At 38.3% G+C, this 72,089-nt stretch overlaps 1 protein-coding gene across 1 annotated transcript; it reads right to left on the bottom strand.

The window, feature by feature from the left end:
- Positions 1-16,354: 16,354 nt before the first annotated feature.
- Positions 16,355-69,300, bottom strand: rbl1 (retinoblastoma-like 1 (p107)). The gene is made up of 22 exons (XM_039734897.1): positions 69,048-69,300; positions 60,498-60,631; positions 53,042-53,242; positions 51,917-51,981; positions 51,698-51,826; positions 50,282-50,442; positions 49,771-49,835; positions 49,075-49,261; positions 46,786-46,952; positions 42,681-42,793; positions 41,494-41,597; positions 41,253-41,390; positions 39,929-40,093; positions 35,384-35,519; positions 34,675-34,938; positions 33,440-33,663; positions 33,136-33,312; positions 20,902-20,973; positions 18,963-19,050; positions 17,988-18,103; positions 17,099-17,263; positions 16,355-16,974 (listed from the first exon to the last, which is right to left on the bottom strand). Exons 1-22 carry the CDS (start codon positions 69,219-69,221, stop codon positions 16,804-16,806), a joined length of 3,216 nt encoding a protein of 1,071 aa, XP_039590831.1. The 5' UTR covers positions 69,222-69,300; the 3' UTR covers positions 16,355-16,803.
- Positions 69,301-72,089: the final 2,789 nt, after the last annotated feature.

Here is a 72,089-nt window from a genome sequence, read left to right as displayed (position 1 = left end):
TGGCCGTTCTCCATTGTGTCCTGAACTCTGAGTCTTAAAGCGCCCCAATGGTTGCTGTCACTGAACCCTCATTTCTCTAGTGTGTATCCTTTTCTTGTCATGTAATTCTCATCACCTTGTCGTACCAATAAGACAGACTGAAAACACAAACCGGTCTAAAATATGGCTGCCAGGATGCCAGCATCAGCCAAGTACCTTAAACACTGACCTCCCAGCGAGCCTGTCTAAGTCTCCTCTCCCATAGCATACAGCAAGAGTGTCGTGGGCTTGGTGTCCACTGGGTGCTCCGGTTTCCTTCCAAAGATATGCAGATTTGGTGACACTAAAATGACGCTAGTGTTTGTGTGTGCTTGTGTTCACCTTGCGAAGAGCTGATGCCCCACCCAGGAATTGTTTCGGTCTCGTGCCCAATGGTAACAGGAATGGGCGCATCCCTGGATTGATGGATGTAATCATTAAACGTCCTTTTTAGAGATAGTGTGGCAAGGTGTCCTCGGAATTTAATGGACGTTTCACGCAATTCACAACACAGCAAAGCCAAACGTTTTCTCACCGTGATGGTATCTCGCACTGCCATCTGGTGGAATATTCTAGATTTACATAAAGTACTAAACAGTGAAACGCTTGAACAGAAGTAGCGTTCACTGGTGCACACGTCGGGTCTCGTGAAGTATAAACCCGGCCTTCGACTGCTTAACTTCGCAATTAATTCCAAATCTGCACGACTCTTTGGACTGTGAAAGTTCTTCCTGGCTTGGATGTACTTCTTTTATTCTGCACCACTGCTCTCAGGGTATGATGGGATTGATTATTTAAATTAAAAGATTCTGATAGTTCAGTTTTATCAGCACTTTTGAAGATTTTGAATATCTGCTTTGTTACGTTCCTTTCTTATGAGCTTGTTAAGGGCCTGATTTTTCTAGCAAGGGGTCACAATTGATCTCGAGTTGTTGAAAATCACCTACCTTAGTTAGAAAAAACAAACAAACAAACAAAAAAATCCAAGGAAACCAAACAGAATCTCTACGTACCGTGACCAGGCTGCAATCTGAGGTACTCAGCAAGCAGGTTCTGATTAAATAAAAGATGGGCCGTGACAGCGTTTCTCAACCTTTACGTATTTGTGACCCGAGTTTTCATAACAGTTTTAATCGCGCCCCACTAACGTTATTTTGAAAGGAGCCCACTAATACCAATTTGTTCTTTTTTAATTAATGATATATCATAGATGCATATTTTATTATGCCTACTTAACTTTCATCGACATTTATCTAACTCTATATTTGTTGTTCTAGTATCAGAATGTAGTTGAAGTTAATTTGTTTTGGTTTCAATAGATGCGTTTTTCATATTTTCGATTCTTGCTTTCTTTTTCTCACATCTTCGCGCCCCCCTTTTTGTTACTTTGCGTCCCCACAGTTTGATAACCACTGGACTGAGAAATGAAGTCTGGCACTTGAGCCCACCCAGGACTCATTCCTTGCTAATGGTAGATGTTAACAGGACAGGATGTTAAGCCCTACTGATCTGTAATGGAAAAACTGGGATCAAAAGTGGACTGCTAATTCAACGGCAGTGCAGTGGTGGAGCGGTTGATGCTTCTCTTTCACGCCCAGCTTTTTGTTTTCCGATTTCTAGTTATTTATACACACTGGGCTTTCCTCCGACATTCCAATGGTGTCGGCACTGGGTTAACTGGCAACTTCACATTTCTGGCTCTTCATCTGTTCAGTCCCACATTGTTTCCTGCCTCATGCAGTGTTGTCAGGATCATCTGGCTCAACCACCTTACACAAATAAAATGGGTTTACATAAAATAGTAATACAAAAAAAAAAAAAAATCAACCCATGCATCATGGATTTCTGAAGCAGTTTAAAGTTGGTGGCTGACTGCTGAACTTCTGAAGTGAAACAGTGCCATCTAGCAGTCAGCATCAGGATGGACGTGAACAGAGTCATACGTGCGGACTCGAAGGCTAGCTAGTGCACGGCTTTGTGGACGTCGTCAGCAGCACTCTGATCATTCCTGCCTCGTCCAGTCCAGGGGTCAGCTTATTGTATTAATTAGCAATAAACTTGAACTGTGCAGCTGAATTAATTCATTAATAAGCCAAAATGGAGGGTCCATAGTTACACTAAACCTAATTGTTCTAAGAAATCATCGTTAGTTTGAAACCCGAGAGCGGCATTTGTGGTAAAATCTACTTGGATGGAGGTGAATGGAAACTAATGGGACACCAAATTGCAGTCAGTCACACAGCACACAAGAAAGAGAGCATCACTATATCGTGGCGGATTTTACTTCCTTGATTTAATGAGACAAGCCAGACGAGCAACTGAACACATCGCGACTACTAGTCGTTATAAAAGAGACCAACTAGCAACCAATAAAGTTAACCACTTTACTTTTAACAGAATTAGAAAATTAAACTTCTGAAATAACTCGGGGAAAACAATGATTGCTTCAAAGCATTTCTATTTCTAAGGTAATATTTTTTTCAAATGGAGAACTTACCTTTTTTCCTTTCTCTTTTTGTTCTTGTGCCAGTTAGAGCTTTTTTCTTTGGGTCAGTACCATCTGGAACCCCCTGCTTCTTCCACTGCTGGCGAGAGTTGACTTGTACTGCTACATGTAATTTTCACTGTTTGATTAAGCATTGATTAGGAGTAATGATGATGAAGCTGGAAATTGGAGGTGTGATGATGAATGTTGTTAGTGGATATGCACCACAAGTTAGGTGTGCAATGGATGAGAACGAAGATTTTTGGAGTGAGTTGGATGGAGTGATGAACAGTGTACCCAAGGGACAGGAAGTGGTGATTGGAGTGGATTTCAATGGACATGTTGGTGACGGGAACAGTGGAGATGAGGAGGTGATGAGTAGGCATGGTGTCAAGGAGAGGAATGAAGGTGCATTTTGCAAAAAGGATGGGCATTGCTGTGTTTTAAGAAGAGGGAGGAACATAGGGTGATGTTCAAGAGTGGAGGAAGATACACACAGGTAGATTACATCCTATGCAGAAGAGTCAATCTGAAGGAGACTGAAGACTGCAAAGTGGTGGCGGGGAAAGTGTAGCTAGGAAGCATAGAATGGTGGTCTGTAGGATGATGTTGGAGACTAAAAAGAAGAGGAGAGTGAAGGCAGAACCAAGGATGAAATGGTGGAAGTTGAAAAAGGAAGACTGCAAGGTTGAGTTTAGGGAGGAGGTGAGACAGGCACTGGGTGGCAGTGAAGAGTTACCAGACAGCTGGACAACTACAGCAGATGTAGTAAGGGTGACAGCAAGAAGGGTAAGTGGCATGACATCTGGACAGAGGATGAAGGACAAGGAAACCTGGTGGTGGAATGAGGAAATACAGGAGAGTGTACAGAGGAAGAGGATGGCAAAGAAGAAGTGGGACAGTCAGAGAGATGCAGAAAGTAGACAAGAGTACAAGGAGATGAGGTGCAAGGTGAAGAGACAGGTGATGAAAGCTAAAGAAAAGGTGTATGATGAATTGTACGAGAGGTTGGACACTAAGTAGGGAGAAAAGGAACGGTGGGCTACAGAGAGGGACCAAACTGGGAAAGATGTGCAGCAGGTTAGGGTAATAAAGGATAAAGATGGAAATGTACCCACAAGCGAGAAGTTGAGCTGATGGAAAGAGTACTTTGAGAGGCTGATGAATGAAGAGAATGAGAGAGAGAGAAGAGGTTGGATGACGTGGAGATAGTGAATCAGGAAGTGCAACAGATTAGCAAGGATGATATGCAAGAATAAGGGGGATACGCAGACCTGTAGTAACTACAGGGGGATAAAATTGATGCATCATAGCATGATGTTATGGGAAAGAGTAGTGGAAGCTAAGTTAAGAAGTGAAGTGAGCAGCAGTATGGTTTCATGCCAAGAAAGAGCACCACAGATGCGATGTTTGCTCTGAGGATGTTGATGGAGAAGTTTAGAGAAGGCAAGAAGGAGCTGCATTGTGTCTTTGTGGACATGAAGAAAGCACATGACAGAGTGCCTCAACAGGAGCTGTGGTATTGTATGAGGAAGTCGGGAGTGGCACAGAAGTATGTAACAGTTGTACAGGATATGTACGAGGGAAGTGTGACAGTGGTAACGTCTGCGGTAGGAGTGACGGATACATTCAAGTTGGAGGTGGGATTACATTAGGGAATGGCTCCGAGCCCTTTCTTATTTGCAATGGTGATGGACAGGCTGACAGACGAGATTAGACAGGAGTCCCCGTGGGCTATGATGTTTGCTGATGACATTGTGATCTGTAGCGATAGTAGGGAATAGGTTGAGGAGACCCTGGAGAGGTGCAGATATGCTCTAGAGAGGAGAAGAATGAAAGTCAGTAGGAACAAGACAGAATACATGTGTGTAAACGAGAGGGAGGTCAGGGGAATGGTGAGGATGCAGGGAGTAGAGTTGGCGAAAGTGGATGAGTTTAAATATCAACAGTACACAGTAATGGGGATTGTGGAAGAGGTGAAAAAGAGAGTGCAGGCAGGGTGGAGAAGAGTGTCAGGAGTAATTTGTGACAGATGGGTATCAGCAAGAGTGAAAGAGAAGGTCTACAGGATGGTAGTGAGACCAGCTATGTTATATGGATTGGAGACGATGGCATTGACCAGAAAGCAGGAGACAGAGTTAGAGGTGACAGAGTTAAAGATGCTAAGATTTGCACTGGGTGTGACGAGGATGGATAGGATTAGAAATGAGGACGTTAGAGGGTTAGCTCAGGTTGGAAGGTTGGGAGACAAAGTCAGAGAAGCGAGATTGTGTTGGTTTGGACATGTGCAGAGGAGAGATGCTGGGTAAATTAGGAAAAGGATGTTAAAGACAGAGCTTCCAGGCAGGACCTGTGGCAAACCCTAATGGGAGCAGCCGAAAGAAGAAGATTATTAAGCATTGATTTTATTGAATGACTTCTGTCCTTGTTAACTGTTAGCCTTTGCCTTTAGCACTCTATGCAAACATTTTAATTAAAGCCTCTTGTTCTGTGACCCAGTCCTGCTGATACTTTAACAGAAAAGGTTAAGTATTGATAAGAAAACCAGTACAATACAGAGTAGCAGAATCCTGACTCTGAGGGTCCTGTTTATCAGAAACTTGCAAGGACATGAGATGTGAAACTATTCATGCACTTCTTTAATTGACAAGTGTATTTAACAAGTGTGTCAACTGTAATTAGTCATCTCTTCCCGTGCACTGATTCACTCCACGTATGTGTCAAATAAACTGGCTTTGAGAATCTGACTTTGACATGTCCAGCTTGTTCCACTTCAATGTGCTGCCTACAGGCCCTGTCAACTTACATGACTCCTCCAGTGATCTGTAATTGCAGACTTCACTAGCATAATCTTAGCAAACCGGAGGTAGTTAGGGCCTGCTCCTGCGACTGACAGGCATCGTGTAGTCTGACACAACGAGTGACTTAGTCCAACCACCTGTGACTTGCCCTAACAAAGTCATAGGGGCAATCTTGTGTGCGTATGAGAGTCGACAACCAATGAACACTCACCTGGAAGTACAATTGCTATAACGCAAGTAAGAAGAATAAGGAACACGGGTATTGCAAACCTTGCAAACAGTAGCGAGGCTTGTGTGTCTGATGTTTCATGTTTTATGAAACACAAAAGAATACACAAAATAAAAAAGGGCCAAGATTGTGTCTGAGTTTGCCGCACCTGGAAAGCATTCATACAACACACTGGCTAACAGAAAAAGGGGTGAACTCACAAAACTTTTGAAATGTGAAACTGCTGAAATGCCTTCACAGACTCATCTCTTTTGTCATCTCCTGCAATTTCTAAGTTGTGTAATCAGTCATCTGCAGTTTTCAAGTCTGGCTTGCCCTCCAACTAAAAGTCATGCACTGTGTCACCGGCTTAGATGTTTCCAAGTCATTGAATCTTTCGCAGTCAGAATCCTTCCGCTCCTGTGGTTCCAGAGAATGTCCTGCCTGTTGAGATGCCATTTGTGTACCGTGTTCTACATTTGATACAACTAAGAAGTTGAGAACATGCAGTCTATGTGCATGTTATGAAGTGTGCAGTCAGAGCTGAGGAGTGGGAGGCAGAGTCCCCAGAAGAAGCTCGAGACAGCAGCCCTGGCTTCCAACAGTTATCACTGGACCACAGCCCCAAGACAGAGAGGACTGAGCCATCCAAAGAATTATGGTAATCCATTCAGCTGACATCCAGGCATTACGGACATATTTAAAACTCACACTGCATTTATATGTGTCGTCAGGTGGTGCAGGGACAACAACTTGCAGCTCAACATCAGCAAGACGAAAGAGCTGGTGATGGACTTTAGACATGCTAAGGATCCCCTGATTTACATTAGATTAGATTATTTATTTACAAAAGCACATTTAAAAACAACAGAGGTTGCGACAAAGTGCTGCACTAAGAAGCATTAAAATAAACACAATGCAAAAAAGCATGCAGGAGCAGATTAATAAAATTACCAACTATAAGATCCACCACAATTCTGTACAAAATCCAACATTCTGTTGGGAAGGTTGGTAACCTGTAACATCTAAATCTCAGATCTATTAATGCAACATTAAGGGAGACTCTACTGCATTAAACATTTAAAAGAACAGCATTTTTAATCATTGGCATAGACTACCAATGGTTAAAGCCTGCCTCCCCTCTCTGGTCCCTTATATTTCTACTATAATTCACTTTTCTCTCACTACTGGTACTGTTCTTTCATCTTTTAAAACTGCTGCAATACCTGGTGCCTAGTAACTTCAATAACTTTCGCCCTATTTTTAATCTGCCCTTCATCTCCAAACTTCTTGAAAAAATAGTAACTAACCAACTTCACTCTTACTTATCTCATAATAATCTATATGAACAGTTCCATTCTGGTTTTAGCCCAGTCCATAGTACAGAAATGGCACTTCTTAAAATTACCAACGACCTTCTTCAGGCTGCCGACTCTGGTTTAATTACTATTATCATCCTCTTTGATCTGAGTGCGGCCTTTGATACCATTTGTCATACCGCTCTCCTTAATAGATGATCTTTGACTGGAATTACCCACACTCCACTAGATTGGTTCAGATCCTACATTTCAGGCTGCACTCAGTTCATTCACCTTAAAACTTTAACATCCTAACCCACCGCTGTTACTTCAGGTGTGCCCTAGGGCTCTGTCCTGGGGCCTCTTCTTTTTATTATTTACCTTCTTCCCCTTGGCAATATGTTTCGTAAATATAACATTAATTTTCACTGTTATGCTGCTAGTAAACCCACCTCTTCTTTTCTACCATCTTCACTTATTGACTGCATTGCTGAAATGGAATCCTGGTTTTCTTCAAATTTTCTTAAATTAAACAGTGACAAAACTGAGCTTCTCCTCATTGGTACAAAATCATTATGCAAAGCCAATAATCTTTCACTTGTTATTGATAACTCTTTTGTTTCCCCTTCACCTCAGGACAAGAGTCTGAGTGTCATCCTTGATAATTCTCTTATCATTCCAATCTCACATTAATAACATCACCCAGTCTACTTACTTCCACCTACATAACATCAACCACATCCGTTCCTCCCTCACACCCCATACCACTGCCATTTCTGTTCACAGTCTTGTTACTTCTCGTCTGGACAATTGCAATTCATTCCTCTTTGGTCTCTCTAAAAAAATCTCTCCATAAGCTTCAGCTAGTCCAGAATTCTGTTGCTCACATTATTACTATTCTACTATTCACCATATTACTCCAGTCTTGCAGCAGCTTCATTGGTTCCCGATTAAGTTTCAAATTGATTTTAAAATTCAGCCGTTAACATTTAAGGCCATTCATAACCTCGCCCCTCCATATCTGTCTGACCTTCTTCATGTTGCCATTCCTTCCCGTAACCTTAGATTCTCTTCCTCCATCCATCTGACCATTCCTCTTGTCCGTCTAACCACCATGGGGAGCAGAGCATTCAGCCATTCTGCTTCCAAGCTCTGGAACTCACCACGTACTGAGCTTAGAAATATTGAATAATTTTCAACTTTCATATGTAAACTTAAAATCTATCTGTGTGCAGTTTTGGTCTCCAGGCTACAAAAAGGACATAGCCGCGCTAGAAACGGTCCAGAGAAGAGCGACTAGGCTGATTCCAGGGCTACAGGGGTTGAATTATGAGGAAAGATTAAAAGAACTGAGCCATTACTGTTTAAGCAAAAGAAGATTAAGAGGTGAAATGATTGAAGTGTTTAAAATTATGAAGGGAATTAGTACAGTGGATCGAGACTTGTATTTTAAAATGAGTTCATCAAGAACATAGGGACACAGTTGGAAACTTGTTGAGGGTAAATTTCGCACAACCATTAGGAAGTTTTTCTTTACACAAAGAACGATAGACACTTGGAATAAGATACCAAGTAGTGTGGTAGACAGTAAGACGTTAGGGACTTTCAAAACTCGACTTGATGTTTTCTTGGAGGAAACAAGTGGATAGGACTGGCGAGCTTTGTTGGGCTGAATGGCCTGTTCTCGTCTAGAGTGTTCTAATGTTCTAAAAAGTCTTTTTCTTTATGATTACAGTGGCTTTGTTTGGTTTTAATTTTTATATTTTCTGTATTTTCTGATAATTTAAGTTTTGATTATAATGTGCTTTTTAATTTATTGTTTGTTCAGTGTCCTTGAGTGCTTAGAAAGGTGCCTTGTATAAATAAAATGTATTATCTATATATATAATTCACTAGGGCAAGATACCCATGGAAAGCACGCCGGAAGGGGCGTGGATTCACTAATCCACCGACAAGCAAGACGCCCATGGCGCATACAGGAAGGAGCCACGCCCACCAACTCCAAGACCATTGGATACGATGACAATTCGCAGAACCACGGCCACCAACTCGGACGTGACGACTCATGAAAAACGGCGTCATTTATGTTTGTATGTCGTAGAGTCCACATGCACCTCTGAGCCACATTGATTGTTCATAGAGGCATGTTTATCGCGGAAGTGAATCGCTATATGTAGCGTGTAAAACAGTTTGCGAGGGGTATCCCATGGGATCCTTAAAACAATCCTTTAAAACTGAGGTTAAAACACAATGAAGGAAGCAGTCTTTAAAAACCAATAAGCTCTTTGCTTCTGTTTCATTACCGTCTCACCTGCTTCACCAATGCAGGCCCTGCAACAGTCGAGACACTCTTTCAGCAGCTGACCTTCTCTGTGCCTGACCGGTTCACACAGAGGCACCAGATGACCTGGCGGTGTGTATGCTTCGAGAACGAGGGTGGGCGCGGCAGGACTGTGTAAGAAAAGGCATGTTTGTCACGGATGTGAATCATTGTATGCAGCGTGTAAAACAGTTTCCGAGGGGTTTCCCATGGTCTTAGACTTAGGCTGGGTCTCTGTCGGTTGCTCTTGCGACCGGGCACATGACCAGGCAGTGTGTATACTTCGAGTGCGAGGGTGGACGCGACAGGACCATCTAAGAAAAATCATGTCGCGGATGTGAATCGCTGTATGCAGTGTGTAGAGCAGTTTGCGAGGGGTATCCCATGGTCTTACAGTTGGTGGGTGGGTCTCTGTTAGTTGCTCTTGCGAGCGGGCACATGACCAGGTAGAGTGTGTGCTTCGAGAGCATGGGTGGACGCGACAGCACCATCTAAGAAGATTCATATTTGTTGCGGATGTGAATCGCTGTATGCAGCGTGTAAAACGGTTTGCGAGAGGTATCCCATGGGATCCTTAAAACAATCCTTTACAACCAAGGTTAAAACACAATGAAGTATGCAGTCTTTTAAAACCAAGTTTTCGGTTACGACGCACGACTGCGTGAACCATAGCAAACTGTTTTACACGCTACATACAGCAATTCGCTTCCGCGACAAACATGCGTCTTCTTAGATGCTCCTGCACTTTGTACACACCCCCCTCCCACCTCGCTACTACCGCGGTTGGGTGTCTTGGTTGATTATATATTGCTCAAAAGAATTAAAGGAACACTTTTTAATCAGAGTATAGCATAAAGTCAATGAAACTTATGGGATATTAATCTGGTCAGTTAAGTAGCAGAGGGGGTTGTTAATCAGTTTCAGCTGCTGTGGTGTTAATGAAATTAACAACAGATGCACTAGAGGGGCAACAATGAGATGACCCCCAAAACAGGAATGGTTTAACAGGTGGAGGCCACTGACATTTTTCCCTCCTCATCTTTTCTGACTGTTTCTTCACTAGTTTTGCATTTGGCTACAGTCAGTGTCACTACTGGTAGCATGAGGCGATACCTGGACCCTACAGAGGTTGCACAGGTAGTCCAACTTCTCCAGGATGGCACATCAATCAATATGTGTCATTGCCAGAAGGTTTGCTGTGTCTCCCTGCACAGTCTCAAGGGCATGGAGGAGATTCTAGGAGACAAGCAGTTACTCTAGGAGAGGGCCATAGAAGGTCCATAACCCATCAGCAGGACCAGTATCTGCTCCTTTGGGCAAGGAGGAACAGGATGAGCACTGCCAGAGCCCTACAAAATGACCTCCAGCAGGCCACTGGTGTGAATGTCTCTGACCAAACAACCAGAAAGACTTCATGAGGGTGACCCAAGGGCCCCATGTCCTCTAATGGGCCCTGAGCTCACTGCCCAGCAGCATGCAGCTCGATTGGCATTCGCCATAGAATACCAGAATTGGCAGATGCACCACTGGTACCCTGTGCTTTTTACAGATTAGAACATTAGAACACTCTAGACGAGAACAGGCCATTCAGCTCAACAAAGCTCGCCAGTCCTATGGATCACCCTGAGCACGTGACAGAAGTGAAAGGGTCTGGAGAAGCCATGGAGAACATTATGCTGCCTGTAACATCATTCAGCATGAGCAGTTTGGTGGTGGGTTAATGACTGTCTGGGGAGGCATATCCATGGAGGGTCACACAGACCGCTACAGGCTTGACAAAGGCACCTTGGCTGCCATTAAGTATCAGGATGAAATCCTTGGACCCATTGTCAGACCCTATGCTGGTACAGTGGCTCCTGGTGCACGACAATTCCTGGCCTCATGTAGTGAGAGTATGCAGGCAGTTCCTGGAGGATGAAGGAATTGATACCATTGACTGGCCACCACACTTTCCTGACCTAAATCCAATAGAACACCTCTGGGACATTATGTTTTGGTCCATCCAATGCCACCAGGTTGCACCTCAGACTGTCCAGGAGCTCAGTGATGCCCTGGTCCAGATCTGGGAGAAGATCCCCCACAACACCATCTGTCATCTCATTAGAAACATGCACCGATGTTGTCAGGCATGTATACAAGAACACAGGGGCCATACAAATTGCTGCGTACAATTTTGAGTTGCTGCAATTAAATTTTGGCAAAATGGACTAGCCTGCCACAATTTTTTCATTCTGATTTTTGGGGCGTCTTTGAATTCAGGGCTCTGTAGGTTGATCATTTTCATTTCCATCAAACGATGTGGCATCCTTTCGTTCCTAACACATTACCCAGTCTATATCAGTATAGATATCCAGGAGGATTTCTTTTTCTCATTGAGATCTGATGTGTTTTCAAAGTGTTCCTTTAATTTTTTTGAACAGTTTATATAGAAAGGCAGCCAAAACCGCACAGAGCAATGAAAAGTCTACGTGAGTCACAGGTGCATCTGGACTGTACAAAGACGACAACGACTCGAGTGACGAGTTGGGAGGTGGGCACATGAGCAGGAAATGCAAACTGGACGAGAAATCAGCAGACTAATATGACAGAGGGAGCGGAGTGGACGTCCTTCTCCTCTCCTCCCGTTCCACCCTCCGCCTGAGCGCCGCACGGGCGATTGTGTGTTGGTTCGTTCCGTGCATTGTTACAATGTTGCTTTTCTTGCTGATTTATTACATTACCGATTTTTCAAATGTTAATTTTCTCCCTGTGCTTAAAAATTATTAAAAAACCGGCCTGATTATGCAGCGTATGGTACGCCGCGGGTTGGCTAGTTATTATTACCAGTTGAAAGATTTAGAACTCCTAAGTTCTCAGCAGTACTTCAGAGGGTGTAGTAACAGTCTGCACCAAATCTGCTTTAAGAAAGACTGATGGTTTTTAAAGTAATCAACAGAACATGGGACACTTGTGCAAAACTGTTTTCTTCAACTTGCAAGGCTTAATTTACTTTAATTGCTGCAGAATATCTGTAGGTTGTAACATATTAGTTGTTCCCCGAGGAAGGATCATTTGCAATATTCTGAAATTTCCTTTTTTTCTAGTTTTTGCTAACCTAAACTTTAAATGTAAATATTTCACCATTTTATGTCACTAATTTCATTTCAACTGATTAAATTTAATTCAAAACTGAGGTGTTCTAAAACCTTTGACAAGTAGTTTAGCACCTAAGGAATAATCTCAAAATATTACAGTCTTTCTAGGCTACGATATTGATGCTGATGCAGCCATGCACTTTAATAAAACCAACTTAGTGAAGTTTAAACTGGTGACATAATCTGTTCTGGCAGCACTGGCCACAAGGCCGGACCCGAGACTGGACAGTACACCAGTCCACTGCAGTGAACAGTCACAGACATAGGCACACACACCTTTAGGATGTCAGTTCATGGATGCCTTTGATATGTCAGACCCATGGCATTGAAACCTTACTCCTTTCTAACATTATATTCCCCATTTTCTTAAAAAGTAAAACTGCTCTTTTTACCATGGAAAATAGTTTTAATTTACATTGTCCTGAGAGTAGGTATTAACAATCTTAAAAGTGTGAGACACTTACAGTTCACCGTCTCTCTCAGGTCTTCATCCAGCAGGCACCATCTTCATCAGCCCACAATTATGAAGAGGGCCATGGCACCTACAAGAAAAGAGGGACAGTACAGTTTACCTATGACTAGGACAGATTAATCATGTCTACCTCATAGCTCCTGGCACCTGAGTTTAAACCTGGGCGTGATCATTGTCTTAGTGGAGTCTGCTTGTTCACGGAATGTTCCGTTAAGGGCACACCAATTTCTCCCGCACTGGACTAGTAAACGTGTGCTCCTTTCAGTGGACTTGCATTCCATGCAATGTTGGATCTAGCTTGGCAACCCAAATGGGATAAGCCCAGTTCCCGAGATTCTGTTAACAGAATAAAAGTGTGGAGAAGGACAGCAAGACACCATTGACTATATGGAGCAGCACTACGGTTTTATATGACAATGACCAAATGTTAAAATCCGAGTCATGATCAATGAGAAAGCATCAGATACTCACCTTACAATCCCCTCAGACCCTTAACAAGGTCAAGAGAGTTTGCAGGAAATTTAATGATCCCAAGAATATGTCACTCCAGCTAAGCAGGCTGTCCAGGCACAGATCAACCATTAAGCTCCAAAGCAACCAGCCACCAAGCAAAGCGGAGAGAGAAGCAGCAAGCCGAAATGCAGCGCTGGTATATTAGAAGAGCCTAAATCAGTACATCACTTTACTAATTCTGCAGAAGCCTCCCCAGGAGTTTGAGTGTGCCAGTGCATTTTCTGTGCCAAAGTCTTTCTCAAATTCAGTTAAAATGGTCTCAGCTGAGCATGTGCACTGTATTGAGGACATTTGTCAAAGGAATTAAACCTAAAACAGAATCTATACTACACTTAATGCCAAAATCCTTCTTTAGAAAAGTACTTGGACAGGCCCAAAGACAGATCTCAAAAAGTGTTTTGGATAACTTCCTGTAGTTCTAGCTGACTGGAAGCCACTTCCAATATGCATTATGTAACAAAAACATATCCGGATATCAGGGTCCCAATTAAATAAAGTGAAATACCTTGGAGTGTCCATATTTTCATGCAAATGTCTGAAGAGATTGGGCAAAAAAAAAAAAAAAAAAATTCTCCACAACAGTTGAGGTGCAGGACTATGAAAGAAATGCAACCTACTGACAAAATGAAAGAAATTAAATTGTGAATATAATCAGCAGAAATATGCATTATTAAAAATAAAAAAAAAATCAAGCAAACAGAAAAATTCAAAGCCACAATTTTTAGATCCATTTTTTCCATTGCTGGGCTAATGAAGTGTGTTGCAGTGGCACTAGGGACAAGGCAAAACCAACTCTGAATGGGGGACAGAGGTCCATCGGAAAGGACACTCGCTTAACTCACTCATGCCTCCAATCAGGGCCAGTTTTAGGTGTGGGTGTGTGGATTAGAAAGAAGGTAAAGTACTGGAGAAAAAGTGCAAAGTAAAATAGACATGTCAAAGACAGCAACTAGACACATTGAAGGACTGAACCACCATGTCATCCTACTAATACTACATTCTAAAAAGTGTTGAGTTCTTATTATAAGGGCCAAGACACTGCTGTCAATCTCTTGACATGGAAGTCCTCATCAGCGACATCACAGCCTGTTTTTGTGGACAGCTACACTTCTTTCTTCAATTTTCCTACACAAATCAATAATCAGAAGGCAGTTGAGGGTGACCTGCTTAGGGTTAAGACAACTACATGTTAGCCTAAATCAATCAATCAAATTCCAATTAAAATTCTTTAAGCTTTCACAAAAGAATTTATCACTCCAGAGTATCAGTCAATGCTGTATGAAAAAAATGCTATATGATTAAAATTAAGTCTATTATTACATGTATGAAGCCAGACTTTTTGCAGTCCTAATGTTATGCTTCAACTCTAGATGAACATTTTAGTTCAGTAGCTCTGGTTTTCTGGAGCTTTCTAACCAGAGTCTGTCTGTGCAACCTTACAAATACACCATTTAAATAAGGGATTCAGTCATCTTTCCTACTTTATGATCAACAGCTTTTTATTTCTTTATTTTTCTTCTTAAACTCTTTTCCATTCTGCTCCTAGTGTCTGTCAAAATTGTATTTGTTTCAACATACCTGGAGTTTACATTTCACATGACTAAATTTATTTGCTCTGTAATGGTGGTACATTAATAGCATACACAAAATAAGTTTGGTACCGTTCACACAATCTTTATATATTTTGCATTATTAGATCACTCTAGGGCGGCACGGTGGCGCAGTGGTAGCGCTGCTGCCTTGCAGTTAGGAGGCCCGGGTTCGCTTCCCGGGTCCTCCCTGCGTGGAGTTTGCATGTTCTCCCCGTGTCTGCGTGGGTTTCCTCCCACAATCCAAAAGACATGTAGGTTAGGTGGATTGGCAATTCTAAATTGGGCTTGGTGGGTGGGTGTGTTTGTGTGTGTCCTGCGGTGGGTTGGCACCCTGCCCAGGATTGGTTCCTGCCTTGTGCCCTGTGTTGGCTGGGATTGGCTCCAGCAGACCCCCCGTGACCCTATTCGGATTCAGCAGGTTAGACAATGGATGGAGATCACTCTATATTATGAAAAATAGTCACAAGAAAGTACATCTCCTCCTTACTCTCATAAAATTGTAGTCTGTTACTACTACAGTGCACAAAAATGTAAAAAGCAAAATGCCATTTCTTGTGATTTCCAAAAGCTAAATGTTTACTTTCCAGTCCAAGAATACAGCACAGTCACCATGTATTAGTTTGATTTTAAATTGTGAAGTTTTGTAGGGATTTTTTTTCTGGGGGGGATGGGGGGCACATACATTTCTAAAATTCAGTTACCTCAGCCTAAGATGAAGGTGATGCAACTGCTGCATACAATCCTCCACAAATTAATAATTAATATAATAATAATAATTCATTACATTTATATAGCGCTTTTTTATCAGTTACTCAAAGCGCTCAGCAATTGCAGGTTAAGGGTCTTGCTGAAGGGCCCAACAGAACAGAGTTCCTTTTTGGCATTTACGGGATTCGAACCGGCAACCTTCCAATTGCCAGTGCAGATCTCTAGCCTCAGAGCCACCACTCCACCTAAATGTAAAAACCCCATTAGGTGTAACTCCACCTAAACTAAAATTAAAAGTATAATTAAGGTGTCTCAGACACATAAGCTAATGTCTAAGCAACAAATTAAGCAACTAGACCAAAACCACATGACATAAAATTTATAAAGATCTTTGCTTTGATAAACCTAATAATTAAACTAATGTGTAGTTCATTAAGGGTAGATCTCATTGAAAACTTAATTCACACCCTACTGCTTGTTGAGTATTCAAAGCATTGTTTTAAAAGGAAAAAAATACAATTAAAATAAATCTCTTTTTTGTACTCACAGAACTGCACAAAAATTTAAATGCAGAATGAAAAAAAAAATACTGGGGAGAAGCAAAGCCATTTTTTAATACAAAAGTAGGATAAAATAATCAAGTTAAAGTTCACCATAACAAACTGGGTAGCTTAAATGGTGATGCACAGAACAGTGACTTGTGATGTATCTAAATCAAACTCTGTTGTGATATGCACTAGTAAATTGTGATATAAAGCTTTAATATAAACCCCATCTTTCCCCAAAAAAGAAGCCAGACAAGACAGAACAATAAAAATTTAATGTCAAAAGATGGCTACATTCGTAAATAGCACCAATTATATCAGAAAGGTAACAGACAAAACATTTAAACAAGTAGCACAATATCTAAATAGTCTAGTTTCTTTTGCATCTCTGTACAAATGTACAAAGGTGTGCAGTGACTACACAATCTTTTGTTTTAAAAATTCACAAAAATGCTGGCAGGACAAAAGTTAACACAATGGTTAAATTAAGGTAAGGATTGCTTGAGAGTCAGACTCTGCAGGAATTCATGCTTTTGAAAGCGAAAAATTGAGGAACATTTACATGGGTCACAGTTTAAATATTTGGTGTGTTGCAACCTTTTAGTTCAGCTTTGCTGAACAAGATTCCAAGGCAAGTGAAATTTGCTTCTTTTGTTTTTAACCAGCTAACTTATATTTCAACAACAGAATGCATTGTCAAACACGTTTGTCAGTGGTTGGCCCGCTCACTAATGACATCCTGTAATCGCTTCAGAAGGACATCATCATTGTCTTGACAAAGTCTTTTAGCAGGAGATTCAGAGTCGCTGTCCATTGTAAATGCTCGTTTCCGACTCATCCGTTCACCTTGCTTAATCATACTGTTTATTGCTTGAAGATTCTGCAAACGAGAATACCATGTTTTATATCGACATCCTAATTTCATCTATTTACATACAGCATAAATATGCTCTGCTTACAAACTTAGATCAAACAGACACACAAATAATGACAAGCAGACTCACCTTAGAAGGACTGCCATTAAACTTGTAGGTTATGGCAGAGGCAGGGGAAGGACAAGAGCCATTCTTATGGGGAGATACATAAACAGAATGCTTCTGGGATACACGTCGAGGAGAAAGTGGTTGTGACTTGACAGAAGGGAATGGAGACAAAGGAGGTGCTTCCATCTAAGGAGGAGGAAAAAGAAATTGAACTGGCCGCGTATCCTCAGCAGAGTCATTTGTAATGTATAAAAGAGTACACCGTAACAAAACAGACATACTTAAGGCTGACTAGTAACACTGCAAAATAAAAAACACACACAACAACAAAACTTTTAATGTGCAGGTAACTTGTCTGCATAGGTACTGAGGCAATAAATTCAAAATTATTTTTTGCCACATAATGAAAAGTAACTTGAAAATAATGAACTCATCTCTGTGCATACAGCTGTAATGTATTACACATACATTCATATACACATATACATGGTAACCTGGCTGGTCTTCTAACCCGGCTATAGACTATATGTAAATGCGAAGTTTATGAAAAGAAATTTCATTGACTGGTAAATGTTGTGGAGTAGACTGATCTATTGGTCATCTCATTATTAGTAATAAAGACCTCACTTACATACACCAAAAAGCACATTTCTATCATATTTCTAAACAACCGTGTGTTTAATATATTACTTTTGAGAGATGTGGCACATGCCTCCAACCTCAAACAAAACATTTATTTCATATTACTCTTCTCCCAATTAACTACAAGGCACAGAACATTGAACAGATTTGGCTCTCTTAGTAACACCTCATTTTTCCAAAACAAACAAACATTATTTTGTTTCCTAAACATGAACACTGAAAAAAAATTAAATCTAAACCTAATTGAAGATAGGCAAAACAATATTACCCTGTAATCGGAGCCAGTAATAACATATTTCAGAGCAAATGCTTTCATTCGTAGCACGTAGACGGAGTTATAAAACTGAATGAGATCACCTCTGTCTGCTGACTCTGAGAGATGGCCTGTAAAATAAAATAAAAAACTCAAAAGAAGGCCAAAACACTTCCATTAGAGAAAACAATAATTACATCCTACACATTAAAAGCAGATGTAAATTTTGCAGTAGTGACAGAAGTTCATATCCTAGAAATAATCCAGCATCTTTACTGTTCTCTTTGGTTTATTTTAAGTTGAAATACATAAATAAACATGGCACAGTCATTACTGCTTCTGTCTTACAGCTTCATTAAGCTGAATTAACTGAAGACACTAAACTGAGCAAAAGTGTGTGTACGTGTGTGTGCTCTTACATAAACTGGTCTTTTACCTACGTTTTTACTTCTTGCCTTATATAACACTATGAGGATCAGCTCTGGTTTAGTATGATACTGCAATGGGAAAACTGGTTCAGATAAAGAATGAACAAAATGGTTGAGAAAGGAATTTTAATAGCTGGTCTTTCTTGTTGTGAGTGTTTTTTAAAGTAGAGCCTTTTTACTATACAGAAACAAGACCATAGAGTGACATGCACATTTGGCAGCCATTACGTACAGGGCAAACTTCTGTGTAAAAGCAGATGCACAACTGCATTGCAGATTCTATGAAAAAGATGACAGCAATAAGAAAACATTATCAGAACAACAAGAGTTTTAAAAAGATCCCAGCATGTATGTGGTTGAAAATTAAAGTATATATTCATAATCATGGTTAGTGTAGCACCTCCAGGGAAAACAAAACATAATATGCAACAGCCACCAATTCTTGGCAATTACAGACTCCAGCACTACTCAGTACACTTTTCTAGAATCACCACACAATGTGAGAATATCATGAGACAGTCGAGTAAAGGCACTAGAAGGAGAGGTGAATCAAAAATTTTACCTTTAACATTTGTTATTACTTCTGCCTCACTGGTGAGAACAGGCAAGGGTAAAACAGATTCCTTGTTTAGAAGAACACTCCTATAGACCTGTTGAGAAAGGACAAAACAACACAAAAAACACAGACAATGAGCTCTAGAATGGCTAAAGTTAACACCTACAACTAAACTGGCACAAAAAAATTAAAAAAAGGCAAAAACCAAGACCATGGGGGGAAAACAAACAGATATGGAAAAACATCTTTATTCAGTTCTAGAAAGAAGGCCTTTTCAGCTAGGATGAACATTGAATCAGTTTCACTTTCCAACTCCAAAAAAGGGATATGCGACACAAACCTATATTACATGCACGTTACCTCTTTTTCTACCAATGATTCAATCTTCACTATGTATAGTTTCCTTATTTGTTTAGTAAAACTGACATTATGTTAAAAAGGGTAGAATGAGGTAGGCATATTTGGTCACAGTGAATGATGTTATTTAAAAGTAAACATGCCCCTTTTGAATATATATTGGCAATAGCTGCATAGAATAAATATTGATTATGATGGGAGATTCTTGTTCCGGACTGTGTCCAAGAAAAAGACACCATGTCACACCTTGGCCATATTAGTTTGAAAAAGTCTGTAAAAAGGCCATGTAGCTGAAATGTAAACAATAATAAATACTAGGGCTCTGGTACAATTCAACCTTTAAAAACTATAAATTAACTTTATGTCCTCAAAAAAAAAAATCAGTTTTTGGCATGTTTAGAAGCTTGTCTATTGCTTGATTTTAACTGGGAAAATGGGGATGAAGTACTACCACGATGGCCAAGTGCCTTTACCACAGACAGTGTAGTGTGGCACTGTTCTTTCTTTTTTTTTTTTTTTAATATTAAGCGTGGACCTTTTTGTAGTTAAGGTGTATGTTGGAGAATAAATGGATTACAATGCAGTCTTTTGTGATAATTTTAGATAAAACATTGGAATTATTCATCCTTTTCCTTGTCTTTGAAAAATAGTTTTCTTGCTGAGCTTTGTTTAGTGTAGCTGGCATTAGAGGAATAATATGCAAATGAATACAGCATCTACATACATGCAACACATGAAAAGAACCCACATCATTAAATAAAATTTCTTTTGAAGGACATATGCAAACCATATTGATACATATTGATACATTAAAACAACTGGGGATGAGGTAAAGCAGCAGATAGGCTTTAGGTTTGTCCTCATTACAGGAAAAAACGACACAGAACTTATTGGAATACAGGCTTTATTATAGAAGTACACCTTACTACGTTTGGGTTTTTCCATGTTTTAGAATTCAACTTCCTATTTAATCGCTGAGCCCCAAGAGTTAGAATACTGCCACACTGCCTGATGCAGCAGATCTAGAACCATGCCAAACAGAATAAGTCGAAGGACAATGCTCATGTTCCATATATACAACATCTAAAAGCTTAAAAGTTAAACAATACAAAGGATTAATCCAATCTGGTAAGAAAGTAAAAATTACATTGTGCAAAACTTAGACAGGTTTAAGTTGGTTGTAAATATATATATATATATATATATATATATATATATATATATATATATATATATATATATATATATATATATATATAAAGATTACAATACTACTGCTTCAAAAATCAAAATTAACATTAACTACAGTTTTAATAAAAAGTTAATACTTATTGCTGCTCTAACTGCAGAGAGGAACAGCTCAACTCAACTCAGTCTCCTAAAACTGGACCTTAGAATATTAACCTTTAAAGTAGGCCACTCAAATCACATTTAGAATAATGATGATACAGGAAAAAAAATATTTCCCCCCACCCAAGGGTCTATTTCTTGGGGAGCCAGGAGGTTTAGGCAGTCCAAAGAAGGTCAAAAGGTAGGCAAAAAGTCAAACAACAGGCGACTCTTCTTGCCCTGTTACATTGAAACTTACATGGCTAGAGGCCTGTGGTTGACTCCGGTAACACCTCATAATGTCTTGAAAGGATCTATCTTCTTTTGTTACCTACAAAACAAGTTAAACATAAATGAAATAGGTTATTAAATACCAGAGAGCTCAATGCTTAAATCAGTTGCATAATCAGCTTTCCAACTAGGCCATTAATTTAAAAAAAAAAAACAAGAAACAAAGAAGCTCACTGGGGTGGAAGCAATGACAACTGAACTCTAGGAATCAGACTGTAAACTTCAGTGTATTGCAAAAGTTTTTAATAATTAACAAATCTGTTTTAAGCTGGAGCAAACAGATGTCAAGATGAACAGGATTCCAGAGCAAAATCGATCAAATCTTTTATTTAACCAGTCAATTGAGAGCAGGCTCATTTACAAAGATGAGCCAAACAAACAGTACACACTTTGCTGCAAATCAAATCAATAACTTATTATCACACAGCATTACACATACTGCACAGTGCACAATGGGTTATCTGCTGTTTGGTGCATATATGTCTCACTGAGCAGCAAATCAAGCGAGCAATTCAGAGCATCTTTTTACACACTCATTTCCCAAGTTTATTTTAATTTGATTCAGTCCATCCATTGTAAAAGTAATTGAGCAACAGTGACAGTCTAGAATAGTGGGTACACTTAGAAATAACTGCTTTATATGGTGAAACAGAGCCATCCAATGGTCAAGAAAGAAATATTCTCTATTCACAAATCACACATCTGTTATTCTAGACACATATAGCAAATAAAATAACTTCATTAGGAGTATTTAAACTCACAAAGACCACTGATTCAGATTTAACAGCCAACTGAAATTAAAGACAAACATCATTCATTAAAACAGGAAAATATGATATAATTTAAATATAAAACAGGCAAAGAGAAAAACAATTTCATGTTTTTGTTCTTAGATATATTGCTGCCGAAATAAATTTTCACCCAGCAACATAAGACCGACTCTCATTTGAACGAGGGCCTGTGCTCATATGGGATAATAAATTAACCTCTTTAGCATGTGAAACATGTAAAACAATGTATCGAATAATCTAAATCAGCAATTCTCAACCTTTTTCTCCTTGTGAACCCCTTCAAAAAACCGGAATAAATTGGTGAACCCCCTGTGTAGTCATTATAATATGTTTATCCTTGTACGTTGGATGTTTTGTTTCAATGTTGTCTATGAAGAAATGATGGCTTTAAACTGCTGTTGGCCAGTACTTCATTACTAATTACACAAAGCAGTTTAGGTTCTAACTCATCCCCGGTAAAAAAAAACCCATTCGCAAATAGTCGCTGCCATATTTTCACTTCTTCTCGTCTTACTATGTTCGCCTATTTTTTCCTTGCTTTCAGTCTGGAGAGACGGTAGCTCACTGCAACTTTCAGTATCGTCAACCAGTGTTGGTAACAAATCAGGGACCGAAGTAGAAGAAGCAGCAACTGATTGCTCGTCCAACTTTTTGTCAGACTTGATAAAACTACCTGTTTTTAACTACCAATCTATACTAATAAAAGGCAAATCTCTCACTGACTGACTGACTCACTGACTCATCACTAATTCTCCAAGTTCTTGTGTGGGTAGAAGGCTGAAATTTGGCAGGCTCATTCCTTACAGCTTACTTACAAAAGTTGGGCAGGTTTCATTTCGAAATTCTACGCATAATGGTCATAACTGGAAGGTATTTTTCTCCATTTACTGTAATGGAGTTGAGTTCGAAAGCCGTGGGGAGCGGAGTTTCATGTGACATCATCACGCCTCCCACGTAATCACGTGAACCGACTATCAACGCAGTGTGTAGAAAACCAGGAAGACCTCAAAAAAGCGCTGAAGAAAACATGCATTATATAATTGAGAAGGCAGCGAAACAATAAGAAGCGATCGACTGACATATACAACCATATTCATGAGTGCTGCTACTTCGGAAACAAAGCACGGTGTAAACCTAAACTTTAAATTAAGTTCACAGACAGGCATGCCGCTGGCGTTTGTAATTTACTGCCTGCCCATATAAGGCCGTCCATTAGCGGCAATCCAATAGAAACACTGCCGCTAAATATTCACGGGTGAAGGACTGTGCTTATGCAGAGGAAGATGATCAGGGTGGTGTTTGGCACAAACTCAGCGAAACTGCGAGAGAAACTTTTAAGCGCTGTGTCTTAGCTAACATTACATACAGCCGTGGACATCACATGAGATGGCACCAGCACAGCTGGGAACCTTCGATACAAGAACACCAAGCAGCTCACGTAAACTGATGCAGTGCACAGACAAAAAGCAACAGTTCCAAAGAGTGCTGAACAAAAACCGAATTACACAATTGAGAAGGCAGCAAAAAAATATGAAGCGTCTGATACATACAAGCATATTCATAAGTGCAGCTACTGCGGAAACAAAGCACACGGTGGAAAAAGTCAATGTCCCGCTAAAGGAAGACAGTGTAAAAAAAACCCCGTGCATGCAGTGTGTCACATCTCAAATAAAGAGGAAGATGAGCTGTTTATTGATGCAGGAAGAAACGAATCGATGAATGAAACCTGTTATCTTTACAATGATTGACAAACACGGAATGTAACTTGAACACAACACATCGTACAAATACGACCCTGATTAAAAGAAATAATGATAATCAAACCTTTGATGACAGCAACACTCAATATATATATATATATATATATATATATATATATATACACATATATATATATATATATATATATATATATATATATATACTAGCAGAATACCCGCGCTTCGCAGCGGAGAAGTAGTGTGTTAAAGAAGTTATGAAAAAGAAAAGCAAACATTTTAAAAATAACGTAAGATGATTGTTAATGTAATTGTTTTGTCATTGATATGAGTGTTGTTGTCATATCTATCTATCTATTTATTTATATATATATATATACACACACACACACAGACACATATATAAACATATATATACATATATACATATACATATATATATATATATACATATACACACATACATATATACATATACATATATATACACATACTGTATATATACACACACACACATATATACATACTGTATATACAACATATACATATCTACATATATACTGTATATACACATATATACAAATCTACATATATATATTAGGGGTGGGACTCGATTAAAAAAATGAATCCAATTAATTAGAGGCTGTGTAAGAATTAATCTTGATTAATCGTATGTAATCGCACATGTAAATTTGCCCCAAATCGCAAATGTTTTTTTTTTATTTAAAAAGGTTTTAGTGGGCAACAGAATCAAATAATAGACATGGACATGAATATTGTAAACTGAAGCTGTTTTAATTTCTGAAAAAAAAGCTTTTAAAATGCATTTGAATTCAAAACAGAAACAAAAATATCATCCCTGGTTAAAATTGGGCAGACTTAAAAATAAAGTGGTAGTTTAAGTACTTTAAGTACATTTTCAGAATAGTATTGTCTTTAAATAATAATAACAACCAAAATTTCAACATAAAGTGCAGTTTTTCTTCTTAAAAAAATAAGTCAGAAACATAAAAGGTAATTTGACCAACTTAATCTTTAAACTCTGAGTAACATTAGCCAAAATTATTTTGTACATTAGGCTAAAACAGTGTGATCATTGAACATTTTGTAATTAGATGTATTTAGAATTACTAACGGTCACGGAAGTCCAATGATCCCCAGTAAGAGCCACAAAGTCCGCTTTCTGTAATGCATCTAATTTTGCTTGCTTTTCAGTGTGCACAAAACCATGCTTTTATCAAGGCTTCGCTCAGGTAGTCGAAATGATCCAAGAGCACCTGGCTGCAGCCACTGTGGAGCTCCACAGTAAGCGGAAACACGTGACCTCCACAGTCGGAGCGGAAACACGTGACCTCCACAGTCGGCGGAGACCGCCTTCAAGCATTCACGCATGCGTTAAACAGATTGGGCTGCACCGTAAAGTGTGTGATGACGTAGCCTTTCAATACGCACGCGCACGCAGATCGGGCAGGCAACGAGAGAGGTCTGGCTGCGCCACTGTGGAGTATGGAGGAATATTTCGACAAAATGAAATAAATAAATAAATGCGTAAATAAATAAAAGTACTGTGAAATGTGAGCATAAATAAATAAATGTGTCATGAAATGAGAGCATAAATAAATAAGTCACGAAATATGTTTTTCGTTGCTTATTTATTTATTTCATTTTGTCCGTAACATTCCTGCAAACCGTCATGAAATACGGCTTGAAATAAAACTGTCACTTTCACTCGTCAAAGTTGAGAGGATGGGCTCTAACACGCCTCTAGTTACTGATTGGTGAATCGATAGCACAAGAATGAATTAGAAAAATGCTTACTACTGCCGATGAAATGGATTCTGCCGAAGATATTACGTATTTCAGAGAGAGAACTGAAGATTTATCGGAAGAAATTACAATGTTGGCAGCCCTTTTAGACTCCGATATAGATGAAACTATTTTTGAAATTATCAAAGAACAGGTGGAACGGACTCGACTCCACTCCAGTTCAGGTGACGCAGTTCCCTGCTCTGGACGTCCATCCTTTGACATTCCAGCTGAGTCAATTGAACACCTTCTGTTATGCGGTTTAAAAGTACGACAGATTGCAGATCAATATGGTGTATCGGAGAAGACGATCACAAGGCGAATGAGCCAGTTTGATATACGGTAAGCTGCAACGGCTGTATTAGTTTAGGTACTTTGACATGGAATGCCCAAAGCAGCGTCAACTAATATTTTGAACTGAGTATTTGACCCTTGTTTTACGAGTATAAAGTCAGGTGCATATTCGCAGCTACTTTTTCAAACAACTCTACAGCTCTGATCAATGGTAAAGTTGTTCAGTTCAAAATATTAGTTGGAGCTGCTTTGGGCATTCCATGTCAAAGTATGCTACCTAAACTAGTATGCTACCTAAAATAATGTGTATATATATATATATATATATATATATATATATATATATATATATATATATATATATATATGTGTATATATATATATATATATATATATATATATATATATATATATATATATATATATATATATATATATATATATAGTACAGTACCTGCCAAATAATACAAAGAGTACACCGCATGTGGTTCGCCCTAATTGGGGCTTATCAGGTGTGCACACCTAAGCTTCCTCTTATGGCGGTTGGACATTGGACATCAACGCTACGCCACAAAGGCTGCTTCGTTTATTTTGCAGGATTAATATTTTCATTTTGGTCAACTAATGTGGAACTAAAATGAATAATATACTGTAATGTCAAATTGTACATCATACACAGTTCCGATCGGGCCGTAAAGTGGATATTTTTGTTTTTAATATTTTTTTCATTAAGCGCATGCGGTGTGTGTCACTACGTGATTCCGTTGCCGGCCCGATCTGCGTGCGTGCGTATTGAAAGGCTACGTCATCACACACTTAACGGTGCTGCCCAATCTGTTTAACGCATGCATGAATGCTTGAAGGCGGTTTCCGCCGACTGTGGAGGTCACGTGTTTCCGCTTACTGTGAAGCTCCACAGTGGCTGCAGCCAGACCCCTCTCAAATGATCAGTCGTAGGAACGCGCTTTATTCCGACTCTAACAGTTTTGTAGCTGTGATGTGTGCATCAGTGTAATGGATGTACCAGGAAATCATGCATTGACAAAAGTTCCTGTTTGCTTGGAATTGAAAGTGTGATTAAATGCGTTATTTTTTAACTCGTTATGGAGTACATGCATCGAAGCTTCTCAACTGTGCTTGTGCTAAGAAAGGGAAAATTTTAAAAATAACGTAACATGATTCTGCGTTAACCTAATATTTTTTCATACGTCCCAAACCAAGGAGATGGGAAGGTAAAATGAATCGAAGCGCAGACATAGTACATCCCCTCTCGGGAATCGAACCTCGAATGTCGGCGTTAGAGGCGAAGACTCTACAATTGCGCCACCGCTTGTTTATGCTAAAGTATGTATTGTAGATCGGGCTATAGATATACATTTATATATATACCCGTGTATCGCAGTGAAGAAGTAGAAGTTATGAAAAAGAAAAGGGAACATTTTAAAAATAACGTAACATGATTGTCAATATACAGTAATTGTTTTGTGAGTGTTATTGAATGTTGCTGTCATCAAGGATTTGATTATCATTATTTCTTTCAATCAGGCTCGTATTTGTACGATGTGTTCAAGTTACATTCCGTGTTTGTCAATCGTTGTAAAGATAAGAGGTTTCATTCATCGATTAGTTCCTTACTGCATCAATAAACAGCTCGTCTTCCTTTTTATTTGTGATGTGACAAACTGCATGCACGGGTTTTTTTTACGCTGTCTTCCTTTAGCGGACATTGACTTTTCCACCGTGTGCTTTGTTTCCACAGTAGCTGCATTTATGAATATGCTTATCAGACGCTTCATATTTTTTGCTGCCTTTTCAATTGTGTAATTCGGTTTTTGTTCAGCGCTCTTTGGAACTGTTGCTTTTTATCTGTGCACTGCATCAGTTCACGTGAGCCACTCGGTGTACTTGCATCGAAGGTTCCCAGCTGTGCTGGTGCCATCTCGTGCTATGTCCATAGCTTTATTTAATGTTACCTTAGTCCTGGCACTTAAAACTTTCTCTGGCAGTTTCGCTGAGTTTGTGTCAAACACCACCCTGACCATCTCATCTTCCTCTCCATAAGCACAGTCCTTCACCCGTGAATATTTACCTGTGGCAGTTTGCTATTGGATTGCCGCTGACGGATGGCCTTATATGGGCAGGCACTAAATTACAAACGCCAGCGGCAGCCTGTCTATAAACTTAATTTAAAGTGTAGGTTTACATCGTGCTTTGTTTCTGAAGTAGCAGAACTCGCTTCTTATTGTTTCGCTGCCTTCTCAATTATATAATGTATGTTTTCTTGAGCGCTTTTTTGAGGTCTTCCTGGTTTTCTATGTACTGCGTGATTACGTGGGAGGCGTGATGATGTCACACGAAACTCCGCCCACGGCGTTGAAGCTCATCTCCATTACAGTAAATGGAGAAAACTGCTTCCAGTTATGACCATTACGCGTAGAATTTCGATATAAAACCTGTCCAACTTTTGTAAGGAAGCTGTAAGGAATCAACCTGCCAAATTTCAGCCTTCCACCCACACGGAAAGTTGGAGAATTAGTGATGAGTCAGTGAGTGAGTGAGGGCTTTGCCTTTTATTAGTATATATATATATATATATACATACACACACACATATACATATATATATATACACACATATATATACATATACATATATATACACATATATATATACATATACATATATATACACATATATATATACATATACATATATATACACATATATATATATACACATATACATATATATACACATATATATATATACATATACATATATATACACATATATATATACATATACATATACATATATCCCGATCTACATACTCTCAAATAGACAAGCCACACGCCGTGGCACAATTGTAGAGGCTTTGCCTCTAGCGCCGACATCTGAGGCTCGATTCCAGAGAGGGGATGTACTGAGTATGTATGCGCGCTTCCCGATTCATTTTACCCTCGCATCTCCTTGGTTTAGGACGTATGAAAAAATATGCGGTTAACGCAGAATCATGTTGCGTTATTTTTAAAATATTTCCTTTTCTTAACACAAGCACAGCTGAGAAGCTTCGATGCATGTACTCCATAACGCTTTAAAAAAAAATAACGCATTTAATCACACTTTCAATTCCAAGCAAAGGGGAACTTTTGTTAATGCATGATTTCCTGGTACAACGATTACACTGATGCACACATCACAGCTACAAAAATGTTAGAGTCGGAATAAAGCGCGTTCCTACGACTGATCGGAGGAAAATTTCATTTCAAACGACTACCTGAGCGAAGCCTTGATAAAAGCATGGATTTTCAGTTAATCACACAGGGTGTTTGTGCGCCACCAAGTTGATGGAAGGATGGTTCCTCAGTGTGCAACACTAACTGTCAAACATGGAAAAGTAAGTGTGATGGTCTGGGGTTCTTTTGCTGGAGGTGACTTGCATTCTGAATCATAAGATTTACTACAGTTTGACTGTTATATTAGCAAAATGTGGCTACTTTGATGAAACAAAAACTTGAATACATTTTGGTACACTTAATGATTCCTTGACTTATTTGTTTGCCACCATTTTTGTTCTGTGCCTTGATTTCATGAAACATTAAAACAATAAACTGCATGCATTTCCATAGAAACTGAAAAAACTGAAGTGTTCTAAAACTTTTGACCAGTAGCATATGTATTTACTATGTAATTTGTTGCTCTCTTTGAGAAAGCAACTAACCGGTGTCACACATGTGTGCAAGGGCTCAAATGAGGGTAATTCCACACCAGACCAAGGGGTGGTGGAGTGCACTAACCCTCTCTCTCTTTCCTTGCAGACTAGTTACAGGAAATCCCACCTGGCCCAGATGATGCCACTTCCGGCCCTGGACACCTAGGACGTCGCTTCTGGTTTTGACTCTGCTGACCCCACTTCCTACACCATAAAACCACCATTTTGTTTTATCTCATTAGTTCTGTTTTGGACTCGATTCTGTATTTAACTCACATTTAATTGCCTACTTCGCAACCTGATTTTAAGTATGCAGGTGGCTGCCCCAAACCTTTTTTGTGGTATTTGTCCGTTTATTTGACAACTGGCGTAGTCAGCAAAATGAATAGCTCCAAGATGTACCAGAAGCAGGACCTGAAACACATTCCAGAAGATCCAATATCTGTTAATATCCAGGTGGGAAAGTACCATACCCAAGTTTCTGAGTGGGAGGGGTGTCCCGCAATTTGGAAAGACCAGGTGCAAGCTCCATCCCCTGTACACATAACTGGGCAAAATAGATACCACAGGGAGTGTGCGGGATGGGCCAACAGGATTGGGCTGGTCCAGATTAGAGGAGACTCAAGGGGCTTATTATCCTTTCTTGGAGGAGAGCCGCCTTTCTCACAAAGGCAGAGACCATTACTAAACGTGGGGGTGCCCCAGACCAGCAGGTAAAGTTATGGCAGTGAAAATTTGACCCAGAGAGGCCAACCCACTCACAGGGCTTTTCTGTGTGGACTAAGAGCACCAGATGAGAACAATGCCTGTGAAATAGTAGAGCAAATCGGCTGTAATTTTTATTAAAGGGCCCCCCGGAGTACATCAACCAGAAGGTCTGGGGACAACCGTTTAAAAATATGATGAATCCTAATCACAATCATTGAAGAGCTTAGTATGGCTTCACAATCTGGGAGGGCAAAGGTGTCCCTTAGTCAAACCTGGACGGAACACTTCCCAAGTTACATGCCCAACCATTCGGAGCAACCGCCGAAGTCCCCAGATTCAGGGGTGCGCTCTCTGCTCGGTAAAAAAGGGGAATGCAGACAGGTGGAGGAGAAAGGGTGTTGTGGACACACGAATCCCCCGACGCTTTCAAATACACGAGTGGTAATCGTTAATGGACAGAAAACCACAGCCTTGTTTGACTCTGGCAGCAACATCTCCAATGTGGCTCGCCGATATGTGCTACCATGATAGTGGCTAAAACTTAAGACAAGTTTAACCTGTATCCACCGAGAAACCCGCTGGTAAAGGTCAGCCTCATGTTTCATCGATTACGAAGGACCGCTAAAAAGTTTAACCCAATATTCCTGGTGATTCTGGGACGAGACTGGTCTAAAAGTAAAAGCAGTTCAACATCTTCCACTCCTAAACCTATTTTTGGCCTAGTTATGAGCGGAGAAAGTACATCTCCAGCTGCCTTGATACCGTGTAAACAGCCGGCTGAGAGAGAGAGGATACGACCACTCAGTATGACGTGGTAGACACCACACTGTTGCCCGCCAAAACATCGTCAGTCACAGCGGCGGTGTGGGATGAAACCACTTCCCTTGAGGTTGCTCCAGATCCTCTCTCCTGGTTACATTTTCAGATCCGAGAAACACTGGGTTCTTTTAAAAGGGAATAATGGAATGAGGATTCCCTTTAAATTTGCAAATAATGCAGTAGTTCTGGTTAATGGCCAATGCACACATCATCCCATGTCTCAGGGCCCTCACTTTGTCTAGAAAATGACCTTTTATATTGGGTAGCAGAGCAGGAGGGTGAGGTGTGGAAGTTGAACTTAGTTCTGCAGACCTTCTGGCGTCAGGTCTGCGAATTAGCACACACCCACCTTCTAGGAGGCCATTTGGGCACTGAAAAGACTTGAGTGAATTAAGCTCCGATTTTATTGGCTGGGAGTTAAACAGGAGGATCGTTGCTTTTACACATCCTGTTCAGAGAGTCAACTGCGTCAAAATCTTAGGTGGAACTGTGCTCCGCTAGTTCTCACTTGCCTCGCTTAAATGTCCCACTTGACAGAATCGGGGTCAACCTAGTAGAACCCCTGGAGCCCTCAGCTAAAGAACACAAATATATCTTAAGTCCTAGTAGATTATGCTACCTGATAACCTGAAGCTGTTCCTTTGCACAGAGCCACTTCTAAAGCCATTGCATGGGAATTGGTAGGGGTTTTTGCGTGAGTCAGCATCCCTAAAGAAGTCCTGACTGGAACCAAAGGACACCTTTTACCTCTGAGACGTTCAAGGAAACAGCTAAGTTACTTAGGATAAAGTCTGCGCGGTATATCATCCTCAAACCAATGGCCTAGTGGAGAGGTTTAATCAGACTCTCAAACAAATGCTTTGCAAGGTGGTCAGTGAGGACGGGAGGAACTGGGATCAGCTCCTCCCCCTCATCCTTTTTGCCTATGAGGAAGTCCCACAAGCCTCCAAAAGTTTCTCACCCTTTGAATTATATGGACGACAAACATGGGGCATATTAGATATTCCAAAAGAGGGTTGTGAGGAACAGGCATTACCCTCTACAAATATATTGGAATATATTGTGCAATTACGCAATATATTCGGAAGAATCTGTCCCATTCTAAAATCTCACATGGTCACATGCAATTGAGGCACGTCTCTGCGGGAATTCTACCCGGGGATTGGGTCATGGTCCTTGGCCAGTAATTTGGATTGTGAGGTATGGACAATTGGCAAGGCCCTTATGAAGTTAAGGAGAGGAAAGGGCTCGTAGACTAGCTGGTAAAAAAAGTCCAACAGTCGACAGAATGAGCAGGTTTATCATGTGAACCTGCTGAAACCATGGAGGACAGGGAGCCCAATCCCTCCCTCCAGCCAGCACAGCTAATTCTTTGCTTGTAAAAATTACCTTAACTTCGGACCAGATTTGAGCTCCAAACAACGAAGGGGGCTCAAATCAGTTATCCTGTCTGTCCCGGAGATAGAGTGAAAAACCTGGTAGGACCCCTCTGATTATGCACGATATTGTGACAGAACCAAGGGTTACAGCTCGAGAATGCCAGAGGCAAAAATAGCCAAAGTGGAACTTGAGATCAAGCGCATGCTGCAACTAGATATGACAGATGAAATTCATAGTCCCTGGTCCAGTCCTACTGTCTTGGTTGCTACTCCGGACGGTAGTTGGAGATTTTGCAACAAATTTTGTCGACTTAATCAAGTCTCCCAATTCAGTACCTATCTGATGCTACGAGTGGATGACTTCCATGAGAGGCTAGGGTCGGCTGAATATTTGACCACACTTAACATGACAAAGCGGTGCTGGCAGGATCCTTTAATGGACTCTGCAAAGGCTAAGACTGCGTTTTGGCACCCCTAGAGGTCAATAGCAGTAAAATTGTCCTTCCATTAGGGATACATGGAGGACCTTCCACAACCTTCCAGCATCTGGTGGATAGAGTGCTCCGTCCCCATAACTCAAATAGTGCTGCCTACTTGAATGACATGATCATTTATTCTAGCACATGGGAGGAACACTTACAGCAGGTCCAACCTGTATTATGGGTGCTAGGTAAAGCCGGATTTCGAATTAAATGTTTCTTTGGATTAAGGGAAGCAAAATGTTTAGGCTACCTGGTGGGCTAGGGTACCATGAGGCCACAGTGCTCTAAAGTTGATGTCATATTATAGTGGCTTAATAGTTTTGCACAGTACATTAATAGTAACAACTCACTCTATAAAATGTTACAGGACCCTATATGAAAACAGTTGTCAAGAACACATTTGAATTTAAGATTTACTGTTTAACCTGCTCTATTGGGGGTGGGGTGGGAGCCAAAAAAAAAAAGTTTTCAAAAGTTGTATCACCTACTCACCTTTGCCATTATGTAAACAGCACAGAGTAACATCTGGTCTAAATGCCTGTCTTTCATTAGATCACTACAGTGAACCACGGAGTGTTCAAAGCAAGTCCAAATTCTCCTCCTTAGATCTGAAGAGATATCCAGTTTTAAACATAGATCCCGTAGTCTTACACTGACCAAATGGTATACCTAAGTTAAGGAATATGAAGAAAGTTTGCAGATATTAAAAAGAAACAATCTATTCTAAAGCTACTTAAAGTTATTCAACCAAATCACATCGTTGAAATCTAACAGACAGTAAAAATGAGTGTCTGACCTTTCTAAAGAATAATGCCAAAGAGCCAGTCTTCTTTGGCTTGCCAGTAGGTTGGTTCGACTCTTGACCAGCATTATCGAAGGACTTTTTTGGGGAAGCGTTAACCAGCATTTGTGCACTAAGTGCTGTCCCAGCTGAAATTTTTTGCAATGCTTCAGCCTGCTCATTAGTGGAACAAAGTGGTAAACTTCTAAATGTGATCAATCCAGATTTATTTGGCACACCTGGCAAAAATAAAACATTAATGGCTTTAAGGAAGTTTCACTTCAAAAAGTAGCACTACACAATACTTTTATGCCATTCCCGTGGAGCTTTATTCAGAGGGGTATTCTGACCTCTAGGATCAATCAGTGAAAGCATCAATGAATATGAACGATTCTGAATACTAAACAGCAGTTAAAATGAGATTCCAAAAAAGGTGCTTTATAAAAAATGTACTGTCAAAACCACAGTAGGACAGAAAGGGAAATAAAAGGCCCAACAACAATTCCGATTGTATTTTGGGGAGTGTATAAGCATACATAACAATGCTACTTTTTCAAACAGGAAGCGACTTAATGTGAAGAACATTTTTTCACTACAGAGACTTCTCGGAAAGCAGTGTCAAAACCCGTAGTTAGACATCAATTAGTTTACTGTATAAAAATACCATCACCCTAAAGTTGTAAAACGTGTTACCACAACGTGTCTCACTGAAAAATGCTGGAGCACCATATCTGCTTACTTGAATTTCAAGCCCTATATAACAATCCACCTCCAAAACATCTAGAAAAGATTAACAGGAAATAAAGGATTATCTAAGTCAACTGCTGTTTTTACCTCTGTTGACTTTTACCTTTAGTTACCTGAAAGAGACTGTTTGCGGGCCTTTGTGGCTTTGACAAGGTACTGTAAGCTTAACAACCTTTCTACAGTGTGATTTGTAGCATTACACCAGGTCCATCCAAGGAGCTAGCATTCCTTGATGGACAAAATATGTAATGGCTTTACCTCATTGTCTTTATAAGCAGTATGCCAGACTTCTATTACTTAAAGGAATGCCATACATATTTTATTTTCAGCTTGTGCTCTGTTGTTTTCTTAACTCACCTGATAAGATCTGTTTACTGGTGTGAAGTTTGGAGCATTTGAAACTTTACTGGATTTTCTATATACTGGTTTAGGAATGTAGACCGTTAACGATTGTAATAACTACATGCTATATATGATCTTGATAGAACAAGAAAAAAAGTTACCTTGCACCGGTATTGTAAGCATCTGTCCATCTGTAGTTGTTACTGTAGCTGCTGTAACAGCGACTAATGCATGCACAGGGGATGAGGAGGGATTATCTTGAAGGTCAGAGACTGGGCCCAGCTTCAGCGCAGAGCATTGTGAAAATGATATCTTATTAATTTCAGATTCCGTGGGAAGGTCTTCTCCAAATAATCGCCTTTTAGCACTCCCAGCAGTTGGTGAGCTGTACCGATCATGTACTGATATTGGCGAAGGTGGAACATCTGTTGCAAATGACGAGTCAAGAGAGTAAATAAAGCATAATTTACATAAAATGCCTTGAGTAATGGTAATAAATATTTAGATACAAATATTTAAACTTTCCTTAAATGAAGAGATAAGTTTTAGCATATTCTGACAAATCATTTTGAGTATCAAGATCACCACCAAGGTGAGTGTATCAATTTACATCTACATTACATAGCATTTTATACATAGCTGCACTAGTTAAACACATCTTATTATAAATAAGGTGAAAAAAACATTAAGTGAATGTGATAAGGATGAAGAATGTGCACCCTTTCCCAATATGGGTAAAATTACTCACATCACATTTCAGTATTATCCTAATAGCAAAAACGATAAAAAGAAAAAAAGTTAGTGTAAAAACTTGAGAAAAACCTTGCTCTTCACAAGAATATACAAATTAAAAACCTCATTTTAACTTACCTCTCCTAATGTTCCCACTTATGTCTGTTCTCACTTCCTTCAGACGAGGATGAATAATAGGAGATAGACCAGCCATGGAAATATACGTTGGTCCTCCACCACATTTGCCAGATTCAAAATTACTGGCAAAGGTAACCTGATTCCAGAAAATGCATGTTATTCACTAAAACTGCAATGTGACACATACTGTATTTAAAGTTTGAGCAGAAAGGATTTTAAAAAGTCTCTTTTAATCATAAATCAATAACCAAACTGTCATTTATAGAAGTTAAAACTATATAGTACTGTGAGAATTGGTACAGATATTTGCCCAACAAATTTTCAAAGGTGCCTAATTTTTCTATCCAGTTTAGGCCATCAATGTAGTGCGAGTATTAAAAGAATACCTCACTTCAAAGGTATTTGTGTCTGTTAATCTACCCAGAAAATATTATTTGTATGTGTTTACTCACTTTGAAATGCTTGTAGTGAAAGAAGAAAAAAAACTATTCTTGTGTTTTCACAGATAATGGAGATAATGTGTGATACAAAGGGCTTGAATGTATACCCAGCTTGAACAGTGGCAAACCGTATGAAAACATCCATGAAAATAATCTCAAATTACTTGTGTAGCATAATACAAATGTCAGGTATCTAATCATACACTCACAATCCCAAACACACGCATGTTTGCTAAAACATTGTTAAATAAACACAACCTCACAGATACAAGTCCCGAATGTAAACAAATGATTTTTGTATTCAAATACATTCTACAAAGATTTCAAATAGGTACTGTACATCTTTGATGCACATTACAACTCTTCCTCTCCGTTTCTCTCCTTCCACTCCTCCAGGCAAGCTTGGTTCTCTTTCACCAGACTTGGACTCAATTGGATGAGGTTGAGCTGTCTCTTATCTTGGACCCAGGAGTACTTCAAGTGCTGGGGCATAGCCTGATGGAAGTATAACTCTGGGTCAATTGGAAGTCCCCAAAAAGTGGGGAGGATAAATCCCTGCAGCCTCCCTGGCAGCACCCTGGAAACACAATAAGGCTGTCCTACGGGACTACAGTTCTCAGTGTCCTTGCAGGGGTTCCATACAGGTATCGTTGCCCTGGGAGGCTACCACCTAGCGTGTTGGGCGAGCATGTAATCCTGCCAGGTTGTCACACCCTAACCTTCCACTACACTGGCCTCCCGGCTGGGTATTACTGCTTGGTCAAACCCAGTTGTGATGCCTATGTACCTACTGTCACACTGCCATCTTCTGCTTGTCTCCTAATTAAGGAAGGATAATCTTCTTTTAGTTTTTTGTGCCTTTGCTGGGCTGTCCTCCCATCCAGGCAAGAAATTTTGCCCTGTCCCGGCAAGGACACCCGCCCATGTGCACTGTATTTGTTACTCTTATACTATGATAGTTATTGTTGTGTTTAGTTTGAATTGTGCTATTGTAAGAAATGAATCACTAAGAAAGGAAATTATAAAATGTAACTTTACAAAATAAAATATAAATAAAAAACAGGTAATAAATTAAATGACCTTATTGCAGTTTGTTTTAAAAATGAAATAAATTAAGTTAAATGCAGCTGGGTTTAAATGTGATGTTGTAGTGTAGAGGAGTAGGAGTAAAATGTGATTATACATTATTTAGAAACTGCATGCAAAAAATCAAACCCTAGCTAAAAATGTATAAGGAAGAACTTAAATAGAAGTCTGTTTCAAATAGATGAGAAATGACATGCTAGTAAAGATACACAGATTTTGCCAGAACCCAGGAAAGGCAGAGGCCCGACATTGTAACTATGCTATAAACCCAATGTAAAAGCAACTTTAGATTTGCCTAATATTCTATGAATTTCTGGAAAAAAAAGATGTTTCATTTGCTGATGCATAAATGTTTGTTTTTATTTTTTTGGATATACTCTTTTCACATGTGTGACTAAAGGAATAACCCTATGATGAGATGTTTCAGTCTACTCCATCCAAAATAATAAATGTTTTCACATACATACGTACACACAAAACAAAAGAAAAAAAGTACGACTAAGTGCACCATTACTATTGAATGCTATTGTTTGAGAAACAAACTGTTATCCCACAGCTTCTTTCTGACCTATGAATTGGGACAAATTAAGTATCTTTCTAAAAAGGCCCCATTACCTATTTGAGCTTCTGTGTAATGTGTATGGGGTTTCTTCAAAATATAAGAAGCACTAATATTACAGTTTCCATGACAGATCTGTTTAACCACCGTGGGTCTTTCTGTTTTGACAAAATTGACATTACAATTACAGATGTAGACATTTCTGTGCTCATACATACAACAAACATTCTTGTCATTTTTTGTTTTTAATTTTACCTGCCAGCACTGCTCATGGTTTATTATTGTAAAATATTTGAAAAATGAAGATATCAATACAAGCAACTGTGCAAATCAAGCAAGAACTTGCCAAGTTCCTGCTGTTTCCTTTGGGTTGCATGAAATACACTCTCGTTTGTCCTAACATTTAGATTTAAGGTTAGGATCAAGACTGTAACCAAACTCATTTTCCTCCATTGCTTCACCACTCGTTAAGGCTCTCAGTAAATGCACATGAACGTGTGAGTACCGCTAATCACTTACCACTTTCCATTCAGCACTCGTTATTACCAGTCTTCTTTAAATATTTTAGAACTACAATGTATGCCAGAGATCTTTACTGCTAGCTTTGCTTGAAGAATTAGCACCACAATGGAGTATACTAGTTTTAAATGTTGATGTCAGAGTGACATATGCACAACTTGAATAGCAGGTTCAGGTTATAATAAATTATGCACTGTCGGTCTAGTGCTTAAACCTAAGTGCAAAAGTGTTGTCTATTTGAAGAGTGTAAATGCAGCTCACAAGGCCTATTAAATCACTCATGACACACTCACTCAAGGGAGTCATCTTCACCATGCCCATTCCCCAGTGTTTGTCATGTGTTGCTTCATGTATACAGTGTTTGGTGTAGTATTCTCAACTGTGTGCTAGTGTTTGTAAGGTGTCATCTGTCAGATTACTACATGCACCACTAAATATATTCCAATAGATGGTGCACTGCAAATGTTAATGCTGAATACGCCTTTATGGGATGTGTCACCCAAAGGACTGTCCATGTTCTACACCCCCCCAAGTTTTACTATCAGCTTTATTGGCTGGTGGTGACATTCGTGGGTGACTGATAGTTGGAGTACAGCTACACAATGACACTCTTTTCTGGGTTACTGTCTTTAGGTGGGGGCAGCAGGCAGACTACAGGGAGTCTTCGGGTTACAACATTTTGACATACAACGCTTACTCCCATTAAAAAAAAAAAAAAAAAAATTGAGACATGAGTGTTTTGGCTTACGCCATTAGTGCCATACTTACAGACTACGTGGGTGAACTAGTTTGGTTGCGCGCAGCGGAAGAATACGCAGTAACAGAGTGTATGAGCAAGGGAGTTGGCAAACTAGTTTAGTTGCGCGTGGAGAAAGTGTTCTGTTTATGCGGCTTTGTGGCCCTTATCATGGCTCCTAAACGAAAGTCAGAGTCTGGTAGTGCTTCGAAGAAGAGGAAAGCCATCACAATGGAAGTGAAATTAGACATTGTAAAGAGATCAGAAGGAATAAAGATAAGGAATTTTTTACACTCATTTTTTGTCATTTTTTTCTGTTACTACAGTACAGTGTACAATACAGTATATTTATGTCCTTTTCCTTTTTCTGTTGCTTAGTTGTGTTTTTATGTTCTAGATTATGATTTTGCAAATGTGTTAAAACAGGTAAGTGACTTAGGCTAGGGTGTGTTTCGACTTACACCAAAATTCGGGTTGCATTACTGTATTTGTTTGCTTAGTGATTATTTAGGTTGGTTTGTGTGGTGTATATAGGGGCACCGTGCAGCGATTAAATGGAGGACGCATTTGTGAGAAAATGCCATAATTTATCGCATGCATTTGCATGTGACAGGGATGCTGGAGTTCAGTCAAGTGAGAAACTTTTTAAAAAGTTAAGTGCATACTTGAGGTAGTAAATTTAGTGAAGGAGCATGGGTGCTGTGGTGAAAGAAAAAAAAAAAATTACATTTGCGCTCTCTGAATTGTTATTGAATGTAGAGAGATGAAAAGGTTAGTGATAGGGGTGGACAATTTGACTGGAGCTCTTAAAGATTTTTTTTTTTTAGAAAGTTCTTTTTTGTTTTACATTTTTGACAGCTGGTGTTTTGAAAGGACACTGTCATTTTAATAACATTAATCTATTATTGTACTTATTTATTGAATTGTAGCACTTGAAATGGCTTTTAAATGATTTACTGCACAATACACTTATTTTTTGCATTAGCACCTCTTTTGTCTGCCTCTCTTATTGTTCTGCTTGTTCTCAGTCCATACCGTATGCGATTAGGTCCAGAAATACCATAAGTGGATGACCATGGATGCAAAAACACAGAACATAGCTGTTGGATGGATATAAATGGGTTTATATTATTGCATAAAGAGAGGCTTTAATAAAAATTTAAAATCAGCCTTTAACAAACAGAGAACAGGAAACACAAAAATACCTCCTCACAAGTGGGAACCTTTTCCTGTGCAGCTTTCAAGATATCCCATAGCACAGAGTCACTGGTCCAAGCCCGACTCTCCAAGACCTGCTCCTCAATGCTGTTTAGATGTTTAACCATATCTCTGGACAGTCCTTCTTCTGAACGAATTAATATTTCTATAACCTGTAAAGAACAATACAAATATTCAAAGACTGCAGAGCTATAAATGCTGTGCTTTCTTTCCACGTAATTAACAAGAACAAGAAATCAAGAATCAACTTGAATAGTGGCCATGAAGGAGTACCAAGATAGTAAGGAGCCTTGTACATAACTATGAACAAAATGTATCAGTGTAGGTTTTTTTTTTTTTAACCTTTAAATGTAACAAAATGTTATATAAGAGAAAGTCTGGCCCAATTTTGTCCATTGCACACAAGTGGTACTGAAGATGTTTTAAATTATGTTTCCCCACTGAGGCAAAACACAAATGCAGCCTTTCGCAACACAGCCACAGTGGATGCACAAACCAGTGTATTTCTTTGAGCCAGTCCCAAGCCCGAGTAAATGGGGAGGTTTACATCAGGAAGGGTATCCGGTGTAAAATTTTGCCAAATCAATATGCAGAAAACAATACAACTATGGAAGACTTTCTTTAACAGTAAATTAATATTTTTCACTGAAACATATAATAAACAAACAGAGACAAAAGTAATTTTCTGTTGAAAACCAAAATCTCAACCATACTGATTCTTTTTACAGGCTAATACTAAGTACTCAGTGCTGGTGTCTATGATAAAAATATCCTTTCCAACTGCATGAGGAAAGAAACGTATGAAGAAGAGATTTTATTAGAAAAGTATTTATTGAGGTCCTGTGTGTATGTTTAGAGTAAAGCATTCATTGTATTTTACTGCAAGATTAAGTGGACAACATGGAGTTTTGTATGTCAAAGTCACAATACGTAGCAATATAATACAAAAAAGGAATTTCAAGTTCAGCAATTGGGACATCAAAAAAAAAAGATTAATTTTTCCATCAAATGTCAAAGTGTGAAAAAAATATGGCAACTTACATGTAACAACTTATCTAAGGTGTAACTTAATAAAAAAAACTTTCAGTTGACAAGAAGGGATAGCATGACTTTAGAGTCTTTGCAGACTTATAACTATAAAGTAAAAAAAAAAAAAAAAAGATGATCTTGATTTACCATCAAGGTAAAATCATATTGTACTTATTTTTTTTTGTCAAAAATAAATTGGATTACAAGGCTGGCATGCAGACTTCAAATTCATTTACATAATGAGATACAACAAAACTCAAGATAAAAAAAAAAAAATCAAACCTTATAGAAGTAAAAAGGCTGAATGTTGAAGATGTCAATAACCCAAGGAAAGGTTCGCTGAGAGCTGTAGGCAAACAACACCACTTCAAGGCAGCAAGCCACCAGGGAGGTGTGAAAGATATCTTGTTCCAAAAGTACCTAAAAGGTAGTTTAAAAAAAAAAAAAAATCAGTTTAAGATTTTACATGTCAAACTGGTAAAACTTTGGAGTAAGTAATAAACACATGATGTCGGTCACTCACTGCCATGTCTTTGCCATGAAGTCGCTTAATCTCTTGAACCATAACATTTTCAAGTATTTTAAAATATAATATTTCCGCCAACTTTAATCTGCTATCAGCAAAATCTACAAGACATAGAAAAGGAAGAATATCAGGAAGTAGAGCCACACGACATAATATTCAAAATACAGTGGATTTTGAAATCAATATTTCATATTAGCGAAGAATACATTCATGAAACAAGAATCTTACTAGCATGGAAAAATGTAAAATAAACCGTTTTATTGGCTTCTTACTTGTTAGTCACACCTTCGTAAGAATGCATGTCAAGATGGAAATAAAATGTCAGATGCAGGGCTATGCTTATCTATGGCTAAAAAAGGCACATTCAAGGGAAGTTAAAACAAACATCTGAGTAATTAATTAGTTATTTTAGAAAAATTTCAAACCACCGGTAGTAAGGGGCATAAATAAAATTTGGGGTGTCCCATTGCACCTACTATGTGTCCATCTCTGTGTTTCTTCATGTCCACAAAGGCTTTTGAGCCACATCTTCCCAAACAAGCAAATTTGCTCTTAATTAACATTATTGTTTTCACTGTAGACAATGACCATCTAGTTCTTAGAACATATTGCTCATATAGTTCATTGGATGGCAGTAAATGTACCACTCTACATTGCTTTTATATTCAGTAAGCATTACATAATAATTGCTATTTAGTGACTGGTTCCATTTGAAGTCACTGATTATGACTACTTTTAAATAAGCACAGAGATGAGTCATGGTAACATGCATTGTGAAGTAAGTTAAAAACTGCCAATACATACTGGAGGGAGAAACGAGGTAAATAATTGCCATTAACTTGTGGTGCAGCCAATGGGGTGGTGTAATGTGGGATGCAAGAATGGATAATTGACTGTTTGTAGACAACTTATGGCAGCAGTATGCATGCCAGGGGTGCATTGTACTATTGACTGGAATTTGATATTAAATATGCCAGTAGAAACGTGTCCTTGTAACCATTAGGTTTTAGATGAAAACATTTCATTAAAAGGTAAATTCTAAACAGCCATTTGGTGAGCTCCAAACTTTATTGTATTTACACTGGAGATCTGGCAACCAAAACACAGACATGATTAGGGGCTATTCAACATTTAATGGTCAAGCAAACATAGGAAAACCACCTCACAGACTTAAGACGCCTCACCCATGTGAGATCCGGGATGCTCCTCTGTGTCTTTTGTGTAGTGATGCCGAAATCTCTCCCCCAAATCCTTCACTCGCTTCAAGATGGCTTCAGTGGGATCTCGAGAGCAAGATCTGTAAGCAAAAAAAGCAATACACTGAAAAGCCTAGCATTACATGAGTTGTAACACTGACATTTTTTCAGTTGTTTATTCAAATGTACTTTGTTATACTAAACTAAGTCATATTCTGTATTTAATTATTTCTTCAATGTCAGCAAAACAAAACTATAACTAAATATGTCTTCTGTAGCTAGCATTTTTAAAAGTAGAGGTGCACATGACATAATATGCAAAATACTGTGGATTTTGAAATTAGTATTTCACATTAGTGAAGAATACATTAATGACACAAGAATCTTACTAGCATGGAAAAGGTAAAATAAAATAAACCGCAAAGTTTAAAATACCTATAGTAAAAACAATGCTGACTTGCTTCTCTACATGTTTTAATACAAGGTGTGGCAGATCTATCACTTTGTCATATTGTGGTTTGCCTAGTTTGCTTGAACTGAATGATTATTCATTATAAATAAATTTCTGCGTTTCAAGTACTTAAATAAATTAAACTAATCTCTAGAGAAAGCCATTCTGTTTTAGACTCTGTTATTCTTGCTGTTCATTTTGACTTTTAGCAGAGGCTGCTCAGCCATTTAAGATAAAAGTATGCAGAAAGAACCACAGCTTAATATACTGTAAGAAGCCACAGGTTAAAAACACACTGATGTTGTATCTACTCCCATCCTCAGTCTTTTTAAAGGTAATTTTACACTTGGACATTTATGAACACCACTGCAAGTGCAAATGCATGGCTGTAGCATGTATTTTATATATGCCTTGTTTCTGCTGCCAATTTAATCTAGTAAGCAGCATAAAATAACATGAAAATACGGAACAAAATCGGTTTAAGGTTTAGTCAGATATCTGCCCTTTATGAATATAGCATGTAAACACGGTTGAGGAGCTAAATCAAAAGATCATTCCTGTACCATATAGTAAAAACATTTACTGTAACCAGTAGAAAATTCCATTATGAATATGTAAAAAACTCAAAAATCACGTGCAAAATTCACAGAGAGTTATAGCGTGGATTGTTCACTGAATGCTAGCTACTGGCCTACTGACACTTGTGGGCAGTCGTGGCTTTGTCTCTCGAGAGAGGTAAACAAGGGTAGCACGCGGGTTGTTGCTGAGCCAACTTGCTTAAGCATGCGGTTAAATGAAACTAATGAGGAGGCATTTAGAAATGGAGCATGGTTAAAAATTTTAATAATCTGACAACCCTGCTTTAAAGCAGTGCTGGTGTCAAGGCAAAGCATTTGTTCATCTTTAAAGAAAAATCTAAACAAAGGCCATCCCTAGCCTGATAAGATTTGGCTAAAAGGCATCTGTTGTAAATAAACAGAGTGATATTGTGAAAAATAAAAGGAATGTAAATAAATGTTTAGCTATTAAGCCCACTATAATACCCAATGCTTAAACATAGTCAATATATATTTGTGCTGCAGGTTTGACAGGGCAACTGGAAGTAAGAAAGCCATTCCTTAATAGGGCCCATACACTAATGCAAACTGGAAGAAATTCTTATGGACCAATGAATCAAAATATGAAATCTTCAGTTCATCATGCAGGGTGTTTGTACACAGTCAGGCTGGTGAGAGGATGGTTCCTCAGTGTGTGACACCAACTGTCCAACATGGAGGAAGATGTGCAATAGTCTGGGGTTCTTTGCTTGAGGCAGAGTAGGTGACTTTAATTCTGAATCAAAAGATTTACCACAGTTTGGCTGTTATGTCAGCAAAATGTGGCTACTGGGACAAATCAAAAATCTGAATAGAATTTTATACACTTAACGATTCCTTGACTGGTTTTATTTATTTGCCATGGTTTATTTGTTCGATGCCTTGATTTCATGAAACATTAAGACTACATACAAATATACAGTTAGGAAAAGCATCTACAAATATTGTTGTCCCTTTTACTTGATAAATTTAAAATTCCTGCCAAGTGATCTCTTTAATTCCCCATTCCACAGATTAATTATTTAATGAATACTGCACAGATCTGTGTTTGTAGAACAGGTCAGTAAGCTACTGTGTACAATAGGGAAATAATTGTTGATCATTATTAAACGACAATTCATACCAAGTTTAGGCACATTTAGAAACAAAATTGTTTACTATGAAAAATAACATTCTGAATTTAATTCACTTTTCCCCATTAACAAGATGTAATACCAAATGCAAAGGCCAACTGGCAGGTTGAATGATGCTTCAGCATATTTTCCACAACTATAAAATCAAGAAGAAAAAGAAATGTGTACCTGTGTTGTAGAATTTCTCTCTTTGTTTAAATTTGCATAAATTTAAGCATGTCTGAAATCAGTTAACATAAAAGGTGCCCCATAACTTTTTACTGCACCTTTCTTACCAATTTTGAATACTTTAAGAAATGTGGTTTATGTGTTTAAAAAAAAAAACAGTGGAGTGAAACACTATGCATAACATCCTGCTTTACAAACTTTTGCCCTGTTTATATTCTTGGGAATAGCATTGATTTTCTATCTGGATGTAATTTAGTCTGAATGCATATATATATGCATATTTATATTTATATATATTAAACTGTGTTTTCAGTGTCTGTGTCACATCCAAACAGAAATTACATCAAGAAATCACCCCTAATTGCACTGCAAGATTTTAATTGTCTCAGCACAGGACACGGTCTATTCATTTCTCCTCAGCTTTGTCAGTGGTTTGATTCATCGAATCACAAGTTAAATACCTTTTTTTTTTTTTAAATATAAAATATAGGTAACTGCAATGCAATCATGTGTTTACTTTTTTATATATATATATATATATATATATATATATATATATATATATATATATATATATATATATATATATATATATATATATATATATATATATATATATATAATCTTTCCCCAAAAACCCACTGCTTAATTTTTTGACAATGGTTCCCAAACACTGTTGTTCCATGGCGCTTTGTAATGAGCATGTCTTCCAATTAATTCATAAGCCTGCCTTAAAGTCCAACTATTAATTTTGGAATCAGGATGCATGTCCAGTTTATAAGTTTTGCATAAATATGTAATATTGGTATTTGAAAGTTTAAAATACAATTTTTATTCATATGTGAATTAACCTTTTTTCCTAGGTCACCTTCTACAATCAAAGTACTTAAGTCATCAGGCAATACAGTACAACCAGTGTTTTGTTCACATACAGTAAGGTGTCTAAAAATCTTTTGCTAAACAAGTCCTCTGGCAAAAAATTACTTTTCAACAAAAAACAAGACTTTCTTTCACAGACACAGGTAGTGATTAATAGGGAAATTTGTTTACCATCAACTTAGTTCAAGTATCTACTCTGTACTGCTTTGAAAGGAAAACCAATTTAGATACCTTTATTACATTTGGCACTTAGACATGTCTGATTGCTGATATGAGGTGATGTAATTATACTCTTGTAAAAGAAATATAAAGATATCATTATTGTACTTGCGTGAATGCCAAATGTGACAAGCTCACGGGTGGGAAAGCATTTTAAAACTGAGCGGATTATAAAAATAATTCTGCAGTTCCACTCTCAGAAGTGCCAACGAGCAGCACAAAACAAATGTTTACACTCACTACGGAGATTTTGAAACTTGGAGATTATACTCCCAAAAGTCCCTGGGGTGTTATGCCGTTAGAAGTTTATAAACATTCAATTATCTCTGGAAAAATTTTATAACATGAGCAGAAAAATAAAAGCAGTGTTCAGTTGTAGCATCATGCAAAAACCTAAGTGCTGACAGCTATTTTGGAATGTGACAGCAATTCATGATACCATGTGTTGTAATAACATTTCAAAAACATACGTCATTCTACATGACTACACAATTAACTATGTGTATCATTTGAGAAATATGTACCCCAAGAGATTGCTTTATAAGGTATACTGGACTTCCATAGATGAAGCAACATATAGTACAAACAAAGAACATAAAAGTATCAATAGTAAAAATAAATAAATAAAACTGTAGTGTTACCCTCACCTGAAAATCTGCATCAGCTGGTCGCTTGGAGCATTTTTGAGTCCCAAAACCATGCTCTGCAAGCGGCTGACACTCTGTGTGGCTGATGAAATAGGGGTTACTATGGCTTCTTTTTCTTTCAGGTACCGCCTCCCAGTTAATGGAGTTGAAGGTGTAAAAGATCTTGCCTGGATAAAAAAAATAAAAACAATTACTTATTCTAATTCTTACTGTATGTCTTGTTGTACAAAAAGTACAACAAAATGATATTGTTTCAATAATACACTATAGACTGCAGGCAACCCAGCAGGCAAAGTGTTTATCTATAATACAAATTTTAAAGATCACACTTTGGAAAGGAAATGGTGTACCAAGAGAAAAGTGACACAACCCTTACTTTCACTGTGAAGTAAAAATAAACTGAAGTAGTACCAAAAGGAAACAAAAGCCAGAATACATCAACAATCTTGCACCAAGGCAGCTTAATTATTCTATAACCAAAAAAAATGCATACTAGGAAACAGTATTCAAGTTTAAAAGACAAGCTATTTGTCAGATAAAAAAGAACCTGAATGGGACCTCGACATTCTTATAAATAATCGGCACTTTCCGAATCTCTTAGCTGCTCTTCTTGGATTCTGGTGGAGGATATTGAGGACAGAAATTTTACTCTTAAGACCCGAAATCTTACACAAGACCTGTTCTACATTTTCCAGATTTCACATAAATCTTTCAGACTAGTACAAGTAACACAATATCAATGCACAGATCTACACATTACTATCACTTAAAGTCAAGCTGAAAATATACTAAAAGGCTTAGTTATTACTTATTAAACTAAATCCACTAACAGTAAACACATTACATCTTAATTAGGTAAAGAAAGAATTACAGAGCTCTTTAATGTATCAGAATTAAATAAATGTACTTTGTTATGTAAAATACACCCTCTTTAAAATCTAATTGACAATATCAGTAATTCTAATTTTAACCAGTAAAGCCACTCACTTAATCATGAATATTAAAATGTAATTGCAGAAATCTTTTAATTAAAGTTGTTAAGACATCAAAAGAAAAACTCTTTAATGAACACAAGATAAATACTCCACATTTCACAATATTCATCCATAGGAGACAAGAGTCTTGTATCAAAATTTAGAAAATAATCTTGCACTCATTAAAAACCTGGTGCAGTTTGCACATATGAAGTCAATATCCTCCCAACAGTAACTGGAACTACTTTGATATATACAGGGATTTTGAAATAGTAGCAGTAGAATTGCGAAAAGCAAATAGGCTTACATTTAAGAAATCACCTGGACCAAAGACTATTTGTCCTATAATGCTTAAATTGTTTAGTGAGTATGATATAAAAAAATATAAAATGAAGACGGCAGATTCAAACAATAATAGGCCACTAAGCTTAATGTGCATCAGAGATAAATTAATGGAGGCATTTATTAAGGAAAAGACTGGGTATCACATATCAAGAAAAGGTACATTATCAAATAGTCTGCATTAGTTCAAATACTCAATTAGAGCACGTATTACGTATTAAATAAAACTCCTCAATGATATACGATATGCTTCCCTCACGGTGCTTCGCACACTTAAAAGCTCTAACACCACGTATTGATTTTTGATTGTTTGCTTTTCTCTATCTCTCTCACTCTCTCTGAAATTCTCTGCTCCTGACGGAGGGGGTGCGAGCAGAGGGGCTGTTTGCACAGAGGCTGTTTGCTTAGAAGATACGGACGCACCTCTAAAAAATGCTGAAAGACTACCTTCACATTGATCTCTTCATTGCGGCCGCTTTATCGCGGTGCTTCCACTTAAAAGCCCAACAGCCCTATTGATTTTTGATAGTTTACTTTTCTCTCTCCGACATTCTCTGCTCCTGACGTGCACTCCTTTGAAGAGGAAGATATGTTTGCATTCTTTTAATTGTGAGAAAGAACTGCCATTTCTGTTTTGTCATGGAGCACAGTTTAAACTTTTGACTAAAGGGTGTTATTTCATGTCTAGAGGGCTTTAATAATGTTAAAAAACGTATTTAGAAGGTCGTAAACAGGTTTTCTATGCTCTAACTGCGAAAATATTAGATTTATAAATAAAGAAATCTACTTTGCGGAAATAAATTTATCGCGGTAGAGTCTGGAACGGATTAACCGCGATAAACGAGGGTTTACTGTATATTACATATATATTTGTTGACATCTGTTGAAGGTAAGCAAAATTGTTTACTCAATACAATTTCATGAATCCATCCTGGATATCATTCATCAAAACTGGGACAGATTTTTCTTATACCTTTTCAAAATGCTGCTGAAGGTGACATTCCACTTGCCTCCTTGCGGACATTGTTTCACCAGGAAATTCAAAAGACAATTTGTGGGGTGTTCCAATTTCTTCATCAGCATCTGCTCCCAAAAATACTCGCTCATCAAAATCCCCAACTGTCAAAACATATTCTTCATACTCCTTATTGATAGCTTTGCTGAAAATATGACAAACAACATTGTTATAATTTTAGCAGTATTCTAGTCCCACTGGAACCGAGGTGGCTACATACTTATGAGAGCTGGGCTTTTAAACACTGCATACATAATGCCAAGTTACTAGAAAAATTAAAATGTCCCTTACATAAATGCTAAGTGTATCACAATATCTTCAGCATAAGTGCAAGTTTTAACTTTAAATGTGTATAAAAAAAAAAAACACCAAACACTTAAAAATTCTTATGGTGAGCTTTCTCAAGAAGCTGGTGATTGGGAATCCAGTTTAAGAAAAAGCCTCCCAACATCAAAGCTATATACAAACAATCAAAACAGTCCCTTGGAGGTGAGAAGTCTGTTCAGCAATCACTCCATCAGACTTCAAGACCCAAACACAAACATTTTTGCTAAAACTAAGCTTTTTTTTCTATTTTCAATAAAAATGCAGATTACATGTCCAATAGAAGACCAATCTTCAGAAATGCATTAAAAACACTGTCACATTACTTACTTGTTTTCTGTAAAATTCTGAATGTCCAACATTTCTGTGAAATGTTCTTCATTTCCTTTCAAAATCTGGAACATACAAAATGAGGGTATAACATGAAAAAACAGCAAAGTAAAAGAGAAAGTAATTCTTTATAATCTTGATGGACCCACATATTAAAAGCATTACTTGTTTTGAAGGAAAAATACACATTGGTTTGACAATGCAGATGTGCAGCTTAATGTAACAGACATTATCAACCATTTAAATAAAAGGCACAAAATAAACTGTAGGGTTAAAGAAGAAATATATAAAAACACCACAAAGTCACTGTACAGCAAGTTTTGATAAAGAAGGGGCAGTTTAAAATGCCTGGTCAAATCTTTATTCCCTGTGCTTTTTGGTGGAAGGCTTTGGATAAGGCAAATAGCAATTATAATCAATTTTATTTTGTACTCATCTTTAGGTATGTTTAGAAAGAAAAAGAGAATGAAAATGAAAAGAAAAAAGTATGTTTTGGAGAAAAAACTGCTACCCCTTTCTGAAAAAGTCTTCTAATGTAAGGTCTGAAATAATGCTCTTTAATTCCTTTTGCTTCCACCACCAACCCATCATACAGTTCACAGAGATGATTGATAATACAGGGGGGGTCTTCAGGTGTTGTGAAATCAAGGCTGTTGTACCCAGCTGGCAGTCCTGAAGAAGACAGAAAAAAGATGTAAAAGGGCTTACTTTTGTAAGAGCAGCTTTAATGACTACATCCCAAAAATGACACGTTTATCTAACTTATTAATTATCTGGGGAAAAAACACACAAGGAAAAAAAGTTAATAATGGGATGGCAACAAAACCTACAAAGGCAAAAAATATTACTTTCTAAAGTTAAATATTTCATGATGTTTTCTAAAATGTGAAAGACCATGTACAGAATGGGGTGTTTGGACATTGCTGCATGGTCATTTAGTTTCTGCATTTGTATTCGGAGAATTCTCAGTGCACACTGACTTGAATACATTTGAATGGGAGATTAACTACACTAGTAAAACATCTCATGTTTTCAGCCATTTAAAATTGTGATGAATAAATTATCAAAACAAAGGAGAGGGTTGGTTAAGTGTGGGAGGTTGCTGCTCTTCTGAGTTTGTAGATTATATTGCCCGCTTTACCCAATTATGCTAATATTGGGTGCACAGAGTAACAGTACACAGACAATTGTGATGCAATAATGAGGAGACCAATAATTAAACTGTAGCTTGCTCTCAGCAGATTAGGGAGAGCAGCTTGCTCATGTCAAGAACTGTAACTACTTTTCAGTCTTGTTCACAAGTTAGAGTAGAAGTAGTTATGAGATTGACCAAAACATTGGTGTAGCAGTGTAATTTTTATGAACACTGTACAGGTGTATGGTGGTAAAGTGGGAACAAATTAATCACATGTAGGTTTATGCTTAATGGTCAATCTACATTTTCATTCTCACCTATGGTCACAACCTCTGCTTACAAACCAAACGAAAAAGACTTCACAGTTCACAGGTACTTGGCTAAGTCTGCAGGAGAAGCCGAGGAGCTCAACCATACACTACTACAAGATTTTACAGATGGACACGTGACCACTGGAGCTAATCTGTTAATGCAGTGTGTATGCCCCCTTTACTATACAAGGAACCAGGCAAGACCCAACAGCAGAACAGCCATGGATGTACCGTATGGAGAAAATATTGTTAGGATTCTCTGCCTCCATTAACTTGAGTGCAGATATTTCCAGGTTGTGTCTGGAGACTTCTGCCAATGTTAGCATGGCCTAGTCTAGTCAATACTGTGTTCCACTACCATATCATTAAAGAGTCATATGTGTTCACTCTAATATTCAATTCTGTTTCACTTTAGATAAAATGTATTCAATATAGTAATAAGAATGCATTAAGAAAAAGACATACACAATAAGCCAATTACCTTTAAACAGAGGATTGATTATGCATTTCCTGTTTTGACACATTAATGCATTGACAAAAATAAGATCTAAGCAGCACAGCAAAAGATGATAAGAGTTCACCAGATCATCACCAATCATACGGAAATTCCCTGCAAATTGTAACGAGGAGAGGAATGAAATACAAGTTTATTTAAACAAATGTTAAAATAGCTTTAGAAACAAAGAAATAGATAATGTACCTTTGGTATGCACAAAAAGTGTCCAGCAAAACTGAAACACATCACTTGCATGGCATGGAAGACGCCTGCAGGAACAAAATTTTATAAAGAAAACAGAACTAGTATTGCAAGAGCTCAACATTCAAAATGAATAAATTATATATTTTCAAAATTATGTTAACACTAATGGCACTGCAATTTATGTGGACAATTTGCCACATATGGTGCATGTGTTGAACATGATGGCGAACAGGTTGAGACATTCCGGTAAATCATCTTGCACATACGAAGTATGTTTTGTGAGTAACTTGTATCCGCCATTCAAATATTAACATAATTTTGACTCACCCTGTGTATATACGTATTATAGAGAGAGATAGATACATAGATATATACAGGTAAAATTCCATTACAACGAACTCTCAGGGACCTAAAAAATATTTTGTTGTAACGAAAATTTTGTTGTAATGAGATTCTGTATTTGTCACTATAGTGCTTTCTTGTATCCAGGCGTTTGCAATCATTTCAATAGCTTTTTCGCATTAATTTTAATCTCCTCCTGCCTACAAGTTATGCTGACGAGAATTTTTTTCAGCATTTCCTTGCATGTAATACACTTTAAGGGTGCAAATGATGCCCAAATCCAATGGCTGAAGTGCTGCTGTGCAATTGGGTGGGAGGAATTCAGTGTGAACATTATCCAAAAGTGGAAGCATGTTGTGGGCAGCACAGTTACCAATCAGGATCATTATTATATATAAAAACTCAAAGGGAGGACGCATCATAATTTTAGTTCTGAAACGAATATAGCGAACAGTAATTTGAATGAAGATCAACAAATTTTAAACAAAAGAATGGTACTGTCAATAGATGTTCTGATGGTAGCAAAGAGGCCCAAATAAACTGCTGTCAACTGTTCATTAGATATTGAACTTTAGACTGCCACCTAAACATGAATATCACATTTTAAAAAGTCATTACAAACTAGTTCCCTAAATAAGTGTTGGAACAGGACAGTTAAAATTTCAATTACTGCACTGTGCTTGAGTATTTCCTCACACAGCATTTGGCCTTGTGAGCTGTAAATAACATTGTCTTCACATGATACGGTGCAATTGAAAAGTATAGAATGACTAGAGAACATACCTTTGCTTCCTGCTTTTTGGTATCTTTGGGGGTTCATCTTGTGGATTTTGAAACATGTCTAAAAATATTGGTTCAAATTTTTTAAAAATCACAGTTGAAACTTCAAAGTTTCTCTCCAGTCGTTCAATACGTTCACGAAAAGTTTGGGACAAGTTTGACATGTCAGCCCATTTTTTCATCTTGTTGAAGAACTGTATTAAACTAAAGAAAGCAAAAACAAAGTGAAGATAAAGATGTTTTAATGAGCATTTAACATAAATTAGCACTTCAAATGCCTGACATTTTAACATTTAAAACATTGCTAATGACTCTTAACTGTAACTAATACCCAAATACCAGCATACCAAAATTGACATTTTGCATTTTCTTAGTACATACATTACACAAACAGCAATGTATATATTGCAAGCAACACACTTAATTCACAGAGAGAGAAAACCACAGAACCACAGGTGAGTATTCTGAACATGCTTCTGGTCACATATAAATGTATCACATTTGAGTTTTGAATAAATGTTTGGTGTAATATTTAAATTTGAAACTTTCAAACATCTTCAAATGGGCATTGACTTACATCAGGCATCTCAATTAATACTGTAGGATTTTTCAGATCATCTTTTCTATTCACACATCAGTTATTCTCATTTTTTTGCTGGATATTTTCTAATATTAATGAAGATGTACACTGATCTATATAAAAAAAAGTTTTTATTTTGTACAAATGGAGTCTGTATTTCTATGGAACGCAAACATTTGTTGCAGAGATAATCCAACTCTAACAGTCAATTCTTATTTGCTAGACAGTGAACTGGATCAGTATAGTAGGAATAGCAGAAGAGTGAAACGGTACAAACCCTGAATGATACAAAGACCGATTGTAAACACAAGTACTATCAGAACATTATTCTGAGAAATATGTTATGTTCATTCAAGCACATAGACATGTACTGACATGGGGGCAAACAACGCTGAAGCAAAAGCTATAGCTTTTTCAGTCTTATATCTACTAGCAAGAAATTGTCTAAATAACAGAACACCTAGAAAAAGAATTAAAATGATGAAGAGTATGTTAAAAACGAACACTGAATTATCTCCATGTAACACCTCTCAACATTGCAATACTATTTAGCAAACTTAGTTTAGAAATTTCTACTGTCAAGCATTTCATTTTCTGTCTTTTGCTTATCATGTCTACTCTGCTTCTTGTTATTTGTCATATTAGGATACACAAACTTTACTTCATAGGAAATTGACAAGACTGTTAAGAGCCTAAATATGGCAAATATGAATACTGTATTTCAAAACTCACCTTACTACTCTTTTCCAAATTGAGAATAAGGAAACAGTGGCTAAACAAACAATTAGATCAATTGGATGGAAAATAACTGATTGATAAACTGGTTTGAGCAAAACTTGCAACCACAGTGGGTTTTCAAACTGCTATGATTTAATGATCACAATATACGCACACTGGGTTACTTTCATGTATGAAAATATGCTATATAAACAAACACTGTTGCTGTTGTTAGTAAAGAACTATAACCATTTTGGTATGAAATATACACAGAGGCGGCCTTAGGGGTGTGCAGGGCTTAGGGCTGACCAACCCTAACCGCGGGGCCGGTTACAGCGCATCCGGAAAGTATTCACAGTGCATCACTTTTTCCACATTTTGTTATGTTACAGCCTTATTCCAAAATTGATCAAATTCATTTTTTCCCTCAGAATTCTACACAACACACCCTATAATGACAACGTGAAAAAAGTTTACTTGAGGTTTTTGCAAATTTATTAAAAATAAAAAAAACTGAGAAATCACATGTACATAAGTATTCACAGCCTTTGCTCAATACTTTGTCGATGCACCTTTGGCAGCAATTACAGCCTCAAGTCTTTTTGAATATGATGCCACAAGCTTGGCACACCTATCCTTGGCCAGTTTCGCCCATTCCTCTTTGCAGCACCTCTCAAGCTCCATCAGGTTGGATGGGAAGTGTTGGCGCACAGCCATTTTAAGATCTCTTCAGGGATGTTCAATCGGATTCAAGTCTGGGCTCTGGCTGGGCCACTCAAGGACATTCACAGAGTTGTCCTGAAGCCACTCCTTTGGTATCTTGGCTGTGTGCTTAGGGTCGTTGTCCTGCTGAAAGATGAACCGTCGCCCCAGTCTGAGGTCAAGAGTGCTCTGGACCAGGTTTTCATCCAGGATGTCTCTGTACATTGCTGCAGTCATCTTTCCCTTTATCCTGACTAGTCTCCCAGTTCCTGTCGCTGAAAACCATCCCCACAGCATGATGCTGCCACCACCATGCTTCACTGTAGGGATGGTATTGGCCTGGTGATGAGCAGTGCCTGGTTTCCTCCAAACGTGACGCCTGGCATTCACACCAAAGAGTTCAATCTTTGTCTCATCAGACCAGAGAATTTTGTTTCTCGTGGTCTAAGAGTCCTTCAGGTCCCTTTTGGCCAACTCCAGGCGGGCTGCCATGTGCTTTTTATTAAGGAGTGGCTTCCCTCTGGCCACTCTACCATGCAGACCTGATTGGTGGATTGCTGCAGAGATGGTTGTCCTTCTGGAAGGTTCTCCTCTCTCCACAGAGGACCTCTGGAGCTCTGACAGAGTGACCATTGGGTTATTGGTCACCTCCCTGACTAAGGCCATTCTCCCCCGATCGCTCAGTGTAGATGGCCGGCCAGCTCTAGGAAGAGTCCTGGTGGTTTTGAACTTCTTCCACTTACGGATGATGGAGGCCACTGTGCTCATTGGGACCTTCAAAGCAGCAGAAATTTTTCTGTAACCTTCCCCATATTTGTGCCTCGAGACAATCCTGTCTTGGAGGTCTACAGACAATTCCTTTGACTTCATGCATGGTTTGTGCTCTGACATGAACTGTCAACTGTGGGACCTTCTATAGACAGGTGTGTGCCTTTCCAAATCATGTCCAATCAACTGAATTTACCACAGGTGGACTCCAATTAAGCTGCAGAAACATCTCAAGGATGATCAGGGGAAACGGGATGCACCGCAGCTCAATTTTGAGCTTCATGGCAAAGGCTGTGAATACTTATGTACAATTTTTTTATTTTCAATAAATTTGCAAAAACCTCAAGTAAACTTTTTTCACGCTGTCATTATGGGGTGTTGTGTGTAGAACTCGGAGGAAAAAAGTGAATTTAATCCATTTTGGAATAAGGCTGTAAATAACAAAATGTGGAAAAAGTGATGCACTGTAAATACTTTCCGGATGCACTGTATGTCAAACGCTGTTACAGGTATGTGTAAACTGTATAAACTTGTGCACAAATTTAAGAAAAACAATGTTAGCACACACTGGATTTTCTCATTACAGTATTCAGCAAAAGTTTTGCAAGATAACACGCAGACTTTATCAAAATATAACAGGAGAATATCACTTGACAAATCCAATGCTAGAAAACCCTCAAATAAAGCTGAATTACAACAATTCTGCAAAGATGAGTGGGCCAAAATTCCTCCAGAGCGCTGTAAAAGACTCATTGCAAGTTATCGCAAATGCTTGATTGTAGTTATTGCTGCTAAGGGTGGCCCAACCAGTTATTAGGTTCAGGGGGCAATTACTTTTTCACACAGGGCCATGTAGGTTTGGATTTTTTTTTCTCCCTAAATAATAAAAAACATCACTTAAAAACAGCATTTTGTGTTTGTGTTATATTTGACTAATGGTTAAATGTGTTTGATGATCAGAAACATTTTGTGTGACAAACCTGCAAAAGAATAAGAAATCAGGAAGGGGGCAAATAGTTTTTCACACCACTGTACACACACACACATACATGCACACAAAGATTGTTATATTTTAGTACAGAAAATCACATAGAAGCTGAAAAGTTTTACAAATAAATCTTAAATCTTTTGACACACTGCAAATAGATGTAATTTTTTGAATATACATTTTATTTTATTTATTTGCGCAGTCATTTATAATGATTACCACTCATGACTGAAATAATTATAAACATCAGAGCAATTATTTAGAATTTGTTTATATATCTACTCAATATGGAGCTACCGCCATCAGTTATACTCAACCAACCAGTATGTCTCAACTAAGAATAACCGGACAAGGTGGAAAATGGGGAAGAAGGGGAAGCATCTAAGTGACAGCAAAACACCACAGCACAAAACCTCTTCAGCCTTGCATTGTTTGGGCAGTGTGCACTCGCTGCATAATAAACACTTGCTTTGCCTTCTGGAGTGAGTCAATAGAAATGAGGTTATTTTAGAAACTTAAACATTCATTTTACAAAAAGTGAACCAATAAAATAAGACATCAAAATTTCCTTAAAGAAAGAAACTAGAATAATAATAGACCACTTTTCAGTTAAAAAAACAGAAGATCTACTTAGGCATATAGCCTAGTGCTTGAATCAGCAAATATAACAAACAGGTGCTAATGATCAATGATAATGTGTAGGTTGAACCAAAATGATTAATTGAAAGAGAAACAGTCATGTACAGGGATAACAATTAGACAAAGGGCAACCATACCAAAAAGGTTTGCTGTAGAGGTGCTAGCTTAACCTGAAAATCTTACACCATGGAAAAAGTGAGAAAAGTGGCAAGAGACAATGTGGTTATCCTGCATCATCAAAGTCTAACAAAAATTAAAAAGTTCACAGTAGACAGGCGCTACAAGATGGTTTATACAAGCTCTTCTGCATAAATACAAATAAACGTGCAAGGTTGAGGTCTGGAAACACAGTGGTCAGTGACAGAGTGAGAGGAGATATATGACGAGCTTACTTCCCTTCAACTCTGGAAGACATCCAATGCCACTGTTAGCTCAACTGGCAGAAACCACTGGGATCTTGGTACATTAATCTACAGTCCAGAGAAGTCTTATTTAAAAAAAGAAAAAAAAAGTAGTCTTCATGGAGGAGTTGCAATCAAAAAGCTATTCCTTCCAGGTGGAAAGAAAGCTAAATGACTTCTCTACACCATCCATCCATCCATCCTCTTCCGCTTATCCGAGGTCAGGTCGCGGAGGCAGCAGCTTTAGCTTAGATGCCAAAACTTCCCTCTCCCCGGCCATTTCTTCTAGCTCTTCCGGGGGAATCCTGAGGCGTTCCCAGGCCAGCCAGGAGACATAGTCCATCCAGCGTGTCCTTGGTCTTCCCCGGGGTCTCCTCCCAGTTGTATGTACCCAGAACACCTAGCCAGGAGACATCCTGATCAGATGCCCGAGCCACCTCATCTGACTCCTCTCGATGTGGAGGAGCAGCGGCTCTACTCTGAGCCCCTCCCGGATGACTGAGGTTCTCACCTTATCTTTAAAGAAAAGCCCAGACACCCTGCGGAAGAAACTCGTTTCAGCCGCTTGTATTCGTGATCTCGTTCTTTCGGCCACCACCCAAAGCTCATGACCATAGGTGAGGGTAGGAACATAAATCGACTGGTAAATTTAGAGCCTTGCCTTACGGCTCAGCTCCTTTTTCACCACGACAGACCGATTCAGAGCCTGCATCACTGCAAGCGCCGCACTGATCTGCCTGTCGATCTAACACTCCATTCTTCCCTCACTCATGAACAAGACCCCGAGATACTTGAACTCCTCCACTTGGGACAGGATCTCGCTCCCAACCCCGAGAGGGCACTCCACCTTTTTCCGGCTGAGGACCATGGTCTAGGATTTGGAGGTGCCGATTCCCATCCCAGACGCTTCACACTCAGCTGCGAACCGATTCAGACAGAGCTGAAGATCACGGCCTGATGAAGCAAACAGGACATCATCATCTGCAAAAAGCAGTGACCTAATGCTGAGCCCACCAAACCGGACCCCCTCAACACCCTGGCTGCATCTAGAAATTCTGTCCATAAAAGTTATGAACAGAATCGGTGACAAAGGGCAGCCCTGGTGGAGTCGAACTCTCACTGGAAACGGGTTTGACTTACTGCCGGCAATGCGGACCAAGCTCTGACACTGGTTGTACAGGGACCGAACAGCCCTTATCGGATGGCCCGGTACCCCATACTCCCAGAGTATCCCCCACAGGATTCCCCGAGAGACACAGTCGAACGCTTTTTCCAAGTCCTCAAAACACATGTAGACTGGTTGGGCAAACTCCCATGCACCCTCCAGGACCCTGCTAAGGGTGTAGAGCTGGTCCACTGTTCCGCAACCAGGGCAAAAACCACACTGTTCCTCCTGAATCCGAGGTTCGGCTGTCCAACGGACCCTCCTCTCCAGGACCCCCGAATAGATTTTTCCAGGGAGGCTGAGGATTGTGATCCCTCTGCAGTTGGAGCACACCCTCCCGTCCCCCTTCTTAAAGAGGTGGACACCAACCCGCTCTGCCAATCCAACCAAACCTCCTATGAAGAACTCCTCTACACACAAAAACAAAAGGATTGGAGCATGCAGAAAAATGTCAGCAGGTGTTCTGGACTGATGAGTAAAAATTTGAAATTTTTGTCTCTAACAACAGGCAGTTAGACCACCAAAGGACTGGAGAATTGTATGTGGATAAATCTTTGCATGCAACTCACACTTAAGCACAGGGGAAAGGGCCCCATAGGTTTCAGGGTGCATTTTATCAAAACTGTTGGCCTCCTCACTGTTACCCAAAAGTTACTAATAGCATTACTGGAAATATTTGATGAAACAAACACTGCATATATTAGCATAAATTAAGAATTTTAAACTCAACTATACATTTATATACAAAAAATGTAAATATTCAGAAAATTAGCTAATAAACATTACAAATATGAATATAAAAACCTTTAATAAGATGGCTAGGCTTGTTTGTTTTGACATAACAAATTAAATATTTGTTCAATTTTTACCAGTGCAGGTCTCATAGCAATTTCAACAATGTTCAAACTAGAGCAGTTTTTCATTTTTAATTAGAGCCAATTTAGAAAAAACTGATTCACATAATTGTCAGGTGGTAAATGGCAGCAGAGCGGTCACTGCCAACTCAGAGAGTTAATTTGAATTATTGTCATATAAAAATAGCATTACTTCATTTTTAGCCTCTGTTAACTGTCTCAAGGATCGTCCTATTGACAGCCACCTTACTTCCTCATGCAAGATTTAGCAGAATATGAAGTAATGAAATTAGTATTTCTGGATTTGGATTAGTTGTTTCATCATAAGATACATGATAGAAAATAACTCGAAAGAGTGCTATGGGGTCAAGGTGAACCAGGTTAATGTTCTCTGACTTGTACATATAAAATCACTGAATGAAAAGGTGCACTGTGTGATGGAGGTAACAAGGGATGAAGAAAAAAGTGGGACAAACATCACACTGATAGTACTGGTCTGGTAAAATAAAAAAATGGATGTTAGATTTGTGGATGACCAAGAGAGTATATTGGCATTAATTTAATAACTTCACTGTGCTGTCATTAAGTCAACAGGGTTAAAAATGATTCAAAATGAACATTAAAAAACACCAACAAAAATTTTACCTTAATTTTGCAGATCTCAATATTCTTGTCAGAGAAACACAATTCCCTTCCATTACTCCTTTCCCAACAGTGGGGGTGAAGCCTTTTCGACAAGCTGCATATAGTGAGCACACAAGCCAGTGTACAACATCTCCCTGAAAAAATATACAAATATTAAAAGGTTAGCACATATTTTAGTTCTGCAAACTGAAACTCTGTAAGAAAGATCACTACAACAACATTAAAGTTATTTAAAAGGTAAGTCCAAAAATAGAAAACTTGAAATACTCCAAAATTAAAAAAAAAAATAAAAAAATACATACATACATAATAATTATCCATCCATTTTCTAACAACACAGGGCACAAGGCAGGAACCAATCCTGGGCAGGGTGCCAACCCACCGCAGGACACACACAAACACACCGAGCACACACTAGGGCCAATTTAGAATCACCAATCCACCTAACCCACATGTCTTTGGACTGTGGGAGGAAACCGGAGCGCCCGGAGGAGACCCACGCAGACACGGGGAGAACATGCAAACTCCACGCAGGGAGGACCCAGGAAGCGAACCCGGGTCTCCTAACTGCGAGGCAGCAGTGCTACCACTGCGCCACCCATATTATATATATATATATTATATATATATACATACATACACACACATACATATTTTAAGGTGAAATGCAGCAAAATATGTTTGTTAAATTATACACAAAAAACTTTAACTTCATTTAAATAATCTATATTCTTCACTGGGAGTGTCGTGAAGGATAGAATAATTAAACATGTACTATGAAGATATTTCAATGTTCTTTAAACGTTTTGAAGAATCGGCTAAGCTTACAGATGGCTTAACGTCTTTTACAGAGCTGATTGTATGGCGATCGGTTACTTGGGGAAAGAAAAGCAAGGACTCTTGGGGCGGCCACGCCAATATATATTGAATATAAAACAGAAAGAGAAAATAACAACACAGCTAAAAACGTAGCAACAAATTTCGACAAAAGATAAATGCTTGTCATGAGCACGAGGCTCATGAAACACATGTTTAATAATGTGCTTTAGCTCCTATCATCATGAAAATGACATCACGTATACATCTCAGTATTTTTGTTATTCAGAGAACTGTAATATTACGAATGTAATTGACTCTGTGTCCAGTTGGAGGAAGAGAGCCAGTTTAAGAAGCAAGTAGTGATTCACACACATAGATCACATACGAGTAGAAGATCAAATACAAAACAAAGCATTTAACGTGCTACTTTAATTACGATGTCATTTTGAGAAACTGGTTAATTAAACGATTTTAAGATGAAGTTTATAATGTTCTACATGACAAATGACAAAATAAACTACGTGATTAAAGTGGAAAATTCGAGATTAAAGTTGACATTTTGTACTTTTTTCCCACCGTGTGCCTTTTTTCTCTGTACCCTAATAAGCTTTCATATGACACTCAGACAGTGGGCTTACAACTCTTCTTTTCACGGCAACTTTGATATGTGACTTCTTTTTTATTTCCGGCACTGTGCGATTTTGTGAGTGTGAGCTTTCAAGTTTCTCCAACATGCTATGTCACTCGATCAACTTCATTTTGTTGATTATACCACGGTTTATTTGAACAAATAGTATGTTTTTCCTTTACCTCCACTTGGTATTCGCTGAAATTCTTATATTTTCCCCAGTGCTTTTCCCATTGTCTTTTCACAGAAGGCTGCGCTTAAGGGCGATTTATATTGATTTGCATATTCAAATAGGCGTAGTTCTGGGAGGATTTGGGGCGTTACATAATGCGCGTGCACGAGCGTTAGTTTTCGCTGATCGGGATTTATATAGCAGAAGAATGTGGAAGTTGGAGTGCGCACAGATTCCTGCATCTGGATTTTTCTGTGCGTAAGCACATTTCGGCTTTTGTGCTTACGCCATGTTATAGTGCGAGTTCTACGCACTGCGTTATACATGAGGCCCCTGAAGACAAAGATTGTTCACCATCATTGTTTAGGGGAAGGATACAGAAAGCTGTCCCAGAGATTTAAGCTGTCCGTTTCCACAGTTAGGAACATATTGAGGAAATGGAAGACCACAGGCTCAGTTCAAGTTAAGGCTCGAAGTGGCAGACCAAGAAAGATTTCGGATAGACAGAAGCGACGAATGGTGAGAACAGTCAGAGTCAACCCACAGACCAGCACCAAAGACATACAACATCATCTTGCAGCAGATGGAGTCACTGTGCATCGTTCAACCATTCGGCGTACTTTACACAAGGAGATGCTGTATGCGAGAGTGATGCAGAGGAAGCCTTTTCTCCGCCCACAGCACAAACAGAGCCGCTCGAGGTATTCTCAAGCACATTTGGACAAGCCAGCTTCATTTTGGAATAAGGTGCTGTGGACTGATGAAACTAAAATGGAGTTATATATACTGTAGAGATATATATATATATATATATATATATATAGATATATAGATATGTGTATATATATGTGTATATACAGTATATATGTAGATATGTATATGTGTATACAGTAATCCCTCCTCGATCGCGGGGGTTGCGTTCCAGAACCCCCCGCGATAGGTGAAAATCCGTGAAGTAGAAACCATATGCTTGTTGTTTATTTTTATATATTTTAAGCCCTTATAAACTCTCCCACACTGTTAACATTATTAGAGCCCTCTAGACATGAAATAACACCCTTTAGTCAAAAGTTTAAACTGTGCTCCATGATGAGACAGAGATGGCAGTTCTTTCTCACAATTAAAAGAATGCAAACATATCTTCTCTTCAAAGGAGCGCAGTCAGGAGCAGAGAATGTCAGAGACAGAGAGAGAGCTTGACACAAAAACAAACAATCAAAAAATCAATATGTGCTGTTAGGCTTTTAAGTATGCGCACCACAATAAAGCAGCCGCAAAGAAGGGAGCAATGTGAAGGTAGTCTTTCAGCATTTTTTAGAGTAGCGTCCATATCCTCTAGGCAAACAACCTCTGTGCAAACAGCCCCTCTGCTCACACCCCTCCGTCAGGCGCAGAGAATGTCAGAGAAAGACCGAGAAAAGCAAACAATCCAGAACCGCTTGGGAAGAACATCGTATATCATTGAGGAGTTTTAGTTTATACGTAATACATGCTCCGATTGGGTAGCTTCTAAGCCATCCGCCAATAGCGTCCCTTGTATGAAATCAACTGGGCAAACCATACTGAGGAAGCATGTACTTTAAATCAAAAGACTACTGTCCTCAGAAATCCGTGAACCAGCGAAAAATCTGTGATATATATTTAGATATTCTTACATTTAAAATCCGCGATGGAGTGAAGCTGCGAAAGTCGAAGCGCGATATTGCTAGGGATCACTGTATATATGTGTGTGTGTGTATATATATATATATATATATATATATATATATATATATATATATGCCAGCAACACTCATGACAATGACAAAACAATTACATTGTCAATCATGTTACGTTATTATTAAAATGTTTCATTTTCTTTTTCATAACTTCTTTAACACACTACTGCTCCGCTGTGCAGCGCGGGTATTCTGCTAGTAAAGACATACATCGTTTGCAACGAATCCTAAATCCTAATCCTAACTAGGAAAAAAAAATCCGAACACATTTTTCCAGTTTTGATGTCACCACACTGGTTACCTGTGTCTTTCAGAATTGACTTTAAAATTCTGCTTATGGTGTATAAAGCCTTAAATAATCTCGCTCCATCTCGTATATCAGAATGTCTGACACCTTATATCCCAAATCGTAACCTTAGATCTTCAAATGAGTGTCTCCTTACAATTCCAAAAGCTAAACTTTAAAGAAGTGGCGAGGCGGCCTTCTATTGTTATGCACCTAAAATCTGGAATAGCCTGCCAATAGGAATTTGCCAGGCTGATACAGTAGAGCAGTTTAAAACACTGCTGAAAACACATTACTTTAACATGGCCTTTTTATAACTTCAATTTAACTTAATCTTGATACTCTGTATGTTCAATTCATCATAATAACTATTCATGGTGGCCCTAAAATCCGTACTAACCTCTACTCTCTCTTCTGTTTCTTTTTCCGTTTTCTTTGTGGTGGTGGCCTGCACCACCTACTCAAAACATAATGATGCTCCAATATTGATGGACTAAAAGCCAGAAGTCCACGTGACCATCATCATTATCAAGTCCTTCCGTGAGAACCCTAAATCCAAAGAGGACTGTTTCATTTATGTTAGGTTGAATGCTCAGAGGGGACTGGGCAGTCTCATGGTCTGGAATCCCTACAGATTTTATTTTTTTCTCCAGCCGTCTGGATTTTTTTTTGTTTTTTCTGTCCACCCTGGCCATTGGACCTTACTCTTATTCAATGTTAATTAATGTTGACTTATTTTATTTTCTTACTGTGTCTTTTATTTTTCTATTCTTCATTATGTAAAGCACTTTGAGCTACACTTTTTTTTTTTGTATGAAAATGTGCTATATAAATAAATGTTGTTGTTGTTAATTACTAATCGGACTACAACTTTTTATACATTTAAGAGGGTCAGCTCAGGCTGGACGGTTGGGAGACAAAGTCAGAGAGACGAGATTGCGTTGGTTTGGACATGTGCAGAGGGGAGAGGAAGGGTATATTGAAAAAGAAAGATGCTAAGGATAGTGCTGCCAGGTAAGAGGAAAAGAGGAAAGCCTAAGAGAAAGTTTATGGATGTGGTGAGAAAGGACATGCAGGTGATGAATGTAACAGAACAAGATGTAGAGGACAGAAAGATATGGAAAAAGATGATCCGCTGTGGCAACCCCTAACAGGAGCAGCCAAAAGAAGAAGATACAGTTGTTTTATTGTTCATTTTCTCCATCATGCTAGCCAGACATTCCTAATTCTTGAGGTGTAATTATGAATGTGGATTACCAGTTTAACCATGTAGTACTTGTTTCTTACCAAACCGAATACTGTGTGACACACACATAAACAAACAATGAACAGTACAAACCTTTAAAAAAAAAAAGGCACAAATGTATCAAATGTTCTTAAGATGTTTGTCAAGAAGATAAAAGGCTAACATGACTAAAAAGTTTAGAAGTAAAATATACAAATCTTGCTATTTACTAAGGCAGCTATTTCAAATTCTTTAACTATTCTTTTTCTAATTAAAAATGTGACCTGCTGCACTAAACATTAAAGTTTGCTCATCACACACCCTCAGATAAGCAATGGCCACCGATTTATTGACAAAGTAAAAAGGTCTTATTTCACTAAAGTAGCTTCTTTTGCCGTTTGTCTAATGGCACAAGAGGACTCCTCCAAATCACATTTCTCTGTTTATTACTCCATTTTCTTTAATGTAAAGGCTAATATAACAATCTTCTGTCTCTAGTAAAGTCTGCCTTACTGCTATGTACTCAAAGGAAGTTTGCAACAAAAAGATGTGCGCTAGCTCAGCTACTGTAATACCTCAAGTAAAGCAGCACAGCAACTAAAGTACTTTAAAGTTAGAAAATCTGATGCTGAAAAAAAATTGGTTTTGCAATAAGCCAATTGTGTCTTTTGAAGTGAAAAATGTGCCTATTTAGATTGGCAGCTGATAAATCACAGCATCAGTAACCCTCTTAAGTACAATAAACTGGGAATTGAATACAATATAAGCGTATAGTTAAATGAATTTGTAACAACTTATTATTAAAAGCATAACGAAAAGGAATGAAGGTAACTAAAGGGTTAATGAAATGTGGCTTAAAGCTCGAGCATGTGAGGTTTTAGCCTCATCTAGAGGAGCCACCAAGATAGTTGCAAAGGTTAAAATGAAGTGTATGTGTATAAACTAGTGATAAAGCCCAAACACTCCTATTTACAAGTGGTGATAAGATCAATGGGAAAACCTACAGGACAACCCGAAGTGATGTTTAGAATAATGAAAGAATCAGCATGTATACAAAGTTACTGGTGGCTGGTAGTCGATTGTCTAAAATGAAAGAATTCTGTCTATTAAGAGTCAGATAGGAAGATGTTTTAAATGAATTGCATTAATCATTGCTCACTAAATGGGCCGAGACATTTATGCATATCTATATGCAAATAAAGAACCATTCTGCATTTTCATCTGGTCTTATGAAAGACGTATTTGAAAAAAGAGAAAAGTTTTTTCCACTACACAATCAAAACTCTATCCAGAGTTAGCCATATTATTATCTGACCTGTGTAACTGTGAATGCTGCACATTGGATGTTTAAGCAAACCCTGAATATGTAAAGCAATTAAAATAGTTAAAAAAGCACTGTATAGATTTTACTAAATTTAGGGGATGGGGTACTCAATGCCTAAACTACACCAATCACACTCTACACGTTTGTACATTCGATGGCACTGGCAATTTGATTCACCAAACAGGACAGGCTCAAGCACATCCCTATGCTGTTTTTGTTGCTTTCCTTGACCTCTTTCATACAGTATCTAACAGAACTTTCTCAAAATTCTCATTTATAAACCGAAATGATTTACCTAATATTTGTTAGCGATAAAAGTAATGATCACATAAACTCAACCAGTTTGCTAGGCTCAGCCTTCATACAATTCTCAGTATGATGAAGTAGATCTGAAAATGTATTACTGTTGTCACATTCTACAAAGTGGCGTTGGTACAGAAACAATGTTTTAACACAAACCACCTTTTGCGGCGATATGAAATTTTCTGGTAGACCACAGTAATTTTCTATCTAATATATGAGGCTCACATTTTTTGCATGGCCAGAGTTAGATGTTTAGGTTTGGTTTGGGACACAGACGGGAAAAAAAAAAAAATCTTTTTTTGTTTAAAGTCACAACCAAACTGCTACATATTTACTTTATATCCCAAGCCACATATAAATTGCTCAAAATACAAAGTTACATTATTAACTAAATATCATTTACAATATGAAATTATGAAAAAGTACACAAGTTCATTAACGATATTGAAATATCAGAAAACCTTTTTTTCTAATAATTATGGTTTTGTGGCAAAATAAACACTTCCTTGATGTTAAGCCAATTCTGGGACTGGGTTAACTGTTTTGACTGGCAGATTTGATAAACTGGTGATGCTAAACTGGCCTTAATGTAGGTGTGAGTGTCTGATGTCTGTATGTTCACCTTATGTCAGGCTGGAGTCCTCTGCAGAGACTGTTTCCTGCCTTGTGTCTGATGCTTACTGGGTTAGGCTCCAGCTTACCTGTATTTCTGCTCTGGAAAAGTGGGTTTAGAAAAGGAAGGGATTGATGTTCATCAAAGAGGCATTTTTGTTTATTAAATATTGTGTCGCCTTGTTGTGTGTGACACAGGTTTCCTTAGTCCCCCCATTCCACGAGTGTTTGCACAGGCGGCATATGCACACGTGCGCCCACCTTTGAGGTCATTTAAATAGCTGCTTTAAGAATCCGTTTTGCTAACAGGAGCGGCTTTCTGACACGTAAAAGAGGAAAATGCAATTTATAAAAATTACAAGTTGAAGCGACCTCTTTCAAGATAAACTTTAAATAGTAAAGAAAATCCGCAGTTTATACGTAATGTTTTTCAATTTTAAGAGTAAGTGGCGTGCAAGTAACACTTGGGAGGCGGAAAAACCGATCATATTTATTGATTAGTAACACATTAACGTTAGCTGTAGCCCTATTATTGTAATCTTTTTAGTTAGCCAATATAATGTGTTATTTGACTACACTTCTCTCTCTACTTAACATTATGCATCTGTTCGTTTGGGGGTGGCACAGAGCCCTAATCTCCTTAAACTACGCCTATGAGTGTGTGTATACATCATTGTATTACCCAGACGATACTTTACATCAAGCGATTCTATGACTAAACTAACGCAGCACTGCACAAAAAGCAACTGTTGCACCTTTGAATCTTCTACATCTTTTTGTGCAATCTGGTTTTTCATTTGTGTAGTTTTTAAGATATGCATTTCTGAACAACAGATTAGGAATTCTAACGTAAGGAATGCTGTGACATTATGACCGGAAGTCGCGTGTTGTTTTTATTTTTCTGTTTTTCCTCCCTCTCTTTATGTATCGACTTTATAATGCTCTCCAATAATAAAAGGCAATCCATATACAGAGTAAGAGAATTGGAGAATAAACTAAAAACATCCTTAAAGTGCACACTAATCGCATATGCGAATGCAAAAAAAAGCGTAAACAAAAGCGCACGCTGGTAAGCCCACTAAGCTCAGGTTTATGAACACACAAACCAATACCACATACAAGCAAAACGCCGCATCCAGGCATATCAGTAATGTTAACGCAAAAACCTGTACACCGGGGCAAACAATTTATGAAACATTACAAACAAATCTGTGTAAAATGTTGACCATTCAGCGCTCGTGCCACTTCGCATGCTGGCTGTTATTAGTAGCAGTTATTTTGTCTCAGACTGTGCAGCGAGAACAGGTCTACAAAGACAAGAAGCAGCTGCTCGTGTCCAAGAAACTCAGATGTTTTGTAAGCTTTTCAATGATTATCGGATATTTTAATTCCCCCTAACTTTCTAAAGTCGCGGCACTCCCCCTTGCACCTCCCACCCACACCGAGGTTTAAAGAACCCGTACCTCCAGAGTATACGTCTCCCAAGTCTCAGTAAAGTTCCGTAGTGCTTCAGCGGCCCTCTTTTCATCCATATTAAGCTCCTGACAAAGTATTTTCAAACGGTTTCGAACTAGATTCTCCTCGCCTTCCTCCTCCATGTCGCTGCCCGTATCGGGCTCAGTTTCACGTTCCTTCATGAGAGCTCCCCAACAACGGGCTCCTCCACTACCCAACAATACACCGCGCCGACGAGTGGCGCGAAAAACCAAGGCTTGCAGCCTGAGGGAATGGGGAGGAGCTGCAGCGCCAGTCAATCATTTTCACAGAGGGACCCGCCCGTATTTTCCACAACAGCCAATCATTAGGAGGAGGAAAGAGTACTAACCAATCATTTTAATGCCAGGGAAACGGAGTCTCCATCATGAGAATGATGAAACTTTTTATGTGGGTTACGCTGCAGAACAGTGCAAGCACCAGGGCTTGATTGTGGATTTCTTGTGTGGCCGTTCACTTAGAGTAATGGTTTGATCGGAATTATCATCTGAATTTGCAACAGGTAATGGCACACCACAGGGCAGTGTCATTCGCCAAATATTGTTAAATAATCTTATTCTCTTATTTGGTTAGGTGTAACATTGTATGCAGATGATGGGGTGATGGTGAGAAGAGGCCGAAATATTAAGTATGTAGTAGAGCTTGAACAGCGGGCATTGCAGGTGGTTGAAAACTGGTCGTTAGACTGGGGATTTAAACTTTGTCTAAATTTAAAAGTATAATTTTATCCGAAAGAAGAGTATAGACAGTGGATGTCTTTATTTATATGGACAGTTGTTATCTAATGCACCAGTATTTTAAGTATATCGGCCTATGGTTTAATAGAAGACTGACGTGAAGGATACATATGAAATATTAGGTGAGTAAATGTAAACAGGTTATCAATCCAATACGTTTTGTGACAGGAAATGGTTGGTGATCCACTAGATTAGTAATGCTAACAGTACATAGATGCTTAATTAGATTAAATCCAGGTTATGACTGGATAGTATATGTAATGGCTGCTAAAACAATTTTAAATAGATTAGAAGTCATAAAAGCTGCTCAAAAAATCTGCAGTGGAGCGACCTACACGACATCTACTAATGTGTTAAAGGTTGAAATGGTCGAGTCGCCTAAAGTTATGGCGAGAGCAAATGTATCTAAAATACTGGACGCATATACAGTACATGGATTTAAAGGGAAGAAAAATTGTTGGGAATATTTATATTCTGATGGAAATAGCTTTGGCTGCGTAATTAATAAATTAGTCCAAGAACACCATATTGGGGACATGGATTATAGCCTGAAAGTGGCTTGGCCCTGTAGTGCACCATTGAAATTTCCAGAGCATAAAATAGATTTACGTTTGATGCAACAAGGTTTAAACTACAGGGGTACTGGCGTTATGAATAAAAAAGTAGAAATACAGGGATTGGTGAAGTGGGGTTGGTGGCCATTTTTAATGTTTCTGTTTTTCTCTCTTAGATGTTAAGATAAAAAAAAAAAAAGTTATTTTCTGATGTGTCAATTAAATGTTTAATAAAAATTTGACTAAAAAAATATCTACCCCAGATAATTTATTCATATCAACAAATATAAACAGATGGGTCTAAAAATCCAGTTAGTGGTAAAGTAAGTATAAGGGTTTTTATTCCATTTTTTTAATTAAATCTAAGGGGGGAAAAAAAACTGAGTGAAGGTCCATCAGTGTATAAGGCAGAAATGTTAGCAATAATTATTGGCTTACAGTGGGTGGAACAAGTTAAACCATAGAGTAGTAGTAATATGTGCATATTTATCTTCAGTGTTGCAGAGTTTAAAATCCTTTGAATCCAACCTGCATAATTTGTTACTAGAAATCTGTTCTTTGTTATATACAGTAGTTTGAAATCTATGGGTATAGTGGTTCAATTTTATTGGGGATCTGCCCACACTAGGAGTGAAAAGCAGACCATTCTGCTAAAAAGACAATTCAAAGGGAAAAGGTGTATATTCTAATTAGTATGGGAAAGGAGGAAGTGGAGTCTGTACCTGAACAGGCCATTTCTAACTCACATTCTAGCAGTGCACTTTCAGAGTGGGAAGTAGACTGCCATAAATGCAAAGAAGTTATGGGACACTCATGGGTTTCCAGATCAGGGGAAATCACAAATGGAGGGAGTACATGGAGGAGGCAATTACCCCTTCCAGAGGAAATAGATTCCACACTTTTCTATTCTTTTCCCCACCCACAACAGATAGATGAAAAATCTATGTGTTATTCATACAGATGAAAGATTTTAGGACTGAAACTGGACTCCATTGAGGTCCTGTCCACATCTCGGGTCAGGAAATAAGCCAGAAATATAAGCAAAGACTACACTCACCTGGCAACCTAATGTTTCAATTACTAACATTAAAGAAACATTACTGGTCACTAGAGGCATGAACTACAACTAGGCATATAAACAGTTTCTTTTGTACTGTGGTCACTATGGTTAAACACAAAGTCTGTGAATCACCTGTCTTTTCTTGATTTTTAAACTCCTTCATGTAAACTGTGTTCATTTTAAAAGGACTTGCCTGATATATCACTGGGCCAAAGTGCAGTTCTACTTCTTATATTGTATATATTCATCAATATATGCTTATATTGTACAAAACACAAATTGATAAAATGATAAGAGATTTAATGTACATGCTTCATATTATATGTTTCAGAACAGTTACTAATGCACATAGCAATTATTCAAAAAGATGTCAGGTCTTTTGGTAATACTTTTTCAGTTGTGTGCATATGACGGGGTAGAATGTCAGTGTCTGACCCACACGATTGATGTGGCCCATTGTGTCACTGTAACCCACCACAGCACAATGACTTTCATTTACATTTATTTATTTGGCTGATGCCTTTATCCAAAGCAGCTTACAACATCTGAGATACAATTGGTTACATTTCCAGGTGAAGTGACTTGTCAGTGGCTGGATTAGAACCCACAACCTCAGGGTTTGAAGTCCCAAGCCTTAACCATTACACCACACAAATTGTA

This window comes from Polypterus senegalus, chromosome 14 (assembly GCF_016835505.1).
Source record: "Polypterus senegalus isolate Bchr_013 chromosome 14, ASM1683550v1, whole genome shotgun sequence".
NCBI classification, from domain to species: domain Eukaryota; kingdom Metazoa; phylum Chordata; class Cladistia; order Polypteriformes; family Polypteridae; genus Polypterus; species Polypterus senegalus.
The sequence above is the reverse complement of the archived record's forward strand: the minus strand, read 5'-3'. Positions and strand labels throughout refer to the sequence as shown.

Excerpts from the sequence above, each read along its gene's own strand:
- rbl1 (XM_039734897.1), bottom strand. The coding sequence starts at position 69,221 with ATGAAGGAACGTGAAACTGAGCCCGATACGGGCAGCGACATGGAGGAG. Across the intron at positions 53,243-60,497 it reads TTGAGATCTGCAAAATTAAG|TTTAATACAGTTCTTCAACA; the intron begins GTAAAATTTTTG and ends TGCTTTCTTTAG. Across the intron at positions 41,391-41,493 it reads TTCATGGCAAAGACATGGCA|GTACTTTTGGAACAAGATAT; the intron begins GTGAGTGACCGA and ends ACTACCTTTTAG.